Below are 72,089 nucleotides of genomic sequence, written 5' to 3' on the forward strand. Positions count from 1 at the left end.
TCCACTAGTCAAACCTAAGAAAGATCTGGTGATGTATTTAGTTCATCCACTAGTCAAACCTAAGAAAGATCTGGTGATATGAGATTTTGTTCATCCACTAGTCAAACATAAGAAAGATGTGGTGATATGAGATTTTGTTCATATAGCCCAACCCTAAGCATAACAACTGAAGCATAATACCACCTCTGAGAGCATATGGTGTTGGCTAGGACCGGCTATGTGGTCATCTTTCTCGTCTGCAGCCGGTGAAACAGCTCCGACATGTTTGTTGGGGCCGTCACTGAGGTCATTCTTTCCCTGGGACATCTTCACTGGACATGGCTCTGTAATGTCCATACAGTCAAAATCATAATTGAAAGCAGATGTAACATTTCAGTTAGGTTAGGCTGTATGGTATAGCAATAGCAATTGTACACTAGAAATGTAGTAATATCATATTACTTTTGCAGTAATCTGTAAACAAAGTTTAAGGTTTCTCTGCTCCCAATTTGTCTCTTGCTCGTCTTTTCCACATGCTTGTTTTGATTCTGTAGGTGTGGGGGGGGGGGGGGGGGGGGGGGGATACATTTGTATTAGGGATGCATGGGAAATTCTTGGCCGAAACCGAATACCGAAAATAGGAAACAGTTGGCCGAAAACTGAATGCGAAATGCAGAATATTATTTTTATATATATATATATATAATGTATTTATTTTTTACCAATGTTGTTCAGCTACCCGATTATGGCAAAAGACATGATTATGGCTAAACTTAACTTAAATAATATTAATACTCACTATTATGGGTCCATAGAACATTTATTCAGCACTTTTGAATGGATACATTAATTCCAGACTGACTGCTGAAAGATTGTACAATTTAAACATTTTCTCTTTGCATAGAACAAAGTGCATTTTCTTTTCTCTGTAGGATAACTACAACAAAGTGCATTCAGAACAAAGTGCATTCAGAACAAAGCCAAGGTGCTTTAAAACTGCATAAAGATCTAGGCCAGTAGATAATATATAGAAAATAATATCTCTTTTCAAGTCTTACTGGACAGAATTAGGTTTGAGTTTTGAGCTTCCTAGTTGCCGTAGTTGATGATGTCACACTAGGATATCAACACAGGTTTGGAAGCTGGAGGAGCTCGATCCATGAAGTAATATAAAGAAACGAATAGCCAATAAATGTGAAGTTATCTTTGAACCTCTGTCAAGCCTCGTCAATATACCCCCCCCCCCTTTCCTCACTAATGGAACTGGTGTTGTGGAGTCACTCCGCTGTCTAGGGTACGGCTAGTAGGGATGGGTACCGAATTCGGTACTTTTGAGGTACCGAACCGAAACACGTCGGTACTACCGAGTATCGATTCAAGTGAGATACAAAAAAAAAAAAAAAAAAAAAAATGTACCTTTTTATTTATTTTTTACCTTTTTTCTTTTCATGTCAACGTTCACACGCACAATATATGCTTACCTATGATTTGACTTGATTCAACAACAAAGCAGTCGGAGCAATGGAAAGCCGAAAACTGTCGAAATTGTAGTTATTTGAAGTTTGGATATTTTTTTTCACGACTGAGGTAGGCAAATTAAATTTCTTGAGACTAAAGTACCGAAAAAAGTACCGTTGGGTACCGGTACCGTATCGGTTCAAATGTGAAAGGTACCCATCCCTAACTGCTAGGGGTGGGCGATATGACGATATTAAATATCGGGTACAGTTCATAAACAATACACTTCTTAAACGTATCGCGGACATCGTGATGTTTCTCACAATCAGTTTATAAGCCGCCGCGGTTGAGATGACTTACTTTGCAGGGCTCCAGGGTGCGACTGTTTTGGTGTGTGCTCCCAGCTCCCAGCAGGTCTGTCTGTCTGTGCGTATGTGTGTGTGTTTAGCGTCTTTTTCCCCGTGGCCATGTGCGTTAAAAAAAAATAAAGCTCTGCCTTTGATTGGCTATAACACGTGCATTATGCAAAGATCAGCCCCAATCTGCCTCTGATTGGCTCTGATCATCACCCTGCCATTATTATTCGCTGAATGACGGGATAAACAAAAAAGCCATGTGAGCATCAAATTTCCGAATTGAAACGATAAAAAAGCACAGCGTCTCATACTGGTTTCATAATACATACGAATGGACGTTTGGATTAAACAAAGTGTATGCAGTGATGCTTTTCCCAGCGGAACACAAGCTGCTTAACGTTACACAGGTATGTTATACACGTTAATTAAGCTATTTAACGTTAGGGCACAGCCCTTTAGCTTTAACTAACGTTAAAGGGGAACTCCAACATTTTGGGAAATTAGCTTATTTAACATCTTCCCTGGAGTTAGACAAGAAGATACATACCTTTTTTGTCTCTGTGCATGCATTTTAGCTTTTGAAATAGACGCTCCGTTAGCATAGCTTAGCTTCATCACTGGAAGTGAGGCAGGACAGTAGCCTTACAGTGTATTGCAAGGTCTGACATTGACCAAATTTGATATGCATGACCTTGGTGGGCTCTGGGTCAACTCCTGAAAAGGGGGTCAATGTCAGACCTTGCAATCAAAAGTTAGGGGGCGCACTGAAATTATGGCAAGGGTTATTAGCCCCCTAACTTTTGATTGCAAAGTCTGACATTGACCCCCTTTTCAGGAGTTGACCTAGAGCCCACCAAGGTCATGCATATCAAGTTTGGTCAATGTCAGACCTTGCAATACACTGTAAGGCACTGTAAGGCTACTGTCCTGCCTCACTTCCAGTGATGAAGCTAAGCTATGCTAACGGAGCGTCTATAATAAGCTAATTTCCCAAAATGTTGGAGTTCCCCTTTAAGATAGCAGGAACCGTCTGCCAAAAAAGCTGTTTCAACAAATGTATTCACAAAATGGATTATCATTCAAACGTTATATTATTCGTGACCAGTAAGTAGATACGTCTACTACTCAACCGCAGCAATGTGCCTAAACTTTGCTAGTCAAGACTCGACAGTACGCTGCAACCCAGGCGCGGACGAAAGTGGCAATTTTTCTAAATAAAATACCCGAAAGACTATTAGTATAGGGAGGTGTAGTGGTTACATGATTGCTGTTTCCGGCCGGTCCATCATCTTGAAAACACAATGTATTTGCCCATTGCCCATTTCTAAATCGTCTCGTTTAAAACAAATAAAGCATCAACATTTGCATGGTGTACCTTTCTGTGCGTATTCATCCACAATCTATAGCTCAACATGAAAATATTCGCAATTAATTGTAAAAAAAAGAAAAAAAATCGCTGTATTTTATTTCAACCAAAAATGATTAAAAAATAATGTTAGTGATAGAAGGGAGCTCATTTTGTGCAAAAATGGAAAGCTTTCCAAATGTTCATTAGGTAGAATTGTAACAATAGCCGATAATCCATTTTACCAAAGATAAATCCCTATACGGGTGGACCTCGCAGGCGGTCCAAAGTGACGTCAGACTACACCTCCCTATTTAGGAGCAAATTGTTTGCATGATTAGAAACGATGGTTTTTAAGGCGCAGTGGAAATTGTTGGGTGCACCTAAATTATGTGCTGGTGCACCTAAATGAAAAAGTTAGGCACATTGGTGCAACCAATGTAAAAAGTTACACACACACACACACACACACACACACACACACACACACACACACACACACACACACACACACACACACACACACACACACACACACACACACACACACACACACACACACACACACACACACACACACACACACACACACACACACACACACACACACACACACACACACACACACACACACTTGTTTTGAGGAGACAGCCGGGGATACGAGAGTGTGAGAGAAGTGGAGAGAGCTTCGTGAGTTTTTAAACGTTAGCCCTACATGTTTTATTCAGAAACGTCGGAATATGGAGGCGCCGAGGTGGATGAACTGGTAGTAGCCTCGCGTTCTAATGGTTAGCATTGCAGCTAGCGTAATTGAGCTAATAAGGCACTGGATTCATACAGTAGCTTGATAGCTAGCGTCGAAATCATCGTGTGTCGCGTTGAAGATGACGTCACGGCGCCCCAGCTACACTGACGGGGGACGGGGGGGGGGGGGTACCGTCTTTATATCTATAATCTATACACACAGACAGTGGAGCTGTTTGCAGATAGCGAGCATTTTGACTTGTTGCGTGGTGGCGATGTCTCGCAGATAATACAACTACAAGTATAATTATATAATATATATATTTTATAAAATAAAAATTTTATTATATATTTAAAATGTATTATTATAATTTTTTTAAACCAAAAAATCTGTATCGGCAGTGTATCGGGGCATCCCTAATGATGATGATGCACACACCTTTACAGTGTTTTGTTTACCAGTAGGATGTTATAACATTTCTGATAATAAAAATCATAAGTCTAAGCTATCAAGTCTCCCGTGATTTTATATTAAACGTATAGGCCGTGGACCATTCCTCGGTTACATGATTATTATTTTCTCCAGTTGTGTGTGTGTATTTTTTGCTAAAGTGGATAGAAAACAGTACTGTGCAAAAGTCTTAGGCACCCAAGAGTTTTTATATAAATTGTCTTAGATGTTAATACATTTTTTTCTGTATTACTATGTCAGTATACTACTCTTTTAGAAACGTTTAATTAAATTATTTTTTAAAGCATCTTTATGGTTTAATGCAGACACATGTTGCAGGGACTATTTTAATCGCCATGTTGGCGTGACTTCAAAGGGTTAAATCAAGCATTTTTAAGGGCTTTAGAGGAAATGTCAAAATATCGTGTATCGTAACATAGCCAAAAAATATTGTGATATCATTTAGAGCAGTGTTTCTCAACTGGTGGGTCGCGACCCAAAAGTGGGTCGCGGGGCCATTTGAGTGGGTGGCGGATGTGTGTATAAAAAAAAATGAAGTAAAAAAAATTATTTTATTTTTTAGTAATTTCTTTTTTTGCACTACCTATCTTTGTGAAAGTGGCTTCTCAGCTCTGGTCCAGCTGAAGACAAAGCAGAGGAACAGATTGGACATTGAGCATGACCTCAGAGTTGCTTTGTCTACCATCACCCCAGACTTTGAGACTCTTGTCAGGAGCAAACAACATCCCCAGTTATCCCATTAGTTCCCTGGGATGTTAAGCTAAGAAGTCTGCTAAGAAGGATATATATATATTTTATTTCATTGTGTTTTCAGCCGTAGTTGCACTTTTGTTGCAACCCCAGTTATCCCATTAGTTCCCCCAAACTTACTGTAGGTCTGTTATGTTAAGCTAAGAAGTCTGCTAAGAAGCATAATTATTTATTATTATTTTATTTCATTGGGTTTTTAGCCCTAGTTGCACTTTTGTTGCAACCCCAGTTATCCCATTAGTTCCCCCAAACATAGGTCTGTTATGTTAAGCTAAGAAATCTGCTAAGAAGCATATATTATTTTATTTCATTGGGTTTTTAGCCCTAGTTGCACTTTTGTTGCACTTTTTTGTGTTTATTTCATGTTTTTAACAGTGCATGAAAGATTGTGTATTTCTGCAATATATTTTTTTTAATAAATCAGTGGTTAAAAAATTTGGGTCGCGACTTAATGACTAAGGAAAATGTTGGGTCCCGAGGCTAGACCAGTTGAGAACCACTGATTTAGAGGCCATATCGCCCAGCCATACGGCTAACCTTAGTTAGCCTAGCGGCGGCTAACGTCAGTTAGCTTGGCGGCTCGAGTCAATTCAATTCAATTAAAAGTCTGAGCTGGTCTGTGTCTAATGAAATGTGTTTCGATTACGTCATCACAACAACACGTTAGGTTATGAACGTAACCCTGTTCTTTGACATTCGTGATATTTTTTCGGCTAAAATCCTTTCGGCTTTTTTAACCATTTTCGACCGATATGTTTCGGTGGCCGAATATTCGGTGCATCCCTAATTTGTAAGCTCCTCTCTTATACATCTTTGTAAACAAACTACTGCTTTCTAGCGCTGCCTCCTTAGAGCTGCTCGTCTGTCTGCATGTTTTGTTTTCAGTATTTTATTGACAAATAAGCATCTTCATCTTTGCTTTTCTGGCAGTGTATTTGTCTAATTTGATGTCATTTTAGTATCCTCCTGATCTAACGTGACCCTGAAGTGTAAACAGAGTCAGACAGTCAACGTCCGCTTTAGGCGTTAGCTTGCTGCTCCCCTGGCTACAAAAGCCATCCCCTAGCCATCTAATATTACAACTAAGGTTAGCTAAATACCCAATTCTACCAAGCATTATCCCAACATGCGCTGCATTACACTGAAGGGTAGTGTAAGATGTCTGGTAGTGTAAGACAGTAGAGATAAATGTATTATTATTGTCATGTGGGTGCTGTGGTATGTAGATTGCTCCACTTCTACAAGGTCCATTTGCATGTTCTTGGTATCTAGGGACATCTATGGATCTCAGGTAATGTATTCCCAGTGTCAGAAATATTGTGTCCGTTACTAGGCTTGAGTAAATTGTGATGAAACGAGAATATAAATTATGATTTTTCACAATAACACCATGCAAAAAATGACCAGACATGAAAGACCACTGAGCTCGTTCAGCACTTTCTTGAGATCACGTGACAAAAAATCTAAGCAAATGAATAAAGGGAAGATGATTAAACAGAAGGTTTTGTAGATACAGTACTGAATTCTGCCATCCGGACACATGCAATTTGAAAATTATTATTATAGAATCTAGAATATTTAATATTATCAGGCATATAAATTACCTTATTATAGCCTTCTTGCACATCTATGGATCGGGCCCAATCTTTCAATCTGCCATTTTGAATCCGATTGCACTCGTCCTAACGAGGAGCGGAGGGATAGAACACCGACTATACGAAAAAAGGGTGCAGTACCCAAAAAATGCATAAAGAGAGTAGACTGCGTGAAAAAAACCAGCGTCCCGCCCACTTCACAGAGGTCCGGGCCCAGGGACTCTCCACCCGTCACCAGCTTCGACTGAAAGGCAGAGAGCTGGGCGATGTTAGTGGGTGAAAGCGACGTAGGCCATGTCCGTCCAGACCGCCAGCTGTCGGGCCGACTTCCCCCTAAGCATCGGCTTTCGGTCCGGGTGCCACATCATGTCGGGGCAGAGGTAGGGCTGGGCGATATGACGATATTATATAAATATCGGGTACAGTTCATTAACGATACACTTTTTTAACGTATCGTGGATATCGTGATGTTTTGCCCAAGAGGATTGTGTCGCGTCAATCTGGTCCACCCCATTCAAACTTTTGAACAACGCCGCTCCCACACACACACTACTGCATCAAAGTTAGTACTTATGATTAACAAAGGCATTCGTTTTGTGGCATCAACATTATATAGTTACACGTTATATAGTTACACATCAGCGTATTTACCCAAACATAGCAACGTCCGATGACGACATAGATAGCAAGCGTTACTGTTCATATCTCAGTCCGTGCCGAGTTGTGCGTGCCCATTCTGCTGTCCGTTAATAAAGTTTTCAATCAGACGGATGTATGGAAAGGCTTTTATTATAACATTTGTTGCAGTAAAATCATTATGCCTCGTTGTTATGCTGCGGTGCGCTAGTAATCACTCGTCGGCTGCGGTGAGCTGTTGTTGTTGTCGTTGAGCTGAGCTCTCGTTAAAATCAATGGAGGGCATTTAGGAATGTAAAAAAAGAATAGCGCTGCTTGCCGATTGGTGCTAAGAACAGCAGGGCGGGTACAAGCGGTGTGACGTAATTGGCAGACTCGACTGTCAATCAAAATTATTCTGTTGCCGGCTGAATGATTGAATGAACGTTATTAACGATTGCAGAATGGGTACAATACAGTACAGCTCAATACAACAACAGTGGACTGACTGGAGGATGAAGACCAGAAAAAGACTTTCGGCTTTTTTACATAAGGGTCCTCCATTTTCAATTCATCAAAACATTTAGAGACATACAAATATACAGTAGTTTCATAAAAATGCTAAAATCCTATTGATTGATTGATTGATTTAAAACTTTATTAACATATTGCAGAATGGGTACAGTACAGCTCAATACATACAATTGTTAAGGGGATGCAGACCAGAGAAAGACTTTCGTCTTGTTTACATCAGGGTCCCCCATTTTCAATTCATCATATTTCATATCTAAATCATATAATATCTCATTGCTAAATATATGCAATATATAATCTAATAATCCAATAATCTAAATCTAATATATAATATAAAAATGCTAAATGCATGGGTATTTTATTTTGTCTTTAATGTTAGCTTGCAAACTCAAATACTGTCTTGGTAAGCCTCATAATGAATTGTTTGGGGAAAAAAAGAAAAACATCGTGATGCGTATCGTGTATCGCCGAAAGGTCAGAAAATATCGTGATATCATATTTAGGCCATATCGCCCAGCCCTAGGCAGAGGACCGCAGCCAGCCGTTTGTCGAGCCGTGGCACGCCAGTCCTCATGCCCCGAACCTGACCCTCCACCTGCGTGAACGGCAGGTGAGAGCGCATCAGGCCTTGGATGCGGGACACCACCTGTCCCTGGGCCACATACGGAGCCATGGGGGGGAACCCTCGGGCAGAGCATGTCCGGCTGGCGCTGTGGTTTCTTCTGGAAAAAATGCTCAACCATGCCGTCGGGACAGGAATCGGCTCGGGCAATGGAACACCATTGGCCTTGGCCGCCATCAGCTTGGGGAAGAGAGAACGAAGCTCATTCTGCTGCCTCTCTTGCTCCAAGTGAACATCTCCGGGGGTCGTGAGGCATCGGGGAAGGGGCACTCCGCTTCCTCCATGTCCTCCGCTGGAGTGGAGGCCCCAGGAAGGCGAACGGGTAGAACACTAAACTCTGTCTTAGATACTGCAGCGTGCCTATGAGCAAACACTCTCGAATGAAAGAACGAGGAAGGGTTGAGCACGGCCACGCATCGCGGTTATATGTGTGACCAGGAGTGGGCGTGGCCGGGTAGATGTAAGGTGCATGGTAAATACTTTCAATGTATACAATAGGTATAACGAGTACTATCCAATAGAGCGAGCAAGACGCGTAGCCAGTATACCACCCCCCCTTCAAAAAAAATTGCGGCTTTTATCGGCTATAATCGCCTGTAACCAAATACATTTCAGAACCATCTCGTTTCTACGCTTCAAAATTATATTTCCCAGTCTAAATGAGAAATAATTCATATTTTATTCATATTATATTCATATAATAATTTCAAATTATGAAAGCCAAGGTGTTGTTTTATTGTGTTGCCGTTCTCTCCATTTGATTATCAACATTGGAGCCCTGTCATCCCCAAATGACGTCACCGCCATCGAAACTGTGGACCAAGACCAAAATAGCCACTCCCCCTGTCACTGTAGTCCTTTTACGTTGAGCGAGGAAATACAGCTGGACTTAGTTAACAATAATTAACAAATGTACAAGTTGTATTAAGTTTTGCAAATAAGGAAACATATAGAGAACGTTTCAAAGCACTCACAAATGCAATATTTCTATTTTTGACCTATTTCTGAAACGCACAACATTTTCATGTTTTCTGAGGAATGTCCATTGCCGACACAATTCGACCTAGACCGTGGCGGGTCACATTTATTATGGATTATATTTTTTATGTTTAAATATCATATATCTGGCCATCCTCAGTAAATACTATCAAACTTCTCTGACCTCACCTACTTAAAATCATTGAACGTAGAGAGAGGGACAGAGAGAGGCTGAGGCTCCCCCGCCCTCCCTTTCCTCACTAATGGAACAGTTTTCTCTGCCTCTGAGCCGGGTTAGCTTAGCTTATTTACCGTTAGCAGCTAACGTTAGTTTTGGTGAAGATGCAAAGCATGTTAGGTGCATTGGACGCATTGCAGGAAAAAAAAGGCAGGGACTTATTTCCTGGTCGCAAAATGCGCACTCTGGAGCTATGCTGTAACACAGGGATCGGCAATAGGCGGCCCGCGGGCCGACATTGGCCCGCCAGCAATAATTTCTGGCCCGTCAGATTATTTTGAGAATATGATATTTATTTTACGCGCAGGAAATATTCACTCGGGACGCCAGGGTGTCTTTTATTGTGAAGCTGTATCTATCTACCGGTAGTCATCAATAGCACTATAGCCAATTGAAATGCTAGAAATGGTCACGTGGACTGGGAGAACCAATGGAATAGTCCCTAACGAACTTTCACTTCCGCGTTCGAGATGGAGCGAGTAACAAATGTGTTAAAAAACAAAACAAACATCTTTGGATAGGGAAATGCAACAGGGACATATAACGCTTCTTTTAATAAACAGGAGCCATACTTAAAATACGGGTTTATTGCAACAGGTCGGTGATTCTTGCGTGCCGAGCCGACGTCCTCTCTGCATAATATGTGGCGACAACAACAACGAGGAAATGGTTGTTATTACAAAGTAGCTGCATTCAACGCCAATCTGGAATTGGAGGGCGGCGAGTGGATATGTGACATGTTTCAAACATTAGCAGGGATTTTGGAGGACTGAACAACAAACAAGGTATGGTGAGTCGTGTTTTCATGCATTCTGTCTTCTGATCTGTTCATCACCCGCCGCGGTGATCTGCAACAGCTGATCTGCTGTTCATGAATGAATGAATGAAAACTTTATTTAACAGATTGCAGAATGGGTACAATACAGTACGGCGCAATACACACAATTGTTAAGGGGATCTGCAACAGCTGAGAGCTGTTCATGAATGAATGGATGAGTGAGAACTTTGTTTGGCGGATTGCAGAGTGGGTGCAGTGCAGTGCGGCGCAGTGCACATGGTTGTTGGGGGGATGCAGACCAGAGAAAAACGTTTGTCTTTTTTCAATATCAGTATATTAAATTAGCCATTGTTTTTGATCCTGGCCCGCGAAGCAACGGCTTGGGGAAAATCTGGCCCGTGGGCAAATCTAATTGGCGACCCCTGCTGTAACATCTACACACGCTGTTGTTGTTGGGCTGCCGGAGCTGCGCTTGGGCGGAAATTAGACTTGCCACAGGATTTTCAAAATAAGAGTATCGATATGAACCGAACGTCTATCGTACGGGTGCTACTGCAGTACATTCATTCATCACACAGACCGATTTTTCCGTACCACGTGCAACATATATTTCGCACTGTACAGCCCTGCCTCCTGGTAGGAGACTCCACTTACTACAGCTTGTATAAACCTGGTAGGAGACTCCACTTACTACAGCTTGTATAAACCTGGTAGGGGACTCCACTTACTACAGCTTGTATAAACCTGGTAGGAGACTCCACTTACTACAGCTTGTATAAACCTGGTAGGAGACTCCACTTACTACAGCTTGTATAAACCTGGTAGGGGACTCCACTTACTACAGCTTGTATAAACCTGGTAGGAGACTCCACTTACTACAGCTTGTATAAACCTGGTAGGGGACTCCACTTACTACAGCTTGTATAAACCTGGTAGGAGACTCTACTTACTACAGCTTGTATAAACCTGGTAGGAGACTCCACTTACTACAGCTTGTATAAACCTGGTAGGAGACTCCACTTACTACAGCTTGTATAAACCTGGTAGGAGACTCTACTTACTACAGCTTGTATAAACCTGGTTGGAGACTCCACTTACTACAGCTTGTATAAACCTGGTAGGAGACTCCACTTACTACAGCTTGTATAAACCTGGTAGGAGACTCCACTTACTACAGCTTGTATAAACCTGGTAGGAGACTCCACTTACTACAGCTTGTATAAACCTGGTAGGGGACTCCACTTACTACAGCTTGTATAAACCTGGTAGGAGACTCCACTTACTACAGCTTGTATAAACCTGGTAGGAGACTCTACTTACTACAGCTTGTATAAACCTGGTAGGAGACTCCACTTACTACAGCTTGTATAAACCTGGTAGGAGACTCCACTTACTACAGCTTGTATAAACCTGGTAGGAGACTCCACTTACTACAGCTTGTATAAACCTGGTAGGAGACTCCACTTACTACAGCTTGTATAAACCTGATAGGGGACTCCACTTAGTACAGCTTGTATAAACCTGGTAGGAGACTCCACTTACTACAGCTTGTATAAACCTGGTAGGAGACTCCACTTACTACAGCTTGTATAAACCTGGTAGGAGACTCCACTTACTACAGCTTGCCCTCCCTTTCCTTGGCTGAACATACCTTTAAAAAGGAACACACCAACATTATGTGAAACTAGCTTATCGTCTTCTCCAGAGAGAGACAAGTACTGCAAACCAATTTCTTAGCTCTTCCTGCTAAACATTAATTCCCTCTTTGTCATCTAGTGAAGCCTCTCTCCACTGCTTTCTTATCCGTCTCCTCTTTCTCATCTACTGAAGCCTCTCTCCACTGCTTTCTTATCCGTCTCCTCTTTCTCATCTACTGAAGCCTCTCTCCACTGCTTTCTTATCCGTCTCCTCTTTCTCATCTACTGAAGCCTCTCTCCACTGCTTTCTTAGCCGTCTCCTCTCCTTCACCAATTTCGCCATTTCTTTCTGCCGTCTGGACCTAAGTGACTGCCATCTCTCCACCCTCTTTCTCTCAATGATTTTTTTTTTACTAGACTTCACTCAGGTGTATTATTGATACTCTCATTGATACTATGTTTGTTTCTGACTCGGAGTGAGAGTGAGCGACAGAGCGTGAGGGGGGTGAGAGAGATGAGGAAGGGGCAAGAGAGAAAGAGAGCTGGGAGAGTGTCTGTGTGTGAGAGGGAGAGAGGGGGGGTGTGAGTCCTCAGCCCTTGTGTGGGTGAATGTAACAAGTTCCTAACGTTTTCTTCCCCCTATTATTTCATGCACACTTTATTATTGTTTTAAATTATTATTTTCTTTTAAGTTAGTTTGTGCATCACTCGGTTTTGAATTTGATGCAAATTTGCAATGCATGAGGGTCATCCTTAAGGTTGGGCACCGAAAACCGGTTCTAATAGGAACCGGTTCCTAACTTCCGGAAGTAACATATTTGCATTTCGATTCTTAATTTCGATTCTTAAAATAAAAATAAATGTTTTACTTTCTTAATTAATACCCTAGTTACAGTACAGCAACCAAATTAAATAAACTGTATCAAGTCAACTGAAAATGTGAATAGTATGAAAAGAAAATTAATTAGTCAAAAAAAAAATTCTCCTGCGAAATAAGCGGTGACCTGTTTTGACCTGCACCTCAAAGAATCGGAATCGAGAATAGTTTAGAACAGGAATCGATATGGAGAATCGGAATCGTTCAAATCCAAACGATGCCCAACCCTAGTCATCCTTTTGTGTTAAACGGCTGCATAAAGCAAGCATTTGTTGACTCATGTTGATAAAGAGTATTACATTTTTTTTTTTTATTATACATTTATTATTTGAACGGCTTAAGGCTATATCTGTACTTGATGTTTGTTTGTTGTGTTGCATATTTGAAATAAACTTCAATCAAATCAAACCCCCCCTCTTAAAAACAAAAACCTGTGTTTGTTCTATAACACATCATGCTAAAATTGTGAAACAAATGTCCTACTCCCCTAAAGAAAGAAATACATAGCAAACATGACTCAGTTATGCAATAGTGCTGCTGCTTTTTATTTGGTTAAAATCTTTTAGTTAATAAGACTAAAAGACTACAATATGACTACAACGATTTCATGAGGGCTTCCTGTCCTTGCAATACACGGAGCATTAACGTAACATTTTCAACAACAGATTGCTGCTAATTAAACACTTCATGGAAACGGAGTAATGTTAACGTTATGTCGAGTTCAAATAAAGAAATAAAGAAATACATGTAGTGTATTATGAACTCGACATAACGTTAACGTTACTCCGTTTCCATGAAGTGTTTAATTAAGTCCGTCGCAGATGGATGGTACACTGGTAGCTAGCCAACTTTAGCCACAGCTGCTACAGTAAATCGAATTTCAATGATGTTATGAGCTATCAGTAGCTAGCCAGCTAGATAACGTTAGACAACGGCTCGTGTATTAAACTAAAGTGAATAGTTTACTGGGCCATTGTTTAATGCTTCAGTGATGTTAAAAGGGGAGCTGCACGCTTGCTATCTTCGGTGCAAATGAGACGGGTCTGTGACAAGACGGGTCTGTGAGGGGGAGGGGCAACGAGGGCACTGCAATGCAGCGTGTGCGTGCGTCAACAAGAGGAGGGGGGGGGGGGTCGCACCAATTATTTGTGTTAGCACGAATGCTCCCAATTATATTTTGAGGTCGCACAGATACAATTTCGGTCGCATATGCGACCAATTCGGTCGCAATTTCGAGCCCTGCTATGATGCTACAGTAGGCATCCATGGCACGTGACAACGCTTCTGCTTTTCAAAATATACTGCAAGTGCTTTGGACTGATATTTTGAAGAGCAGGAGTACTATCAAAATAATCAACATACCTGTGTTGTATAGACAAGGACCCTACAGTAGAGGTCTGCAAGCCAGAAGGGGCCCGACGCCATGGACAGATTAGGAACGGGCTGGGGCCGATTTATTTATGCATAGATGGGGTTTGGGTAGGGCTTGGGCTCCTTTTATTTGCCTCGCTTCATTTTACACACACGAGTCGTGCGCGAACACACAATCGCGCCGTCTGATTGGTTTTCATTGAAATGCCCATTGAAAAAACGACTTCTAACTGTAGCAAATGCATGTGGTCTATCACAGGTAATTAACAAACCAACTAGGATATGTTTGAAAAAGGATGGTAACCAGGTCTCCACCTGCATTGATCACATTTTTACTAACAATGCGGAGCTATGTTCCAAGGCGGTATCTGTAACTGTTGGTTGTAGCGACCATAACTTAATTGCTATTGTGAGGAAGACTAAAATGCCAAAACTGGGACCTAAAATAATTTACAAAAGATCGTATAAAATGTTTAATCAAGACAGCTTTGTGAAGGATGTTGAAAATCTATGTTGGTCAAAGGTGTTGAGGGAAAAAGATCCTGAAAAATCTCTATGGGAATTTGATACCATTTTTATGCCACTTGTTGACAAACATGCACCATTGAGAAAGTTTACAGTCAGAAGCGTCAGAACACCATGGTTGGATGATGAACTAAAAGAATATATGATAGAACGTAATCGAGCTAAATTAATAGCAAATACATCAGGTTATAAATCAGACTGGGAGGTATATTGTAAATTAAGAAATGTTGTTACAAAATGTAATAAGAAGAAGAAGAAATTGTATTATGAAAATAGGTTTAATTATATAAAAAATGACAGTAAATTATTATGGAATACTCTAAATGAAATAATGGGCAGGAATAAGAAACCTACCCCATCCTTTCTAGAAACGGAAGGAAAATTCCTCACCAAACCAGTTGAGATTGCTAATCATATTAACAATTATTTTATTGGAAAAGTAGATAATTTAAGAAATAATATGCAAACAATAGATAATGAAAAATCTTATTTATTAATAAAGAATAAAATAATGAAAGATAAAAATTGTCAATTTAATTTTGATAGTGTGACTATAAGTAATGTAGAACATATGTTAAGTACCACTAAAAACAAACCACCAGGTGTTGACGGTCTTGACGGGAAACTTCTGAAATTGGTCCCTGATTTAATTGCCCCTGCTATCTGTCATATTATAAATCAATCCTTTAGTGAATGTTTGTATCCGCAACAGTGGAAAACTGCCAAAGTAATACCACTGCCAAAAAATTTGAAATTGCCATTCTCAGGATCTAATAGTCGTCCCATAAGTTTACTGCCAGTTTTGAGTAAACTGATGGAAAGAATAGTAAGTGAACAGATTAAAAGCTACTTTTCTTTTAACACATTGACCACTGATTTTCAACATGCATATCGTGAAGGACATTCAACAGCGACTGCTTTAACCCAAATGACGGATGATTGGCTGAAAGAGATAGATAAAAAGAAAATGGTTGGAGCTGTCTTGCTTGATTTTACTGCAGCATTCGACATCATAGATCACAAATTCTTACTTAAAAAACTTGAATGTTACGGTTTCTCCTCATCTGCACTATCTTGGATGCAAACTTATTTAGCAAACCGGAAACAAATAGTTTTTTTTAATGGGAGTTACTCAGAAGTTAAAACGGTAAGGTGTGGAGTACCCCAAGGAAGTTGCCTTGGGCCTTTGCTCTACACCATATTTACAAATGACATGCCTCTTGTCCTAAATAAGTCCTATATTTCTATGTATGCGGATGATTCAACGATTTACACATCAGCCTCAACAGCCAATGAATTAAATACGGTCCTAAAGGCAGAGTTGCAATCAGTGATGGAATGGATAAAGAATAACAAACTAGTTCTAAACATATCAAAGACAAGTAGCATCATTTTCGGTTCAAACCATACTCTAAGAACGAACCCAGTCTTGAAACTTTTGATAAGTGATGTGGTAATTAATCAAGTCCAGGAGACTAAACTCCTAGGGGTAACATTAGACAGTAAATTGTCATGGTCACACCATATAAACAATATAGTAGTGAAAATGGGAAGAGGGATTTCTGTTGTTAAAAGATGTGCTCATTTGTTACCACTAAATTCTATCAAACAGGTAATTCAAGCTCTGGTTTTGTCAAATCTTGACTATTGTCCTGCAGTATGGTCGAATGTAACAACGAATAAACTGAAAAAATTACAAATGGTACAAAACAAAGCAGCACGTATAGCGCTTCGCTGTGAGTACAGAACTAATGTTGCAGCGATGCACATTTGTTTAACTTGGTTACTTGTCAAACATAAATTACTCTGCTCACTCCTTGTATTCACAAGGAATATTCTTGTTACAAAGATCCCCTCAATTTTATATAACAATTTATCAATAAGTCTTGACAGACACAACCATTCCACCAGACATGCTTCTGCACGAGGTTTTACACTTCCAAAAGTGAGGTCGAATGCAATGAAGCGAACTGTCATGTTCCGTGGTATGCAGGAATGGAACTCTCTTCCCAGACATGTTAAGCAGGAGAATAGTAAATGCCGTTTCAAAATCGTGGTAAAACAACATTTTCAACCAAAGAAATTGACATTCCCTAATAGATAGTGTGTACGTAAATGAAAATGTATGTGTCTGATAAAGAGATAGGTATATATGGATGAAAAGGCATGTGTCTGATAGGGATATATTATTAAAATATTGTATAATTGGCTGATATGAACAGGTATTATTGTATTGTATTATGAATTCATAAGGCGTATACATTTTTATCTTGTATTATGAATTTGATTAGGGTTTTTATTGTTGTTTTAATTGTCTGTATGACATGTAAATGTTGTGAGTGTATAAGGGTTTTTATTGTTGTTTTAATGGTCTGTATGTCATGTAAATGTTATGAGTGTATAAGGGTTTTTATTGTTGTTTTAATTGTCTGTATGATATGTAAATGTTGTGAGTGTATACGTCTGTAACTGTATTTTATGTGTTATGGACCCCAGGAAGAATAGCCCCAGCACTGCTGTGGCTAATGGGGATCCAAATAAACTTAAACTTAAACATAGTGTTTCCATCAAAGCAACAAGCTAGACCGCTGAGAGCGTGCGTGTCTGAGATGGAGAAGCTGCCTTTGCTAGCTAGACTCGCGTGCTATGTGTTGAGTATACCTGCAAGCAGCAGCTCGAGCGAGCAATATTTCAGCACCGCAGGGAAAACGCTGGAGGAGAGGAGAACAGCACTGAAGCCATTAAAAGTGGATGCCATTCTTTTCCTTCAGAGGGCCCACGAATGTACAGCAGAGTGGAATAAACTGTAAAAGGTTTTGCACGATTGTTCTTGGATTTAGCCGGTTGGCGAAGATTTGTGAGTTTTGTTAAAGTTATTCAATCCAAGAAGTTTTTGTTGCAGGGCGGCTGGGTGGCGCAGCGGAGATTGCGCTCCTCACCAATGCAAGAGACTCCGGTCTCGAATCCGGGTGTCGGCATTGCCTCTGGCTTGGGCCGGCCGTCACACCAACTCATTGGCAGAGTTAGCGGGTGGAAGTCAATGGGAGGTAATCTGGACGTTGTGGACAGAGACTCCTACAGGTCGGTTGGGGGACGCCTGCACAGCAGAGACAGGAAATCAAGTTACATGTTATACCTCGCCAATGAGAGTCCGCACTGGCAGGTGAAAAGATGCGACAGGCTGCCTCCTCGTGTACCGGAGGGCCGACCAGTGGGAGGCATATGCGAGCAACGTTCAAGACAGGGGAGGGGAGAATTGGAAACATGAAATTGGGATGGGAATTTTTTTTGAAAAATAAGGAGAAAAAGTGGATACAAAAAAATTCGTTTTTGTTGCCGACGTTCATCTAACAGTGAAGTGTTGAGACCATCCTGATTTACTCAAATTAATTGGCTGCTGGTTAGAGTGTTTTCGGTATGCTTTAGTGTCACAACATTAATGTTTTTAGTCTGTGGGCATGTTAATTGTTTCTGTTGTTAGCCGCAGAGCTATGTCGTTATTGCATTGTGCATTTTTTGTACTAATGTAGCATTTGTGTGTGTACCGTAGGAGTGTGTGTGTGATATCTGTCATCACATCGTAATATTGGCCTCAGGCTTAAATTGGGCTAGGGCCGAATAATTGCTTAACTTTTCGGGCTAGGGTAGGGCCGGGCCTGAATGCTACAGGCTTGGGTCGGGCTGGGGCAGACATGGCAGGCCCCTGCAGACGTCTACCCTACAGCCTTAATCAATAGGTGACAGAATAGAATAGAAATTATCATATTCATTTTTAAGAATTTGCATAGGTAAATTCTTAACCTCACATCTAGAGACTTAAAAAGATGTCTAAGAAAAAGAAAGAAAGATGACAATAAAAAGAAAAGTAACATACTGGTCTCCTGGTGGTCTGTGGGCTCCTCCTTCAGCCCAGTAGACATATCCGTGGGTGGATCCAGTGTGTCCTGAACCTCCTCTATTTTAATCATCACTAGGTCACTGGGTGGATCTGGAACAGTGGGAGACAGAAACTAAGTATTTACAGTGGCATAAAAAAGTATTTGTCCACTTTCTGATTTCTTCTGTAATTACTAGTGGTGGGACTCGATTAAATTTTTTTATCGAATTAATTAGAGACTTTATAGTTAATTAATCTAAATTAATCACATTTTAATCGCATATCAATATTTGATGCGAAAAGCTAAATGTTTCCATTCAAATGAATTTCGGTATACGAGTGAATCAATGAATATACATTATACATACGTTTAAGCAGCAAATCCTGTATTAGCTACTACACAGACCAACAGATCAATGCCATTTTTAACAAAGTGCATCAATTTTAGGAATATTATATATATAGCGCAAAGGACCTTTTGTAAACTCAAGCACTTTCAAGGTAAAAGTAAAACAGTACTTTCAAGTACATTCCAGAACAGTTGACCATTAAAAAAAAACTTGATTGATCTCAATTTCTCTCTTTTTTTTATTATTATTTTTACACATTGAGTGCCACGCCCCTTCCGGGAAGTGACCCCTTACTTGCCGTCCATTAACCCCAAGTAAACGTAGTTGTAGTTTGTAGAGCTAAACCTATATTTTATAGTATAGCTATGGGTCTAATAACGCCGTCAAGTCTCATTGAGTTGCTTCTGGTCAACGTGCAAAAAACAGATTATTTTTTCATCCGTACATTTCCGTTTTATACCGTTTTGAATATGAATATAGTTTGGTTGCTTCTGAGTCATTCGAGGGAAAAGACGCAAAAACTGCTTTTTTGTGTAATTCAATAAACACGTAATTTTTCGCCTGATTATCGGATCTTCCTGAAATCAACGTTAGATCATAATTATTATCCTTCCTTGTGCAAGCATGCAATGTGATTTAGAACTGCGCGCTGCGCCCCCCTCCTGCAATCCAACGGCAAACAGCCATACACATAAAACACAGATAGCTTCAATCACCATAGAAATAAATATCAGATCAACGCAAGCTTTCATATATAGTTTCCTTACCTGGTCTCTGATGTAATGCAAAAAAAAGAATCCAAATATCTGATCGCCATTCCAGTTATCCACAGCGATCCTGTCTCCGACGTTGTTGGGCATTGCACTTCAACGGGCGTGCAGGGTCAGTAGTCCAAACCATCCCTACAAGCGTGTGTTTTGCCGGAGTGTTTAGGACCTGCCCCCACGTTGCAGCTCGGTAGAGAAAAGAAACTAACCCGTTTCTAACGGGGTGCAATAATGGCTGAATGCGTTAGAGGGCGGTATAAGACAGTCTGCCAGCTCAGACACATTCAGTACAGCTTGCACAAGGTGCCCCGCTGAATTATAAATGGCAATAGTGAATAAAATAAATACAGTGAGAAAAACATAGATCTACGTTTCCGGCACTCAATGATCGGGCGACAGAAACATAGTTTCTGCAACCAAATAGTTAATGAACAAACCAGACTAAGAAAAAAAGTTATTTGCTATTTATTATACTTTATACTTATAGCACATGCATGAGTCTGGTCTCCTTTGAAAGGTAACATTCTTACACAATAAAGAAAAATCATCATGCGATTAAATGCATCAATTTTTTTTTACTTTTAATTGTTTCTGTAGTTAATTAATTGAAATTAATGCGATAAAGTCCCAGCCCTAGTAATTACAGATCTTTTTTTAATAATCAGTAAGTCTCTTCAATCTCTGGACCTAAAGATTTCCCTATGGATTTATTCCGAACTGTATTTGACCAGGGACCAGCCATATACAGGAGGGTCTACCAGCTAGTGCAAGACAGTCATATAGAGTAATGAAACACATGGCCATTTAGTTTACTTTCCATCCATCAGACTCTTTGACAATGTATGTGAAAATACCACACTTTGTTATGGTAAAACAAATAGATTGAGACTTCATGGAAAGAAAGAGGAAGGAAAGCTGTGGACACAGAGACATACAACTATGCTGCAACAGAGGGTGGACAACAAGAGAAAAGAAAGACAATAAAAAGAAAAGTAACATACTGGTCTCCTGGTGGTCTGTGGGCTCCTCCTTCAGCCCAGTGGACATATCCGTGGGTGAGTCCAGCGTGTCCTGAACCTCCTCTATTTTAATCATCACTAGGTCACTGGGTGGATCTGGAACAGAGGTAGACAGAAACTAAGTATTTACAGTGGCATGAAAAAGTATTTGTCCACTTTCTGATTTCTTCTGTAATAACAGATTTGTCACACTATGTTTTTTTTTTTTTGTATCTTTAAACACAAATCTAATACAGGATGTAATTGAGTGCTGAGCCTCTTCTTTCATGATTGATAGGAAGTTGGAGGTTGATTTGGGGCAGAGGGAGACAGCAACTAAGGAAATACTCCAGTATTTACAGTATTATTTGACAAATTATTATATTTATATACTGAACTGTGTTTAAAATCAAACATCCTTTTCCTCCATTACATTTATTTAAGTTAAACAAGACCTCTGACCCCTTTAGCTAAGGCTTAATACATCACAGTTGGGATCCCTTCTATCAGCTTAGTTCTCCTAGTTGCTATTCAATCCAGCAGGGGAACAGGACAAAGGTGTTCCATTTATAATAGAGATACCAGAATAAAGTGCTCCAAAGAGTTAGGCTGAATGTGAACAAGAGTTTGATCAAATTAAAGAATGAGAGGAGAGAAAGCAATGGCGACAAAGACTGAGACATACAAACATGCTGGAGCAGAGGAAGGAGAAGACTAAATCAAGATAAGAGAAAGAAACAACATACTGATATCCTGGTGGTCTGTGGGCTCCTCCTTCATCTCAAAGGAAGTCTCCTTGGGTGGCTCTAGCGCATCCTGGTCTTCTTCTTTAATAATCAGTAGGTCTCTGGGTGGATCTGGGACAGAGGGAAACACAACTCAACATACTAGTCTTTATTTACTTCTGGGTCTGGAGAGTAAACTAAAGTCTCTTCAGTAGGAGGTCTTGTTCTGACTTACAGAGGTCCTGCTGGTCTGATTCGTCCTTCATTCTAGTAGGTGTGATCTTGGACGTCTTCTACTGGAACTGGAGTTTTGCTACAAGGATAAATGCAGATGGTCACAGAGAGCCCATACTGTAGATCCAAGACTGGAACTGACTGGTCAGCCAGGACATATATGGAGGCTTCTCTCCATCAATCACATCACAGTATGGAGGGGAAAAGAATGAGAACTGTAGGCCAATTAGTTGACATGCTTTTATTCAAAGCCGATTACATAAATGCAGGACTTAATTTGTGCCAGGACCTGCCAGATTGGGACCGGCACCTATTTGATCGGATCCGGCACCCCCTCTGTCATAATCTTCTGTCATACATTTAGTGGGGGTCGTGGCCAGGCAGCATATGGTTTTGAACTTTTCTCATAATTCATCCAGCCAACCTCCGGACTCCAGCGGGACCCTGTATGAAATTGCAACGCCTCAATACCGCCGCCTGGTGGTCAGTGGTGGATGGTCAGGTGAGTTACACTCTCGCCAAAACCGGAAGTGCCGATCGGTGCGTCGAGGAAATCCCTCCGGCAGTCACATCTTGTTACGGGACTCAAGACAAACACTATAGTGCATTTGGATCGCTTTCATAACGCAATAATCGATATGATTTCGGCGTTTATTGCGCCATATAAACTGGAAATGGATGTAGGAGAGCGGCGTCAAATAATTGGGATCTTTCTCCTCCAGTCTCATCGGCACACGGTAAGAGGACACTAACGTTATTTTCAGCCCGATTGTTTATTCATTTCACTGCAAACCATCTGATCAACGTATCAACCCATGTAAATAAAGCCGTTACTGACGATCAAGGAATTATAAACGACCCCCCCCCCCTTCCTTCACGCATGATGAAGCATAATGTATACCGATCATATACATTTGAATTTTTTAATATAGCGTGTATAGGAAAGAAACGCCAAGCGATAATCTATATGCTTCAGGGCCTATAACTACTGTTTTTGGAATTACAGCAGAAAAGATTAAAACATACTTATATTCTCGACGCTAGTAACACACAACAATGTATGAATGAAAAAATATAACGTTCCCACATCCTGAACGATAGATAATCGATGTCAATATAGCAATTAGGGCTGTCAGTTTATCGCGTTAATTAGATTAATTAATTACACAGCAAATTATCGCGTTATGAAAATTAACTCAAAATGTATTACAATATATATATTTTTTTTAATAATAATTTTTTGGTATCTCATTCATTCCATAAGACTGTAGAATACACATTTACAGATTTTTTTTTTATATGGTTCATTTGCATATTCTTGGTATCTGATTCTAGGGACATCTATGAATCTCAGGGAATGTATTCCCAGTGTCAGAAATACTGTGGGCTAGATCCACAAAGAATGGATTGCACGGTGCAAGTTGCACCCTTACTTACAATTCATTATGAATTGAAAATGGGGGACCCTGATGTAAACAAGACGAAAGTCTTTCTCTGGTCTGCAAGCAATGAGCATCCCCTTAAAAATTGTGTGTATTGAGCCGTACTGTATTGTACCCGCATTCTGCAATCTGGTAATAACATTTTCATTCAATCAATCAATCTGTGCGATGATTTATTGAATGAACATTTTATTTTGAGTAAATTGTAATGAACCAAATGAGAATATCAATACATTTTTTTTTATCTTTGACTGTGAATAACACCATGTTCTAATTGACCAGACCTGAAAAATCTAAGCAAATTAATAGATGGAAGATGATTAAACAGAAGGTTGTGTAGATACAGTACTGAATTCTGCCATCCGGACACATGCAATTTGAAATATGATTATAGAATATAGAATATCAGGCATAAAATGGTTATGCGATTAAAATGCGATTAATTAGATTAATTAATTACAAATCCTGTAATTAATTAGATAAATGTCTTTAATCGCCTGACAGCACTAATAGCAATACAATTTAAAAGGTTATAGCCCTGCAAAGAAGGTAAACATCTCCATAGGCTTTCAACGGTGGCAGACTGGCTATATTGATGGATATAACCCATGGCGCCCAATGTGTTAACAGATTGCAGAATGGGTACAATACAGTACGGCTCAAAACACACAATTGTTGCAGACCAGAGAAAGACTTTCGTCTTGTTTACATCAGGGTCCCCCATTTTCTATTCGTCGTTCGACTTAACTACACGTTAGTCGCGACTCCAGCCATAACCCTGCTATTCTGAATACTCTATTCTGTTCTGTTTGCCATGTCCTAAACCTCTGCCTGTCTCCTTGTCCAGGACCTCCAGTCGACCTGCCTGCCTCGCAGTACCCTGCTAGCTAGCTAACAACATGCTAACCACTGACCTATTAGCCACAAACATGCTCGCCTTTAGTCTGCTAACCTGCCAGCTTGTCACCAGCATGCTAACCTCCAGTCAGCTAACCACCAGCATGCTAACCTCCAGTCAGCTAGCCACCAGCATGCTAACCTCAAGTCAGCTAGCCACCAGCATGCTAACCTCCAGTCAGCTAGCCACCAGCATGCTAACCTCCAGTCAGCTAGCCACCAGCATGCTAACCTCAAGTCAGCTAGCCACCAGCCTGCTAACCTCAAGTCAGCTAGCCACCAGCATGCTAACCTCAAGTCAGCTAGCCACCAGCATGCTAACAGTCAGCTAGCCACCAGCATGCTAACAGGGACTGTATACAGAGTCGGGGACTGGTTCACTTCAAAAGCGGGCACGACCCGCCTGGAGGCAATGGCTCTTCTAATCTTGTTGGAAAAACTCACCACATTTAGTCCAAATCCTCTTTGCCATCAAATATTTGAGTTTTTAGTCCATAATCAATCGTTTGTTCACAAGCTCTGCGTTTGTGACCACAAGTATCTACTCAAGTACTTGGCACATGCGCACTTCCCACGCCAACATGAAACTGGTGGCGAAATGCAGAACGGGAGTAAGCCCCGCCCACCAAGCTGTGGGCCCCGTTCTGCAGATACACTCCACACGCAATAGTAGTGTTCATATGGGATTTCATTCTCCTTTAACATAGTTTTTCATATTAGGATCCAACATCCTCTACAGCAGGGGTCGGGAACCTATGGCTCGCGAGCCATATATGGCTCTTCTGGTGACAGCATATGGCTCCCAGAAAAATATTTGAGTAAAAAATTTTTTTTTTTTTTATACTTGTGATATTTCTTAATAATACTGTGTCATTTTAAAGTAAACAGAAATTAATTTTGAAGATACAGCTAATAGTATCTGTAGCTGAAGATATAGCTAGCAGAGCTGGCGAGGGAACACAAGTGGACAGAAATAAAAAATCTTCAACCTGAAGACCAGCTGATTCTTAAAACTTGGAACGAGCTTCCTGTGACATACCACACAATGCAGCGTGAGTATTGCCGTATTGACCATGTTTGGCTCTACATATGCATGTGGGCAGTCATTCTCGCATATGAGGAACATTAAGACCAACCTACGCTCACGTTTAACTGATGGAAGCCTCAACGCCTGCATGAAGCTCAATCTCATCACCACGTATGAACCAGATTACAAGGCCATCAGCAAAACCATGCAGCACCAGAAGTCGCATTAAAAGTAAGACATATTTAATTTATTATGTTAAAAATACTATATGGCTCTCAATGAAATATATTTAGAAATATTTGGCTTTTATGGCTCTCCCAGTCAAAAAGGTTCCTGACCCCTGCTCTACAGTGTATGTAGAGCCTTTACCTATAAGCCTACTGCGAGGGGCAAGTGGGCTGGCTTGAGTTAGACGCGTGCTTGAAGAATTCAATGTCCAGAGTGCTCGTATCATTTTGGATATGCCAATCCATTTATTGACCATTATCCACCAAGTAATATAAAAACTCTTTAACTAATAACACTGAACGGCGACCTATACGGCACATCAACACGAACACGTCAAGACACGGTCAAAAACTGTTTGGCTATTCTCCTTGCGCACCTATTTTCCGATATCACATTTTAATGCCAATATCGGTAGGTCGATAATATCGGACATCCCTAGTTCATTTACAAAACCCTTTTTGTTTGTTTTATAGTGGTAGGCAGCTATTGGTTCGCTTTCCAATCTATCCCGTTTATTTGACAGTTTATCGGATCAGCATCATCTTTTCTTTTGGACTGCAATTCGGAGCGTGTCCCGACTAAACGCATTACCTGGAGCCTCAAGGCAACTTTGGTTCATAGTATTGCCTTTACATTTTGTGCAACAAGTTTATGAAGCAATAAGTCCTAACATTATTCTCATAAATTACACTGTTCCTCAATTGCAAATAATAGAAATGAACCACATGCCATCCTTTACTTTGAAATCCTCACCGGAAGTGTTCCTCGTGGAATTTTCTGTAGCTTTAGTGGTCGAATATATAATACTGCACATACGAAACGTCCTATTGATTCGATGTTCAATAATACTGCACATACGAAACGTCCTATTGATTCGATGTTCATTCAGTTCATTACCGGGAATAAACATTTTTTTTCCACTTTCTCATTTTCTATTTTTCTCCCATCCCAATTTCGTATTTCCAATTCTTCCCTCCCCTGTCTTGAACGTTGCTAGACTATGCCTCCCACTGGTCGGCTGTAGTGAGGATAGAAGTTAGTGGCGAGCGTCTTGCCCACTGCGCCACTCAGCCGCCTATTACCGGGAATAATTTAAGTATTTGTGTAAGATCAACTTGTGAGACTGTATTCGAAAGTCACCTCGGTTAAAGGAAAACTCCAACATTTTGGGAAATTAGCTTATTTGTCATCTACCCTGGAGTTAGACAAGAAGATACATACCTTTTTCTTCTCTGTGCATGCAGTAGGAGTAGGAAGACATTGGGAACTAGGCTAATGGAGGAACCTACTTCCAGTGACTGACGCTAAGCTAGGCTAACGGTGCACGTCTTCCTACTCCTACTGCATGCACAGAGAAGGAAAATTGTATGTATCTTCTTGTCTAACTCCAGGGTAGATTGCAAATAAGCAAATTTCCCAAAATGTTGGAGTTTTCCTTTAATTACAACAGCTTCCCAGGGTTGTTTTATTGCATTACCGTAAACCTGTAACTAATCGCGCACTCGAAATACAGGGGCTGCTGGTTTGACCACACAAAAGTGAAAGACGGCTGGCTTGACCGCAGTTTATTTATGGCAATAACAACTATACCGTAATAACAACTATACCGTAATAACAACTATACCGTAATAACAACTATAGGCGTAGACCAGGGCCCTGGTCGTCAAGAGAGGGGCGATGAGAAAGATGAGCTGGTGCTGATGGGGAGTGAAGATTAGGGATGGGTACCTTTCACATTTGAACCGATACCGGTACCCGTGAATCGATACCGGTACCCAACGGTACCTTTTTTCGGTACTTAACTCTCAAGAAATTTAATTTACCTACCTCAGTCGTAAAAAAAATAATCCAAACTTCAAATAACTACAATTTCGACAGTTTTCGGCTTGTCATTGCTCCGACTGCTTTGTTGTTGAATCAAGTCAAATCCTAGGTAAGCATATATTGTGCGTGTGAACGTTGACATGAAAAAAAATAAAAAATAAAAAAATCGGTTTCTCACTTGATTCGATACTCGGTAGTACCGACGTGTTTCGGTTCGGTGCCTCAAAAGTACCGAATTCGGTACCCATCCCTAGTGAAGATGAGCTGGAGGACTGATCATACAGTATATACCCCACACACACAAATGCACACACACTGTGTTTAAGTTATTAAATCATAATTAATTGTCAATCTCTTGTCGGTTTTATAAAAATAGGCCTTTATTTTCACAAGTACATTTCGGACAAGTAAGTTTAGCTTTCGGACAAGTAAAATATCTGGCACAAAAAGTTAATGTCAAGCCCTGTATCATCTCATTCTCAATACCACCAAAACTAGGGATGTCCCGATCCGATCACGTGATCGGAATCGGCGTCGATCACGTGCTTTTCAGAGTATCGGGGATCGGGAAAAAATAATAATAAAAATCGGCAGTCAAAAAAAGAAAAATTTTATTCAACAAACATGACCATGTCCACGTCTTAAACTCATACGGAGGCCTTAGTTTTGGTTTTAAATTACATATAATATATCATCATTAATGTATTTATTGTCACACAGAGCAGAATAATTATCCACAACAAACACATTCCCCTTTAATTTTCACCGTTGCAACAAACATTCCCTTTAATTTAGACGCTACACGCTACACGCGACCACAACAACAACACGTCGCTCCCGAAACACGGTTAATATCCACTGACTTGAGCAGCTAGACTTAATGTCAGAGGTTTGGAACTAAGCATTTTAAAATATAAAGTCAAGCCAGTTGCAATGTTTGCAAGGAGGAGATTCCGCGTGGAGGAAAAACTCATGAAGCAGCAGGCTGGAGGCGAAGTTTTCAGACTAAATTTTCACCTGGAGGATAACGTTACGTGACTGAGGTTTATCGTCGGCGTTTCAGACCAGAATGGACCATTACGTAAGTCGAACACTGAATGTATACTAATGTGCAAACATATATTGAAACTTTTAATATTTCTTATATGAAGCAGAAGCACATTTCTCAGGGTGAATGTAATAACAAACGCCTCCGCGCTCGCGCCCCCGGACTATTATAGGCAACAGATGGGCTTGTCTCACTCTGCCAGTTTCTGACAAAAATGCGTCAAAATTGATTACTAATGTGAAAGATCGGATCGGAAACGATCGGATCGATAGATATTTAAAATCACATGCTCGGGATCGGATCGGAAGCAAAAAAAGGCGATCGGGACATCCCTAACCAAAACCAAAGAGATGATCTATGACCCCAGAGAAGTGAGAGTACATGACCCTGTGGTAATTGGCCAATGATATAGAGCAGGTTGCATCACATAAATACCTAGGAATCCACATGGATAATAGACTGAAATGGGATGTACATGTTGATGTTCTGTGTTCCGCAGTATAAATAACACCATTCAAATAAATAATTGTATTTTTATTTGAAATAATTTATTTTAACAATAGGCACATTCGATCAACAGGTAACAACAAAACAACCAACTTTTATTAAACATTCTGATATTTTCGCGGGTCTCGTGCCACTGTCAACTAAGCGAGTACTCAGAAGACGCTCACCGTTTGTCCGGGAGAAGTAATATTGACGTACGTAGATTGAGAGTTTTCCAGTGTGACACAGGCACTTTCTGATCAGATGGAATAACGTTACTATTCGTTTGAGGAATATATATATATATTTTTTTTAACTTGTCCCGGACAATAGGACAAGCCTTAATGTCAAGCCCTGTGATGTCTCTCACACCAGACCTGAAAGTAGTCCATCTCTATAAAGTAAGTAGAGGGGCAGTCGCCAGCCTTCAATAGGCTTAGAATAAGTGTGTAGTCTAAAAATTTCAGGACATGATTGTTAGGCTGCCTGCTGCTACACTCATTGGTGTACACTAGTGTAAATAGGAGAGGGGAGCTCACCGCACCTTGAGGCACCCCGGTGCTGCAGAATTTGACCTCTGAGAGTGTGTCATTCACCTTGACTTGTGTCCTGTTGGTGAGAAGAGAATAGAACCATTTGATTATTGAGGGGTTTATCCCCAAACTCATAAGATTCTGGACAAGTAGGTGAGGGCGAACCGTATCAAACGCAGAGCTAAAATCTGCAAATAGCACCCGTTTGCCATTATATTATTTCAAGATAATAAAGTAGCTATAATGAGTCAATAGATAGAAAGCAGTAATGGCATGTAGGTAGGCCTGCCGCGATAAGCAATAAATCGATTAATCGGCGCGATAATTAAAATGAATGCAATGATTTTGACGGGCGCGATTAATTGCTATTTGCGCGTTTGTTTTAATGAGGCGGAACCAGTACCCCTCGTCAGTCACTCTCCGTGTGGGGGGCCGCTGGCCTTACTACAGAGTACAGCACGGGAGCTCCGTGGGGCACTAGCAATGCCACATATAGCTTAACTACATTTCTCAATAGTGTTGCTCCTTTTAACCAAGTAGCGTTCTTTGTAGTGTAACGTTAGCTATTTTTAGACCCAAGTAGTTACTCGCTACTGCCCGGAGAAACTGGGCTGCTAAAGATCTAGCGTTGATGCTCATTCAATGCTAACAACATTAGCTAAATAGCTAACAAACAAAATACAACGTATAGCATAGCTACAACACAGAATAACGTTAATACAATTACATGCATCATTGCTTTGATATACTGAACTTTATGGGATTACAGCACCCAGTGTGAGAACTTGTGAGCGCAGTCTAACTTGACTATATGCATCATTGTTTACAATGAACGGGTGGGGCTAGTCAAAGGACTGGACACAGGGACAAGTTTAACATGAATTAATTTATTATAACAGGTAGTTTCGAGTCGTGCCTACGCACCACAGGGCTATTCTATTATATACGGCTTTGACGCTTCCTCCTCATCGTTGATTGCCTGTAGTAGCTGCATCTAACGTTAGTAGCTAACGTTAAAACTAACCTAGTTGTTAGTTGTTCACCAACAATCTGAACATTTGTTTTATCATTCGCTCAAAAACACAGAACCGGACGAGACAAATTGTCCGCTCATACGTTCTGCTAGGATAATAACAACAATACTTCCGCTCCGGTCGGTGGGCTTCAAAATAAAAGTCTAAAACACCGGAAAAGACGGAGCGGTGGGCTTCAAAATAAAAGTCTAAAACACCGGAAAAGACGTTTATTTTGTACAGCGTTTTCCTCCACGAGTACTCGAGTACATCATGTGATCAATCGATCTGGATTATTTTTGCCCATCCCTAGTTTATCCTGTGCTGAAGTCTCCATTCCAATAGAGATATTTTGGTGTTTATTTGATTATCGTTTCACTGCCTTTTTATTTATTACGTTTCCAGTTTTTTCCTCACACTTTATTAACATTTTGTACATAGTACCGCGGCGCAAGGTACATTAATAATACATGTATATGTTAAAAGGATGACACAAAAAGCCAGACAGAGGGCTTGTTTCCAGTTTCAGTTTGTTTTATAATAAACAATCAAACTGAGCATTTTTTTATTTAGGATATTTAAAATGTCTTCCAATGTTAAATAAAAGTTTATTGCACTTTGAAACGGTGTCCTTGCATTATTATGCTATTATCATTATATTAGTGAATTTTTTTAAGAAAATTGAGAACTTTTGGGAAATAAATTTCTCCAAAAAAAATTCTCTAACCGGTCGCAATAATATCGCTTATCGCGATATTTTCGGGGGCAATTAATCGCCAAGCAAAATGTGTTATCGTGGCAGGCCTACATGTAGGTTACTCACCCTACTCATGTACAGTAGGCATCCACACTACACAGCATTTATTTATAGATATAAATAAACTTCATGGCTCATCTCCTACTCTGGGTATTCAATAGGTGGTGTCAAAGAGGCAATTACCCATGTGACCTGAGGATACTAGTAAAACATTTTGAAATATTCAATTACAAAGGGCTGCACGCAGGGAGCGAAATTAACTTTTTGACTCACCGGCCAGTGGCGGGTAGATGGGAAGAGTCTACCCGCCAAGCATATTTCTTACCTGCCAACATTTTTTTGATTAAAAAAATATATATATATATATTTTATATAAAATTTTTTTTTTTAAATAAAATATATATTATATAATCATACTTGTAGTTGTATTATCTGCGAGACATCGCCACCACGCAATAAGTCAAAATGCTTGCTATCTGCAAACAGCTCCACTGTCTGTGTGCAGGGCCGCCTGGGAGAAATGCGAGGCCCTGTGCGAGATTTAACGCGAGCCCCCCCCCCCCCCCCCCCAAAGGTTAAAAAAATCTAAATTAAAAAAAATTATATATATATATATATATATTTTTTTTTTTTATACAGTCAACATATTCTTAAATAATAGCGCTGCCCGAGGCGGGGCATGATACAGTCAACATATAGCAAAAGAGAGAGCGAGAGAGAGCTCCCGTTCTACAGTCAATATACAGTGTACAGAGAGAGAGAGAGAGAGACACATTGGAAAGAAATTGAAATGCTATTTGGCCCTAAACAGAGAGTACACAGTGGCAGAATACCTGAGCACTGTGACTGAAGATCCTTGACTATACAGACTCAGCGAGCACAGCCTAGCCATCGAGAAAGGCCGCCATAGGCAGACTGTGTGTGTTAGAAAGAGAGAGAGAGAGAGAGAGAGCATGTGTGTTAGAGAGAGAGCATGTATGAGAGAGAGAGAGAGAGAGAGAGCATGTGTGTGTGTGTTAGAGAGAGAGCATGTATGAGAGATCCAAAAGGACAAAGATCAACACTTAAATCCAAGAGAGAGAGAGAGAGAGAGAGAGAGAGAGAGAGACACATTGGAAAGAAATTGAAATGCTATTTGGCCCTAAACAGAGAGTACACAGTGGCAGAATACCTGAGCACTGTGACTGAAGATCCTTGACTATACAGACTCAGCGAGCACAGCCTAGCCATCGAGAAAGGCCGCCATAGGCAGACTGTGTGTGTTAGAAAGAGAGAGAGAGAGAGAGCATGTGTGTTAGAGAGAGAGCATGTATGAGAGAGAGAGAGAGAGAGAGAGAGAGAGAGAGCATGTGTGTGTGTGTTAGAGAGAGAGCATGTATGAGAGATCCAAAAGGACAAAGATCAACACTTAAATCCAAAGAGAAGAGGGTCTAGACCAGAGAAACCAAAGCAGCAAGGAGCCAATGGCCGACATCAGCTAAATAGGCTAGCCAGGTACTGTGACACCAGGCCACACACAGCTTTGGCCAACGGCCCAACGCTACCCAAGCTACACAAACGACAAAGACATTCACACACAGCACATGTCGTATCTCCAAATGTTGTGAAGTAGCATATGTTTTGCCTGGAAAAAAACATCGTTATTAACAAAACATTCGGGAGGGGAAGGAAGGAAGAGTGGGGTAATGTCATGACATTTTCATTAATCTTACCTGCACCAAGGAACGCAGGGCGAAAGGCCGTAACACAGGTCTCCACGTTGACGAAAGGCCTCTCGCTGTCGGGACAAAAATAAGCTGCTGCCAGAGCCTTGTCATGGTGCAGGCCCGACTACATCTTCTGTCAAAGATGATGTCGTAGTCAGAGTGCCAGAACCCCCTGCTATTCTCACGGCTAATGTCAATGGTCGTAGCACAAGCTAACAGCTAACTCAAGGCTAACTGATAGCATCAAACGAACGTTCCCAGCCGAGCGCAGCCGGCAGTTAACGTCGAAGCTAAACAGCTAACTGGCTAACAGTTAGCTCAACCAGGCTATCGCTAACCATTAGCTAACGCAGAAGCAAGCTATGCGGCTACATACAGCCAGGTGCTGACACCAGGCACACACCGTTAGCTACTAGTAGTACTATTAGCTAGTCGGCCAGTTTAGCTCCAGAGAGTGAGAGAGAGAGAGAGAGAGAGAGAGAGCGATGTCCACGGCGGGAATAGAATAGAGTTAATAGAATAGGTTAAAAACTCACCAAACGTCCAAGAGGATGGAGACAACCGCGTGGAGTTGACGAAGTTCATCTGCCAAACGACCATCCTCTTCATCCTTGGCTGCAGGTTAGCTAACGCTAGATAGCCTTTAGCTAAGCTAGCTACTAGCCGACATCATCATGGGCCATGGCCTATATCCCGACTGCATCATGACAAGGCTCCGGCCATTTGTCCCGCCTTTCGTCAACGTTCCTTGGTGACTGACCGACTGATAATGACCGACCTTGGCTGGCATAACTAAGCATAATAGTCAAAAGCTGCACGCGCGAAATATTCAAACGCAGCTGACTCTTCTTCTTCTTCTTCTTCTTCGTTTAAGTTTCCGGCGGCGTACTATGATGTAAGTAACCACTCCCTTCGTTGAAACCAATGCCTGCTGCAGAGCACCAGAGCTCCAATAGTGACCCAGGTGCAGACCCAGGAACAAGTCAGACACATTCTACAAACGTGTCTAATGTGAAATATATAAGCATATAAGCAAAACTAGATTTTAGGTATGTGATGAAAAAGGGCCTCGCGGGAAGGGGGGCCTCGCAAAAAAATTAAAAAAATTAAAAAAATTAAAAATAAAAAAAATAAATAAAAAATATTTTTTTTTTATTTTTTTTTATTATTTTTTTTGCGAGGCCCCCCTTCCCGCGAGGCCCTGTGCGACCGCACTGCTCGCACACCCCCTGAGGCGGCCCTGTCTGTGTGTATACTTGAGTAGCCTCCAGCTCCAGCAAGGATTATCCGGCCCTGCAGCTAGACCCTATATTCAGCTAGACCCTACATTCAGCATGCAAGGATTCTCCGGCGATGCAGCTGGACCCATTTATAACGTTACGGTTATGTTGTCAAATCACATTCAACATGCCCTCAGCTAGAATACGCATTCAATCAATGTTATAAGACATTGATATCAGGAGCTATCTGTAGCTACTGCTAGCCCGGTAGATAACGTTAAGACAATTTAGTTTACTGGGACAGATCGATCTAGCGTGAGCTAGCTAACGCGAGCTAGCTAACGAGGGAACGGAGGTTTTATGCACTCGAGTAGACTATTGCTGGAGCATTTGTTGATATCAGTAGCTAGCCAGCTAGATACCGTTAGACAATGCGTTAGCACTAGATGCTGCGGGCGAGCTGCTACCATTCTGGGAGCTTAACGTTAGCACTAGATGCTGCAGGCGAGCTGCTACCATTCTGAGAGCTTAACGTTAGCAGTGGCACTAGAGCTGCGGGCCGCTCTGTGTTGATACGAGCAGAAGCCAATAGTATCCCGCTGCAGGGGGCTGGCCCGGCTGGGCGGATATGACTCGTTGCCACGTTTTTTTTCAAAATAAGAATATCATACGAACCGAATGCTGCTAACTGCCGGAGCCATCGATATTATGACTCTAGCTGCGCTTGGGCCGGAAATGAGACCCGCACAGATCTTCAAAATAAGAGTATCATTATGAACTACACGTCTACACGCCACACGGCGGGCAGGGCTCTCAGTGGCAAGCGCCAAAGGTAAAAACTGAGCGCCCCTGGCGGGCGGCGGGCTTTAATTTCGCCCCCTGGCTGCACGATAAAATCGCAATCTCATTTCTAAATGACGACGATTCTGATGTATTTGCGTCTAAATGGAGATCAGTGTTGCATTAAAACACTCACTCCTATTCCCCTATGCATTCACGTCACGCTGCATTCACATGTTGACTTACTTGCTTCGGAACAATCCAAGTTGCGATATCAATCACACTTACTCGATGTAAAGCAAAACACGTTATTAATTCAACATTCACATTACTCACGTTGCCATCATTGCGTCTGATAACCAGTGGCGGCTGGTGAGAATATTCTATGTGGGGCGGTGCCATATTCAATCAGTTTCAGTAACTACAGTATATAACCAGACCTGCAAACTGATAAGAGGTGAAAAAGGTGACATGTTTGTAAACCCCATTCCCCCAGAAGAAAATCGTTGTGTTTTAACATGTAAACGAAGCACTCAAGAGAAGAAAATATAGGGGAAAGACAACCCGTATCTGGGTCTGACAGCACTACAATTACATTTTCATATCATAATATCATAACGCAGAGGCTGAGACTCACTTTTTTTTGCTGCCGGTAGAACATTGCGTACGAATTGGAAGAGCCGTCGTGTGTCACGCTAAGCCTTCGAGAAGCTTTGTGGTCCGGACTTGAACTTCCCATAAATGTGTCTATGAATCCATTTAGTTAGATCCAGCACTGAATGTATCTTGTGATTATTATAAATTTACTTTACAGTTAAGCTAACACTAACCAGAGCTAAAATAACACAAGGCCCAGTTAAGCTAACACTAACCCGAGCTAAAGTAACACAAGGCCCAGTTAAGCTAACACTAAACCGAGCTAAAATAACACAAGGCCCAGCTAAGCTAAGACTAACCCGAGCTAAAATAACACAAGGCCCAGTTAAGCTAACTCTAACCCGAGCTAAAATAACACAAGGCCCAGTTAAGCTAACACTAACCCGAGCTAAAATAACACAAGGCCCAGTTAAGCTAACACTAACCCGAGCTAAAATAACACAAGGCCCAGTTAAGCTAACTCTAACCCGAGCTAAAATAACACAAGGCCCAGTTAAGCTAACACTAACCCGAGCTAAAATAACACAAGGCCCAGTTAAGCTAACACTAACTGTGGGCTAAAATAACACAAGGCCCAGTTAAGCTAACTCTAACCCGAGCTAAAATAACAAGGCCTAGTTAAGCTAACACTAACCCGTGCTAAAATAACACAAGGCCCAGCTAAGCTAAGACTAACCCGAGCTAAAATAACACAAGGCCCAGTTAAGCTAACTCTAACCAGAGCTAAAATAACACAAGGCCCAGTTAAGCTAACTCTAACCCGAGCTAAAATAACACAAGGCCCAGTTAAGCTAACTCTAACCCGAGCTAAAATAACACAAGGCCCAATTAAGCTAACTCTAACCCAAGCTAAAATAACACAAGGCCCAATTAAGCTAACTCTAACCCGAGCTAAAATAACACAAGGCCCAGCTAAGCTAACTCTAGCCCCAGATACAGAGGTACCAGCTAAGAAAATACTAGCTCCAGCTACCGAAGGGAAAAACTACAGAAATATACCAGATAACAGTAACAAGAATAACTATTGGAATGAACCTGGAGCAAGACCGAAAACAAACACGAGAGAGAGAGCTAATGACTGGCTCTGCTAACGAGGCTAACATCAACCACCAGGACGATAAGATTTTCCGATATTTCATGATTTTCACGGAGCTATTTCTAAATTATGGCTGTGTCTAATACGCCCGTTGTTTATCAATGACTTGCTTGCAGTCAACATGTACAAAACGGATTGTTTTTTAATCTGTACAATTCCATTTTATACCGTTTTGAAAAACGGATGTTTTTGGAAATTTCTAGAAAAGAAAAAAAGATTTCGCGGAAATAGCCAATTACTGGAATACACACAACACGTTGTCATATTGCGGCTGATTTATGAATAGTTTTCAAATAAACACTAGATTATCGATAGTATATGTGTACTTATGCACGCAAGAGAAGCGGGCTGAAAAATCGATTATCTATGACCTGGTCAGCGCTAACGTCATATACACACATAGGGGACACGTTGTGGAATATGTGAAAAAAACATCTGATTACCCCAAGACTGGTAAAATAGATTCCTTACCTCACATCAGATGTTCTGCAAAAAGATTATTCCAATTCCTGATCGCCATTCCAAATATCGATCGCGTTTATTGATCCAACGATCCAACCTCGAAACACATATTCCACGCTGCTCTGAGGGTCCCCAATGAATGCAATCGTCTCGGGTTACATGCCTGAGAAGTCAAATGTGGAATCCGGGTTTTTTCCCCCCCATGCATTTCCATTGAGTCCAATCCAATGGGTGCATTACCATCCGGGAGACGATAGGGGCGGTATTTTCCCTTTTCGAGGTCAGAGCCAGTCCCAATAATAACATGAGGCTGGATTGATGAAAAATGAATGGATATCGCTAATAAAAGCAATAACGAAGATTTCTCGTCGTTGGCACTCAAAGTGTTACAGTGAGTTAATAAATTCACTCTGAAAATCTGCTCTGCTCTGATAAACTGACTCTTTGGTCAGAGCGTCCAGTGTGCACTCAAAATTTCCGAACAACTTGAGTGCGCTCGCTCTGACACTGGTTGTAAATAGTTATGAGTGTTGTATGTGCCTCCCTCAGTGTTTCCCATTAATTACCTAGACTGATACATTGCCAATAGGGATCTATCAGTAGTATTGGCAGTGGTAGTAGTCATAATAGTAATCCAGTATATTTTTATATTTTCTAAAAAATAAACCAGTTCAACACAGGTAACCGCTTCATTTATTTGATGGCTCAAATGTATGCTCTAGTCCAGTGGTTCTCAAACCTCTCCTCGAGGCACCCCAGCCATTCCATGTATTTGTTAAATTCCACCACCAGCACACCCGATTCAACTAATAAAGGGCTTGTTAAGTTGAATCAGGTGTGCTGGTGGTGGAATTTAACAAATACATGGAACGGCTGGGGTGCTCCGAGGAAAGGATTTGGAACCACTGCAATCTAGTCGATTTTGTGTTTTGAGCACAACGTTCATCATAGATCTGGCCTCTTTATTTTATTTAGATTGATGCATTTAACTTTAAAATATATAACAAAATAAAAACAATTCCGGGGGAGCATGCCCCCGGACCCCCCTAGAGGGTCCAATTCCGCGGGAGCATGGCCCCGGACCCCCCTAGAGGGTCCCAGGTTCACCCATCAGTCATCAAATCCTGTAGGAAACACTGTCCCTGTATTGTAAATAGTTCATATGTGTGTTGTCACTACTGTATGTAAAATTGTAAATATTTATTTACCTAATTTATGTGCAATCGTTTCATTTCAGCTCAGTGTAGAGAAAGGCACCGATACTAACAACCGCCTTACTGCGAGCATCTATGACGACACTGTTGACACCACATATCCGTGACGACAACACTAGTAGTTTTGGGGGGCCTACCACCCCCTAGGGCTGGGCGATATGGCCAAAAATGATATCGCGATAACGATATCGATAACAAACCTAATTTATGTGCAATCGTTTCATTTCAGCTCAGTGTAGAGAAATGCACCGATACTAACAACCGCCTTACTGCGCGTGCCTATGACGACACTGTTGACACCACATATCCGTGACACGCGCGCCCCGCGACAACATTAGTAGTTTTGGGGGGCCTACCACCCACTAGGGCTGGGCGATATGGCCAAAAATGATATCGCGATTACAATACAACAAAATCGATCAAAAAATGATATTGCGATAACAATACAATACAACAAAATCGATAAAAAAATGCTAATATATAAAAAATTCAAAAATATATATATATATTTTTTTTAAACAACAGATGTATGTTTATTTTGCAGCAATTCTTTGTCGTTGCCGCCATCTTTAGTGTTACATCCCCTCACACTGCAGTTCTCAGGCTGCAGCTGGTTTGAAAGCGAAAGTAAACCGGCTTCTCTGCTGGCTGTGGCTCCAGGGGAGTTGAACAGTTCTGGCTCTGCTAGTTTCTTTTCTATCTTTTGGCGCTTTTTTGGTGGACAAACCACCGCACATGTGCACCGTGACTCATGACTGGAGACTAGCTCTGCTAGCACACATAGCCTACTGTGTACAGACGGTTTCAAACTGTATTTTAAATTAGAAAGCAAACAAAATAAAAGAGAAAAATAAATCTCAAATTTGGTCAGTATTGTCATTTGGAGAAGCAAAGCCATTACTTTAAGTTGCAGGCAAGAAAGACAAGTCTGTCCACTGTCTCTGGTTTTAAAACTGCCCTGTTGCAGGTCAGAAAAAAAAAATCTATATATTTTTTTACGATATCGATTATTAAAATATATCATGATAATTATCGTTATATCGCGCAGCCCTACCACCCCCCCTGAAAAAAATCCTAGGGGAAACACTGCATGGTAATGACAGCTTTATGCACAAGCAGGCACACAAGAATCTGGCTTTACACAAGTATGTTGATGTCAGTCTGACTACCCTGGCAAGCAGGGCAGTACAGTGCGATATATATGTTGCACGTGCGACACTGACGTCAGTCTGTGCGATGAAAGGATTGACTTCAATAGCACTGGTGCGATGGCCCGCTATCCACTTGGTACTTGTAGTCTTGTGCGATTAAATACAATGTCCCTTCTGCGTAAAACTCCATATATCAAACACCAAATCCCATAATCCCTAGCGAACAATATCCCCGCGAGTTGCGAGCAGTGACTCATATCCGCTCGGCTCAGCTCACAACACAGCAGGTGACTGCAGGACTCGTCTCAGCAGCGTTTGGAACGCGGACATTGAAACAGAGCTAGTAGATAGTGTTGTCGCGACCCAAAACAAATCCCTGCTGTTTTATTCTGCAACGGGTCAAATGCATATAACATGCTTTGCAATCCTCGCGTCATAAAGTCCGAAATGAACGTTACGTTAGCATGAGCTAAAAACAAGCTGTTCATAGCCATATTTATATAGAGAGAACAGCAGACGGGCAGAGTGAGGAGGAGCGGAGGGGGCAGACATTCTCCCTTCTCTGTGTGTGTGTGTGCGTTTGGAAAGATCACATGAAGTCAGACGAGTATATTATATTGATAGTAAATGTACTGAGGGTGGACAGATAATGTTGATATTTAAACATAAAAAATACAATACAAAATAAATGTATTCATGATCATGCAACATAAAACGGTTGCGTGTTGCGAGTTCCAAAACATTTAACTTAAAGTTTAAAGCTCAATATATCAAAACGTGGCACTTTACAGTGAACAGGAGGTCTATGTGTATTAAAAACAATAGATTGTTTTTCCTTTAAAAGTCTGGAAGAGGTCAAAAATAAAAATGTCAAATGATATTTCCGTTGCCTTTTTGGAGTTGATCTAAATGTTACTGATTGTGTTAAATGGGCTTATGTTATGATATCGTCTCATATCGATTGCAGGCACCTGCATCGTATCATATCGTGGCATATATCAGCAAATATCGTATTGTTGTCCAAAGAATCTATATCGTATCGTGATGAAACTGGTGATTCCCACCCCTAGTAGAGTCCATACACCCAACACCAAATCCCATAATTCCTTACACGTAGCGTGTCTGGCTGTGTGACGTCAACTTGTCAGCATAAAATGACAGCCAAACATGGCACTGCAACTAAATAACACAAATACAATAGGCACATTTGTGACTGTTACAAATATAACACATTTTATACTTGTGCTACAAGATTTTGGCCTGTGCTACAAAACGATCAACCTCTGTAGCACCAGTGCTATGTGCAAAAAAAGTTAACGTACAGCCCTGGGCAAGGCAGCTATACTGAGATACAATATTCACACAATAGTGGGTCAAGGATAGCGATCGGCTCCCACTCATAAACTTTTTCTTTAACAGGTTGTTTGTGCGACACACAAGCCACAAAGCCAAAATGTATCAAATAAAAAAAGATCCTGTCATCATAAAATCTAAAATATCATACAGTCACCTTGTACTATTTGGATTTGCTGAGAAGGAAACGAGGACCCTTTCCAGTCTCTTTGTGCCACAGAGCCACAAGGTAAACAACAGTTAACCTGGAAGAAAATACAAGCAAAAACATTCTACACTTTAACACACTTTATATTTATTAGCAAAGAGATTTGCACTACAATTCATACCTCATTGCACCTTACCCTAAGTTGTACCTGATCCCATTGCTGCATTGTGCCTCACTGTTACTCTTTTTTTTACTCTGTATTGTATATTGTATATAATATGTATATTGATTGACTGAACACCTTTTGTTTACGTACTCTTGACTTTTTCTATTTTATACGTTTTATCTATTGTATCTAGGACTAGCACACTCTCAGGAGCTCATACAGAAAAAAGCATTTCATGGAAAAGTATTCTGTATTTTACTATGACAACTATTAAAGCAACTTGAACAACTTAATGGTCATATTGCCTTTTAAATTAAGATTTATGTACCAGGTGAGGGTAAAAATATCATGTTTTCCTTCATTGTATCTCCATTTACTCTGGAATGGTAATAGATGTGCACTTGATTCATGTCCTACCTTGTTACCTATCAAAGGAGACCAGAAACATGCATATAGGCCTTATGGTTCAGGAGCTATCATGATTCATTTGGGGCATGTAATTTCAGACAGGAGGCCTGAACAATATGCTTGGTAGTTTTATAAAAGATGTGATAGCACACATTTGGAGGCAACTGCTGCATTGCTATTTACATTTATCTAGCAGTCACATCTATCAAAGCTATCACATCTTTTCTAGCAGTAGGGTTGAATACCTTCCCAAAAATCACTATGAAAGTTAGTCCCCCAAGATGGTACCCGTGGTCCAAATGTGGGGCCCTGGCTCACGGCCTAAGAAGCATTTCAGCAGCATAGCCTCTCAAGTAAAGTGACACAGTGGCTGAAATGCTCAACAATTGAGATGTTCGGTCATTATTAGTAACGAGCTGAATAAACGCACATTTCTCTCTATACATAGAGTCGTACCAGTTTCTGATCTAACGTCACACATTCTCACAGACTCAGTAGTAGCATTAGCATTAGCATAGCAGCTTAGCTTGTTAGCTGCTCCAGCTAACTTACCTCTGGTCAAGGCCCAGTCTGGATGGAAAAGTGGCAGAAACGCCCAACAGATCAGATGTGCGGCCAGTAGATGAATACAAGCAGAGTTTACTGTAACAAAAAGGAGAGGTCGACATGAACCGAATGTACCTTTGTTTACCTGAACGACGAGACTCCAGAAACTACGTGTGTTTTAGTCAGAGAGGAGGAGGAGCTGCAGCTACTGCCGTCCCCAGAAGAGTGGGGTATATCTGCAGAGCCGCAAGCCCAACGTTTGGGCGGGGCTTCGGGGCTTGTACTCTGTACCCGTGGGCGTCTATATTAAAGGCAGCCCAAGAGTGCTTCCGCATTGGCGTTTTGCGCGTTTCGATTCCGCGCTAGAGGAGAGTAGGGTTATGATGAATTGAAAATGGGGGATATGATGAATTGAAAATGGGGGACCCTGATGGAAACAAGACGAACGTTTTTCTCAGGTCTGCATCCTCTTAACAATTGTATGTATTGAGCTGTACTGTACTGTACCCATTCTGCAATCTGTTAATAAACTTTTCAATCAATCAATCAATCAAGGGTATATCTGCAGAGCCACAGAGCCCAGGTGTGGACGGGTTTGAGGCGGGGCTTCTGGCGTGGACAAGTATAGTGGCCTGGACCATGGCCGTAGCCAGCTATGAGGTCACCGAGGTCACTATTTGCGAGTGGGCCGTTTGGTCAACGACCGGCCCATTTGGTACTGACTGACACTGGGCCGGCCCAATAATCACATCTCTTACTAAGCCCCTCCCCCACTAGGCTGGGAACAGCGGCCCATTATGCGTGCTGCGGCCCAATCACATCTCTTAATAAGCCCCCCCCCCCCCCCCCCTCTCTCACCTGTTTCTCATGTTAGAAGAACAGATGCGGAAACAGGAAAAATGGAGAAACAGAACAAACGTAAAGGGGGTGTGGAGAAATTGCCGGCGGAAAAAATCTGAAAACTAGAGGTGGATGCTGAAAAATATAATAAAATCACAGACATGTTTCCTGCCTCAATGTCGTCATCCACAATAATACTAGTGCAGGTGCAGCAACAAGTTCAACACAGCCTCAGGTAGCCAGCCGGGCAGAAGGGCCGAGGAGGGACGGTGAGCTGGAGGAACCTGAGGTAGTTTGTGTGTGCCATCTCTGCCATGGTGATGTCGATAATAATATTAATTATAACGTTATTTGGTGAGCATCGCGTTGGCTAAAATAAGCCCAGGTTACTGTGAGTGACCGTCACATCTAAGCTGATCAGCACTACTAATGAGACGCTGCCCCCTAGTGGCCGGCTGTAACAAACAAGCACACCATTGATTTAATTGCCATATAACTCACATACAAAGATCTAACTTACTCCTCTCTGAGCATGAATATAAAACAAACAGGTGATAACTGTGTAAACCTTGTGCAATATTCATCATTGATATTTGGATACTTGAAATCTGTATGAACTGAGTAGTTAGTACCAAATGAATGAATGAATGAATGAAGTTAGTATAAAATGGAACAGCTCCATGCATTAATTGAATAAACAACTATTTGCTCATTACCAGTATGGTATTGTTTAAATTGTACAGCTTTTTGCACATCTTTGTCAGGGAATTCCAACAATTCTGGACCTGAATGTACCAGTTCATTGTAATCATCTCTCTCTCTCCTTAAAGTGGAAATGAAGCAGTGCGATAAATACATATTCATAGCATCACATTAGTATTTAGATAAGCCACAGAAGAAATCACGTTATAAAAATAAGCAGTTTCTAAGAAAAAACGATTTGTTGTGTGCATTTCTGAAGCATTTAGCATTATGGGCGCGGCCATTTTGTTGCTGACATCATACCGCTGGTTGGGTGTATACACTGCTGGTTAGCTGCCTATAGTGAATGGGTCAGTCAGCAAGATGTCAAGATGTCTTTCAGTAAAAATGTAAGTACCTATTTCGCTATTTTGGACATTAGGTGCGCACGTTGCTTATCAAGGCCACCACAGACCAGCTGTGCAATCGAATTTAATTAGCTAACTGGCTAACTGGCTCTCTCTTTTTCTCTCTTTCTCTCTCTCTTTCTCTCTCTCTGCTATCTTTACTAAATATAAACGTGCAAGTGGTGTAGTAGGACTGCTATCTTTACTAAATATAAACTTGCAAGTGCATGGTGTATAGCAGTGGTTCCCAACCTTTTTCCCCCCAGGGACCCCCAAACATCTCTGATGAAATTCGCGGACCCCCTCCTAATAAGATACCATAAAATACTTTTTTTTTTTTCATTTTAATAACAAACTGCTTATACACAGGCATATGCATCACAATTAGACCCACTATGCTTCTTTGACTTGTGCCTTCAATCAACAAATCTCATCTTGCACCATATGCATTTCAAAATGTTTGGCCAATATTCAAATGCTGTATTCATCCTCTCAAATCAGGCCCTAATGGTGAACGGTTTGCATTTATGGAACAAATCAATGCAACAAATTAAACTAAATATGAGACAGGAAATTCCAATCAGTAGCAGAGAGAATCTGTCCTAGCTGGGTTTAATACCTTTTTTTGTCATTTTAATAACAAACTGCTTATACACAGGCATATGCATCACAATTAGACCCACTATGCTTCTTTAACTTGTGCCTTCAATCAACAAATCTCATCTTGCACCATATGCATTTCAAAATGTTTGGCCAATATTCAAATCCTGTATTCATCCTCTCAAATCAGTCCCTAATGGTGAACGGTTTGCATTTATGGAACAAATCAATGCAACAAATTAAACTAAATATGAGACAGGAAATTCCAATCAGTAGCAGAGAGAATCTGTCCTAGCTGGGTTTAATACCTTTTTTTGTCATTTTAATAACAAACTGCTTATACACAGGCATATGCATCATAATTAGACCCACTATGCTTCTTTGACTTGTGCCTTCAATCAACAAATCTAATCTTGCACCATATGTATTTCAAAATTTTGGCCAATATTCAAATCCTGTATTCATCCTCTCAAATCAGGCCCTAATGGTGAACGGTTTGCATTTATGTTGAATGAAGTAAGAATCCACTGCAGTAAAAATATCCTCACCTCGAGTGGTGGTAGTAAGGTTGACTGACATGAGAATGTCCTGCTTCAGATCCTCATTTTCGATATATTGCACATAAACGATGAGCACAGCCTCGTCTGCGACAGTTGTAGTTTCATCAAGTTGTATGGCAAATGGACCCTTTCTAAGCTTTTCTGACAGCTGCTGCTCGCAATCACTTGACATCTTATCAATTCGGTCTTTCACTACATTGTTCGAGAGTGGTACTGATTTTAGTTTATCCACCACCTGTGGGCCGCACAGTTTCTAAACCATTTTGATGCAGGCTGGTTTGATGAGCTGCTCGCCAATATTGTGCGGTTTCTTTGCTTTTGCAATTAAAAGCGAACACTCAAAGGAGGCTTCGGTAGCCTTCTGTAAATCACTGCCACCCCTGCTCCACGCTACTCTAACATCAACAGGCTTGTTCGCCTTGAGAGACTGTTCTTTCCTCCGAAAAAAGTCTGGATCCTTCCCAACGGTTTCTGGGTGCTTAGACGCCTGATGTCTCTTCAGCTTGCTGGGCTTCAGGCTCGAGTTTGCCAACTTTTCTCCACAAATCACACACTCAGGTCGTTTGTCTGGTCCCTCAGTGAAGCCCATGGTGATGTAATTTTCGCGATTGCTGTAGGACGGTCCTAACTTTTTTTGCAGATGAGCTGCCGTCATCTCCTTTTCGTTTGTCACACATTTTCGCCTCTGGCGGCTGACTGCAGACGAGCCGAGAAAGTTAACTAGCGTGCTAGGCTAGCTACAGAAAGTGATACAGTCAACTGATTCGCGTTTTAGCGGCTACCCGGTAGCCTACTGTTAACGTTCAAAAATCATGTCTAGATGTTTATTTATTTATCTTTATTTTTTATTGTAGTGGAGAGACTATTTATGCTTCTGATGATAAAAATATGCTAATTAAATATTTCTCTGGAAAAAAAAAAAAAAAAATCATCTGTGGTCTGGCGGACCCCCTGGCGGACCCCCAGGGGGTCCGCGGACCCCAGGTTGGGAATCACTGGTGTATAGGACTGCTATCTTTACTAAATATAAACTTGCAAGTGGTGTAGTAGGACTGCTATCTTTACTAAATATAAACCTGCAAGTGGTGTATAGGACTGCTATCTTTACTAAATATGTAAAAATGTAAGTACCTATTTTGCTATTTTGGACATTAGGTGCGCACGTTGCGTATCAAGGCCACCACAGATCAGCTGTGCAACCACAGACCAGCTGTGCAATCGAATTTAATTAGCTAACTGGCTCTCTCTTTCTCTCTCTCTGCTATCTTTACTAAATATAAACGTGCAAGTGGTGTAGTAGGACTGCTATCTTTACTAAATATAAACTTGCAAGTGCATGGTGTATAGGACTGCTATCTTTACTAAATATAAACTTGCAAGTGGTGTAGTAGGACTGCTATCTTTACTAAATATAAACCTGCAAGTGTTGTATAGGACTGCTATCTTTACTAAATATGTAAAAATTTAAGTACCTATTTAGCTATTTTGGACATTAGGTGCGCACGTTGCTTATCAAGGCCACCACAGATCAGCTGTGCAATCGAATTTAATTAGCTAACTGGCTCTCTCTTTCTCTCTCTTTCTCTCTCTCTTTCTCTCTCTCTCTGCTATCTTTACTAAATATAAGAGTGCAAGTGGTGTAGTAGGACTGCTATCTTTACTAAATATAAACTTGCAAGTGCATGGTGTAGTAGGACTGCTATCTTTACTAAATACAAACTTGCAAGTACATGGTGTAGTAGGACTGCTATCTTTACTAAATATAAACTTGCAAGTACATGGTGTAGTAATAAGCCAATTTGCATCTCCAAGTGGGCAAGTGATGTGGTGATTAGAGGCACAACCTTTTATTCATATTTTGAAAGTAATTATATTCTCTTTTTTCCAGGACCACATAACGATACGAAGAGGCCAGTCACTTCCACCAGTAGTGGAATGCAGATCCTGTTGCAGCAACTATCACTGCCCGTTTTGTGCGCCTTCCCTTTTCAAGCCTACCAGACTCAGCAGAGTGCAGAGCCATTTGGAAATCCATTTTTCAACAGCAGTTATCCATCAAGGTAAAGTTAGACATTTCTCCCATTGCCTCTGGCAATGAGCATAACTGAGCCGACGCATACGGTGGTCATGTATAATAATAATAACAATAAAGGTCACATTATGCTTTTATTACTTTTCATGTTTGTGTTACAGAATACACTATACACAAATGTGGATTGGACTGCAGACAAGGCTATCACTACCACTGCCCCTACTGCCAGGCAACAGTGGTCTCCCTCCTACAACAATTTGACCTGACTCCCACTGCCATGCCTCCCACCCACAAAGCAGGCAACTCCTTGGATCTCATATTTTCCCGTAACTCCAGCATCATTAACACCACGGTAACTCCCCTACATGTATCTGACCATTCCTTCATATCCTTCTCACTAACTCTCATGCTTAACCGAAAAGTCTTCACCCCAACTCAAACCGTCTCACTCAGACGCAACCTGCCCTCCCTATCCCCCTCCACCCTCTCCTCTGACATAATATCCGCTCTACCTTTGAGTGACACCTTCTCTGCTCTCCCCACAGAGATGGCAACCTCCACCCTCCTCTCAGCCCTTGCAACCTCCTTCGACAAGCTCTGTCCCCTCGTTGAGAAACCTGCCCGCCGTTCCCCACCCAGTCCATGGCTGACGGATGCAGTGAGAGAACAAAGACAGGTCCTGAGAGCGGCTGAGAGGAAGTATAGAAAGTCACGCCTCACTGCTGACATCGACACATATCACAACCTCTTGTTAACATTCTCCAAAACCATTACTAATGCCAAAGCTTCTTTCTTTCACCATAGGATCGAGGCCTCTGCCAAGAATCTTCGCAAACTGCATGCTACCATGTCCTCCCTCCTCACTCCCCCCCCACCTCCTCCTCCCTCATCTTTTTCTGCCGAAGACTTTGCGATCTTCTTTGAGGAAAAAGTGGAGAACATCCGCAGCTCCTTCTCCCAACCCCCACCCATTCCAAACGCTGAATCGAGAACCTCATCCTTCACTCTGTCATCTTTCTCTCCCATTACAGAAGCCGAGACCCTGACACTGGTAACGTCGAACCGTCCGACTACATGCCAACTGGACCAGCTACCCTCCCCACTCCTCCAGACCATAGCACCGGACATCCTCCCATTCCTAACTGCAACCATCAACTCCTCACTCAACTCGGGGGTGGTCCCCACCTCCCTAAAACAAGCCAGAGTCACGCCCCTCATAAAAAAACCAACCCTGAACCCCACCGTCATAGCCAACTATCGCCCTGTCTCTCTTCTCTCCTTCCTTTCTAAAACACTTGAACGTGCTGTATCCAACCAACTTACTGCTTATCTCTTACAGAATGACCTCCTAGACCCCAATCAGTCTGGCTTCCGGACTGGCCACTCCACAGAAACGGCCCTCATTGCGGTCACAGAGGCACTTCACTTAGCAAAAGCGAAAGGCCTCTCCTCTGTCCTGATTCTCCTAGATCTATCTGCAGCCTTCGACACAGTCAACCATCAGATCCTCCTCGCGGCCCTCGCAGGAATGGGAGTGGCTGGATCTGCGCTGACATGGCTGACATCATACCTCAATGACCGCTCCTACCAAGTGTCATGGAGAGGGACTCTGTCGGCCACCCGCCCCCTCCGGACGGGTGTCCCCCAGGGCTCGGTCCTAGGACCCCTTCTCTTCTCCCTCTACACTAAATCACTGGGTAACATTATCACATCTCATGGCTTCTCATATCATTGTTATGCCGATGATACTCAACTCTTCCTCTCCTTCCCTCCCTCAGATATCCACGTCTCTGAGCGGATCTCGGCCTGTCTGTCCGACATCTCCGCCTGGATGACGACCAACCACCTCAAACTGAACCTAAGCAAAACAGAATTGCTCCACCTGCCGGCCAAATCCTCCCCCCTGACCGACCTCTCCATCACAGTCGAGAATGCAGCTGTGACCGCGTCGCCGACCGCCAAGAACCTTGGTGTTGTCCTCGACGACCAGTTGAACTTCTCTGCTCACATCGCAGCGACAACCAGAACCTGCAGATTCCTCCTGAGCAACGTCAGAAGGATACGCCCCTTCCTGACAAAAGAAGCCACCCAACTCCTCGTCCAATCAACAGTCATCTCCCGCCTCGACTACTGCAACGCACTGCTAGCTGGCCTCCCGGCCACTGCCACCAAGCCTCTTCAACTCATTCAAAATGCAGCGGCCCGCCTGATCTCAAACCTACCGAAGTCAGCCCATGTCACCCCACTTCTTAGGGACCTGCACTGGCTCCCCATTGCTGCACGTATCCGCTTCAAGGCCCTCGACCTAGCATACCGTGCGGCAAAGGGAACTGCTCCCGCCTACCTCCGGTCAATGGTCACTAACTACACACCCTCAAGACCCCTACGCTCTGCGTCTTCTGGCCGCCTCAGATCTACTCCTATCCAAGCTCCCGGAGGGTCATCAAAGAGAAGCCGCCTATTCTCAGTCCTTGCCCCACAATGGTGGAATGAACTACCCATCCCAGTTAGGACAGCCGAATCCCGTCCAATCTTTCGCCGTCGACTAAAGACGCACTTCTTCAACCATTATCTGAAATGATAAAAAAAAAAAAAAAAAAAAAAAAAAAATCTAACCCCGACTAACCTTAATGTCATGCACTTGTCCTAATAAACTAACCTACACTGTAACACGCAACACTTTGATGAACATTGTTACTCAGCTGATAGAGTTATACCCTTCTTGCTGTCTTGTCGCACAGAACTTGTAAGTCGCTTTGGATAAAAGCGTCAGCTAAATGACTAAATGTAAATGTAAATGTAAAATTATAAGAAAAAGAAAATGCTTCAAGTTCAAGTTCAAGTTCTTTAATAGTTGTCATACAGAAGTACAGAATACTTTCATACAAAATGCTTCTTACTGTTACGCTCCAGAGACTGTGCTAGACAAGATAGTATCAAATAACATAATAACATAATATAGCATGAATTTAGAAGAAGAAAATGAGGTCACAGTGTTCGGTATAGACATATGTACAATGTTCTGAGTTACCATATAATATACAATACACAATACTATGCAGTGTACTAATGTACAGTACTATCTAGTGCAAAGCAGAAATGGGATGAGGTACAATTTTAGGTACAATTTACAGTAAGGTGTACGAGTTGTAGTGCAATCCTTCACCCATAAATATAAAGTGTGGGGAGTGGGTGCTACAGTGTGTTTGTTTAAAGTGGGTGTGTGCTATAAGTGTGTGGAGTGGGTGCTACAGTGTGTTTGTTTAAAGTGAGTGTGTGCGTGTGGATGTGTGTGCTATGTGCGTTTGGTGTTTGTTGTTGTGTAGTGTTCATTCATTGTTCGTTTAGCAGCCTGATGGCCTGGGGATAGAAGCTTCTTCTGAGTCTTTCTGTGCTCGCCTTGAGACTCCTGTATCGCTTGCCTGACGGCAGCAGTTCAAAGAGGCAGTTGTTCGGGTGACTGGAGTCTTTAATGATTCTCTTAGCCTTGCCCTTGCAACGCTTGTAGTAAATGTTCTGGAGGGTGGGGAGCCCCCCTCCAATTGTGCGTTCGGCTGAACGTGTCACTCTTTGTAGTCTGCTTTGGTCTTGTGCAGTGCTATTCCCAAACCAGGAGGTGATGTTGCCGGTCAAGATGCTCTCTATTGTACATGAGTAGAAGTTCTTAAGGATCTTCTGGCTGACTTGGAACTTCCTTAGGCGCCTGAGGAAGTAGAGGCGTTGTCGTGCCTTCTTCACAACACTGTTAATGTGTGTGGTCCATGTCAAGTCCTCGGATATGTAGGCTCCGAGGTACTTAAAGCTGTTGACTCTCTCAACCGGTGCCCCGTCGATGCTGAGGGGGCTGTAGTCCTTGACCCCCGACCTCCTGAAGTCCACAATCATCTCCTTTGTTTTGCTGACGTTCAGGGAGAGGCTGTTTTCCTGGCACCATCCCGCCAGGACCTTGACCTCTTCCAGGTAGGCCCTCTCGTCGTTGGCAGAGATCAGGCCCACCACCACTGTGTCGTCAGCAAATTTGACGATTGTATTGCTACTCCGCTGAGCCACACAGTCGTGTGTGTACAGGGAGTAGAGGAGGGGACTCAGAACACAGCCCTGGGGGGCCCCTATGTTGAGGGTGATGGATGAGGAGGTGCAGTTGCCTGCTCTCACCACCTGGGGTCTGCCAGTCAGGAAGTCCAAGACCCACTGGCAGAGGTCATAGCCCAAGCCCAGGTCCCTGAGCTTGGCTATGAGTATGGAGGGGACTATGGTATTGAATGCCGAGCTGTAGTCGATGAATAGCATTCTCACATAGTTCCCCTGCCTCTTGTCCAGGTGTGATGCTGCTGTGTGCAGCACATGGGATATGGCGTCCTCCGTGGACCTGTTGGGGCGGTATGCAAATTGCAGGGGGTCCATGTTGATGGGGAGGGAGGAGCAGATGTAGCCCTTTACTAGCTTCTCGAAGCACTTCATGGCTATGGAGGTGAGAGCTACAGGGCGGTAGTCGTTGAGGCAAGCAGGCTTGGATTTTTTGGGTACAGGGATAATAGTGGACTTCTTCAGGCAGGTGGGGATGACAGCCTGTTCTAAGGACAGGTTAAATATGTCAGTGAATACTGGGGCCAGTTGGTCGGCACAGACTTTTAGGACGCGGCCGGGGATGCCGTCTGGACCTGCTGCCTTCCTGATATTCACTTTTTTAAAGGTCCGCCTCACCTCATGCTCTGTTACCCTGAACACTGCGCCTCCATCAGCAGCCGACCCCCCCCCCCCCCATTGCCGAGGCTTGTGAGCTGGTGTTGTTATTACCAGCATCAAACCTCGCATAGAAGGTATTGAGGTCATTTGCTAAGGAGATGTCACTGTTCAGTTTGAGGGAGGCGCCTTTGTAGTCTGTCATCGTTTTGAGCCCCTGCCACATAGCTCTAGAGTCAGCTTGTTCAAACTGGAGTTCAATTTTATCCCTGTAGCGTCGTTTGGCCTCTGTCACAGTCCTCCTTACATGGTATCGCGCCACCTTGTGGTCATTCATGTTGCCTGCCTCTAGGCCGTCGTTGTATGCTTTGGTGCGCTCTCTCAGAGCTTCACGGACGGATTTGTCTACCCAGGGTTTTTGATTTGGGTAAACTTTCATTTTGGTAGTGGGGATTGTTTCTTTCACCCTAGTACAGACATAGTCCAGCACTGTCTCCGTGTAGGCATTAATGTTATCTGTGTCGCGGAACACATTCCAGTCTGTGTTGTGAAACACTGACCGGATCGTATCCTCTGACGTCACATCCCATTTCTGCACCTCTCGCGAGACCACGGGAGTACTTTTAATTTTCTGTCTGTACTTCGGTGTAAGAAAAATTGATGCGTGATCTGACTTACCGAAGCCACTATCAGAATGAGCCTTGTAGCCACCTTTAAATTGCGTGTAACAGTGATCTAGGATGTTACCGCCTCTGGTGTTGCAAGTCACATGCTGATAGAAGTCGGGCAATACCTTTCTCAGATTGGCGCTATTGAAATCTCCCAGAACTAAAATGGCGGCGTTAACATTCGCCTCTTGGATTTTATTTACCTCGTCGTGTAGTCTGGAGAGCGCAACCTTGTTGCTGGCTTCAGCTTGCGGTGGAATATACACTCCGACCAGGACGATCGCCGTTAACTCCCTCGGGAGGAAGAAAGGACGACACTTGATGGTTATATATTCCAGTTCTGGGGAGCAGTGGTTGGATAGTTCCTTCACGTTAGTTGGGTCAGTCCAATTTTTGTTCAACATGAAGGCAATACCTCCTCCACGTTGTTTACCGGATTCTGCTGTTCTATCCTTGCGGTGAATGAAGAAATGATCGGTGAATAGCGTGGTCTGGGACTTCTGGCGCCAGCCACGTCTCGATGAAGCAGAGAACGTTACAGTCCCTAACGTCTCTCTGGAATTGAATCCTTGCTCGGATGTCGTCTAGTTTATTGTCTATTGATTGTACATTGGCTAGCAATATACTGGGTAGTGGTGTCCTGTGCCGCCTGGTTCTCAGCCTGTTACGGACTCCAGCTCTCTTTCCTCGCCGTCTGGGTCCTTTGTCCCTGGGGGCGAGATCCGGTCCTGATGTCCTCAAGATCTCAACGGGCCATTGTTGCGGTTCAGAGAGCTGATCCAGAGAGTAATCCAGTTGGTAAGTTTCCCGTAATCCAATGTCTATAAGTGACTGACGGTCATACACATTAATTGCACCTACTGTTGGTACAGACAAAACTCTTAAAACTATAAATATTAACAAAAGTATGCACAGTCTCGACGGAGCGCACAGACAGGCAGCCGGACGTAGCGGCGCCATCTCGCACCATATATTATCATGCAAGCCCCTGCCCAGATGTGGATTGGACTGCAGACCAGGCAGCCCAGACTATCATTACCACTGCCTTTACTGCCAGGCAACATTTGTAACAAAAATAAAGGCTTTGGTCCATATATCATCATGTAAGAGCCAGCCCTCCCCTCAACCACCTCTGCCATCTCCTCAACCACCTCTGCCATCTCCTCAACCGACTCTGCCATCTCCTCAACCACCTCTGCCATCTCCTCAACCACCTCTGCCATCTCCTCAACTGACTCTGCCATCTCCTCAACCACCTCTGCCTCTGACTGCAGAAACATCCCGAAGTCGGGCCAGAACTGTATTGTACCCATTCTGCAATCTTGTTAAAATAAAGTTTTCATTCACACTCAAATCTGTGTTCATTTTTTATTTTGCATACTAATGTTCTGTGTCTTGAGTCGTACTTGTATTGAAAAACTGATTTTATATGTCTGAGGAGAAGACTGGTACTCATCATCTTCGAGGAGAAGACTGGTACTCATCATCTTCGTCTCCACAAAGTACTGGGGGGTCTACTGTATGTGAGACATATTTCCTTTAGAGTGAAAGAAAAATGATATGTGAAGTATGTTGTGTGCCAGGTTAATGTAAAAAGAAAAATTACATGTGAAGTATGTTGTGTGCCAGGTTCAAACAGTGCTGTATATGTACAGTTTATTCCCCCTCAAATGTATATACTCTATTATTACTATATTTTTGTATCACAAACAGTGCTGTATATTTGTAGATCTGGTATGTCATAAATGTCTAGTATATTTGTAGATCTGGTATGTCATAAATGTCTAGTATATTTGTAGATCTGGTATGTCATAAATGTCTAGATGTAACATTACTGTCTATCTGTATGTCATGTTATGATGAATTGAAGATGGGGGACCCTGATGTAAACGAGACGAAAGTTAAGTTGAAAATGGGGGACCCTGATGTAAACGAGACGAAAGTTCTATGTCGTTATGGCTTGCTCAGCACCTGTCTGCATATATCTCGCTTCAGCGTATATACACTGAATAAAAAATTCCACCATGTACCTTTACATGCCAGCATTCATCTGGCCACACCCCCATCCGCTTACCTACATAAGCAGGGGTGGGGCCACACACTCATCTCCTTCGCAAATTTCATCACAAGCTAAGTGCTGCTCACATGCCCACTTGACGTGGAGAAAAATATTAGTCTGAGGAAAGGAGGAACAAGGAGATACGTTGACATCATATCTTTATTTTCTCTCTCACTATTTTCGAGAAAATACGGCGATATTGTCTTCGTTACTGGAATGTCTGGATCATTCCGACCTTCAATGGCTTTTTCGTATTAGGAGCTCACGCCGCTGACATGCTTCCCAACTACAATCCTCCTTGCTGCGGCTGGATGGGGTTACCTTCCAGCAACACAGCTGGACTGTAGGACGCACAGACTGTTGTGAGAAGCGGTTGTTTCCAGGTTGGGTACGTACTGTTTTGCTTGCGAGCTCTGGTTGTTGTTGATGCTGTGGGGGTTAGCTAACAATTTACGAAACGCCGACTCCAGGCTAGGGTCCTCTGCTCGGCTTAAACGGCGGTCGGGGGATCTTGGTCTGACGCCCATGATGGCTAATCTAGTGGGCCGCGCTAGGTCCTGGTGATCCCGGGATCCTAGAGCGGATGCTTCTCTGTCCCGTGCAGGCCCCATCTTTCATATACAAATGGAAGTATACCCTAACGAGGAAATGTGGGCATAGGATCTTCTTTATCGGAAGTTCCATGCTCAAAGGGCCCGTGTATGTCTGGATCACCGTTGACAACTGTGTTCTGACATTTCTTTTTCTTTTCCCTGTTAGGGGAGGGATTGGGACAGCGGCCTGTCTGAAGTGTGGCTTGTTATGTCATTGTATGCAGTTCAGGTGATAGCTGCTTAGCTTGCGTGCTAGTTGTTGACTACTGTGTTAGCCAGTCAGCTGTTAGCTGCGCAGCTGTTAGCTGCGGCGTTAGCTCGCTGTGTTTACCAGGCTGGTATACGTTAGCTTGTTGCTATCAGCCGAACGGCTGTTAGCTTAATGCTACACTGTTGAACGTTTTCTGTGACTATAACATGCCTTAAACACTCTGACTACGACGTCATCTTTGACAGAGGATGTTAGTCGAACCTACCGGGAGCCCGGCCGGCGAGGACTGCGTCAACATGGAGAACCGTAGCGGCTGGGTGGCGCAGCGACGCTGCCCTCGTCGTCAACACAGGAATGCTGTGTTTAACGTCGGTGCCCCGTTAGCCAGACTGCAGTTCGCTTGGCCTGCGCTCACGGTAGGAAAGTCCCGACCGGACCTTAAACACTTCTTCTTCCTTCCCTTCTAAATGTTTTGTAATAACGATGTTTTCCAAAACGGGTGTTGCTGCAATACATTTAGGATACGACGCGTGTTGTGTGTGAATTGTCTTGTCACTGGTATAGCTTCTCTCTCCATACAAATCGGGTTGTTGTTTTACACGTGTAAAAATGATCTGGTTAGTTGTGTTGAGAACATCATGTGTGTTCAGGTACCGTGAACTCGCAACTAAGGGGGTTAATTAACCTATAAAGCTATGCTTAGTGACATATGAGTGAAGAATGAATTATTTTCTCAGCCTGTAATGACAATGAACAGTGTGTTCACATAACAGGGTTACCTGTTCAACTGGGCCATATCAATGGTAAGGTAGGAGGGGTGTTCCCCCCGGTTCCCTGGGGCTTCCCCACCCTCCTCTCAGACATGTTGTTTACAATATATTGTGTCACTGTGTTTGTGGGGATACGATGTAACCCTTAGCTTAATTGCTGGGGTTGTGCTAACCGCTTGAGGAACTATATTTTCCTAAAGAAAAGATTGTTTGGTCGCTTATCGTGTGTGCTTAGCAAGGCCTGTGGCCAATACTAATCTAGGATTCTGTATTCTCTCGTTATGAAAAACGGCGTTCCTCTGTAGCAAGAGTGTACTTTTTGTTGTGACAAAGGGTTGTGTGCTTGTGATCTACAACTGGGTTAGGTTGGCCACAGAAGCACATGTGTAAGTCTGGTACCGGGGCTCTTAAAGGGGCCCTCTCTATTCTGTGTTGTTTCCTTAGTAAAAATCAGATAGCAGGTTAGCACATGAGCTGTGTGAAGCTGTTAGACACTTCATGTAGCTGACTATGACTGTGTCATGCTCTTTTTTGTCATTACATCGTATCATGGGTGTGGGGTCGTAAAGGGGTGAACTGGTAATCCTTTCCTCCCCTTTTTGATGGGCAGGGGTTAAAACCTCCTGTCCTTCAAGGTTCCTGTCACGTGCTGTTCGGCACGTTACAGGGTAAGAGGGGGGAGGGAGTTTCCTGGTCCCACGCCCTGGAAGATTGGGCGTATGCACCGCAGAAATTCCCCCGCCATAGAGTACGTCACTGTGCGCGTCTCTGTTGGTAAGACTTCCGTGAGTTGTTCAGGTCCATGTGATGGATCTGTTTCAGGGAGTTGTCAGAGCTCCTCCTCACGAAGCTCCTCCTCGGGCCTTCTGTGAGTTAGGACTCTCCTTCCCTGTGAGGGAGCCTCCTCAGAGTTCAGAGCCTCCTCCTCAGATTGTCAAGGTGAGTAGAACTTCAAAAAGGAGTTCTGCTCTATTGTGTTTGTATTCGATTAAATGCGATTATTGAGTGTGTATTGGTTCAGTGCCTCCTCCTCGGAGAGCCCTAACCCAAATTTTACATAGCTCAATGTTGCAATATATTCTTTTCAATCTATACAGCTCGCGTGGGAAGTCTCTCTGGGGATTTCCGTCTCCTCCCTATGGCGAGGATGGTGGGATGTAAAAATGTTAAAAAAAATTACCCTCAGCTGCGTCACGAGGGATTCATGTCAGTCTGTGTTCTTTCTTTTTTGAATAAAAAGAGGATGGTACATGAAGCACGATGGCTCTGTGTCGTTCTCCCAGGCGACTTGGAGGAACAATGTTTGGTGTCTTGCTAGACTATCCATTGATGTGTTTGGGTCTCGACGCATACATAGTGCTGGCTCGTGGGTTTCTGTTAAAGAATCACACAGGGGCTAAGTGCGCCTTGATTGCTTGTTAAAACAGCGTTTTTATAGGGCAACTGGGATGGAGTTTTGTCTCTTCCGAGCGCCAGTTTACTAGGTTGTCTCGATGAATTCTCGTTCATATCTGGGGGATGTTAACGGAATAGATCTGAACATAGGTAGAGGGGTCTCACGCCCTTGGGGTGGGCCACTGAGCACGGTCCTAATGGGACCGTCTGGGTGGCGCCCTCTTTTCATGTTTTAGATCGACACGCATACCTACCCCCTCTTCTGGAGTGGGCATGTCGGCGTGGTTAGGACACAGGACTGGTCTGGTCACGCTGGTCCAGGTCAGTTAACCTGTTGTCCGCCGGGGATGCAGATATGCTGTTCTGGTACCCTGAGGGACTTGTGCTTTTTTCGGGGGGAAAAATGCCGGGTCGGTCCGGGTGTCACAGGGTTAGACGCTATGGAGACCCTTTGTTGGGTACATATTGTACTCTGCACTATCGTAATGGCTTACGGCCATGCCAACCTGTACACGCCCGATCTCGTCCGATCTCGGACGCTATGCAGGTTCGGTCCTGGTTAGTACTTGGTTGGGAGACCGCCTGGGAATACCAAGTGCGGTGTGCTTAGGGCTGGTTCTCCATTCTTTTCGCTCCTCTCTCACGCGTGGCAAAGAGGGGGCTGTTGGGGTGGTCTTGGACCTCCTCTGGTAACCCTGTGCTTCCCGTGCCGCCGGGCCCGGTCCGAAGTAAAGTTTCGTTGATACCGTAGGCCTCGGATAACCCTTTTTTGAAAACTGAAACACTTGTACTGCGGTATAGCCAGTGTATGCCCGCAGGTGTGTTTTGGAGTTTTTTCTTGAGGGGTTATAGGAACAATGTCAACTCCCGGGTTACCCGGTTGAGTGTGCCCCTGCACGTTCATGACGTCTGCCAATCATGTCAGCCTTCTCTGCCTCGACCCCTCTGGGTGGGTTTTTGTTAATGGAGGCTTTTTCATGCAACAACGCCAGCATACGCCCCTTCCGCCGGGGGGGCTGTTTTCAGCTGACTCCTTTGGCGCCTGTCTCGTCCGCAGTGCTCCAGGCTCAGGTTACGGCCTGTTGCCTGGTTTCCCCGGTGCGCTGCCTGCTTCCGTTGGTTAACCTTTTTTGTGTGCTTATGGCCATGCTGACTGCCTGTTCTGCAGGGTCAGTGTGCCAGGCGGTGTGCTATTGGGGGGAAAGGGCCCGCTCTTGGAGGGGCCTTATCCGAATACGCTGGCGATGTGGGGGGCGGTGTCACTAAGTGACCACCTGGTGGGGTCTTGATGCCTGGCGTCATTGACCTCTCCGGGCCCCCTTTTCCAGGGGATCCAGTCCCTTCAGTGGGTCTGGGTCTTCCTTCGCGCTCCGCTGCTACGGCCTTGCCACAGGGTTAGGTTTGCTCTTGACCCCGTGATTTCTGGGGGCAGTAACGAGGTTGTTCCTTCCGTTTGTTCCCGGGTGGCATGCGGTTTGTGCGTGTGTGTAGTCGTGGGGTCAAGCCACGGTCTGCTCACCCTGTGCGTTGAGTTGCTTGAGTGCCTCTTCGCACGGTCGGATCCGTCGCCCTCCCGTGAACCTCCAATAGGGGGGGTATCCTCCATTAGGGAGGGTCGGGGGGGCTCGGTCCTCCCCGGTCTGATGGTTGTGGGGGGCCTCAGCGGGGTGTATTTGTCGGGCTATGGCTCCCGCTCAGCCCCTGTCATGCAGACAGGTGCTGAGCAAGCCATAACGACATAGAACGGAGGGTTATGTATATAACCCAGTTCTATGAGTTATGGTGCACTCAGCACCTGGACGCCGCTGCGGCCCTTGATTTTTCATTGTGGTGAAATTTGTTGGGAAGGAGATGAGTGTGTGGCCCCACCCCTGCTTATGTAGGTACCATAACTCATAGAACTGGGTTATATACATAACCCTCCGTTAAGTTGTGTATGTCGTAAACGAGAGAGGGAGCGAGCGAGAGAGCCCCCCCCCCCCCTCATCCGCATGCGCAGTAGTGCAAATACTTGTCCAGGCCATTATACTTGTCCACGCCACGAAGCACCGCCTCAAACCCGTCCACGCCTGGGCTCTGTGGCTCTGCAGATATACCCTATTGCTAGAGGAGCGCGTCGCGGCTCATGCGCATGCGCGCACTCGGCCAATCAGAGCGCAAAACACCAATGCGGAAGCACTCTTGGGCTGCCTTTAATATAGACGCACCCTGGCTGTGTGAATACAAAAGCAAGCCGCATTTCTCGGAGACGCTCTCTGATTGGCCGACGCCTGTTTCTACACTGGCACTTAGGCACTCTTCGAAGTAGGTTAAGGTTAGAGTTTGTCTTAGAGCGTGACGGCAAGTTCTTTCGACGGTTAAGCTTAGGCACTCTTTCGAAGTTGGTTAAGGTTAGAGTTTGTCTTAGAGCATGGCGATAGAACGCCAGGTAGTTTGCAGGCTGTTCGACGCGGAAATGGGCAAAGACACAGCTCGTCACGGATTGGGCAAACGCGTCAGTGGCCAATCAGAGAGCGTCAGTCAGTGCCAATCAGAGAGCGTCTCCGAGAAATGCGGCTTGCTTTTGTATACACGCGCCCTGGCTGCGTCTATGCCTTCTACAACGCTGTTCGGTTTCCGGGTTCCTCTGATTGGCCACTAAGCCCACGTGACCCTACGCTAGCACGCCCCCCTTATCGCCGCCAGTTATCGCGTACGCCCGCGCATGCGCATGAGCCGCGACAAGCCCCTTCAATGACAGAGCTCTCATATTTGCGAATGCATAAACTATATCTTAAATTATGGCTATGTGTCTAATATGGCTGTCGCTTATCAATGACTTGTTTTGTTTACATCAGGGTGAACGCTGTTGCATTCGCAAATATGAGAGCCAGCAATACGCAGCTCCAGTTAACCGGAACCATAAAAAATATACTGTTAACTGGAATATGTTGTTTCTTTACACATATGTTGGATTATGTAATTGGTCTGTCATGACAAACCAATAAAAAATCGCTACTTTACATCAGGGTGAACGCTGTTACGCTGCCACCACCCACTTCAATGACAGAGCTCTCATATTTGCGAATGCAACAGCGTTCACCCTGATGTAAACAAAACAAGTCATTGATAAGCGACGGCCATATTAGACACATAGCCATAATTTAATAATAGCGCGTTATGTTAATATAGAGAGATGAAAACAATACGTTATTTATATTGATGTGATGTCGATTGATATGGTAGCAGTATAGCGATGCACGGCGGTAGTAGTTAGTGCATTGATGTGATAGTTAGTATATTGATGCACGCACGCCGGTAGCAGTATAGCGATGCACGGCGGTAGCAGGATAGCGATGCACGGCGGTAGCAGTATAGCGATGCACGGCGGTAGTAGTTAGTGCATTGATGTGCTAGTTAGTTAGTATATTGATGCACGGCGGTAGCGAGGTAGTTGATAGTTAGTAGTATATTGATGCAGGTAGGTAGCTGATGTGATGGACTTGTGGAAATGAGAGAAGTTCTGAAAGTTAGGAGCGAGCGTTAGGAGTAGGACGATTGGGCGTTGAGAGAAGCGTCAGTGGCCAATGAGCCGCGACAAGCCCCTTCAATGACAGAGCTCTCATATTTGCGAATGCATAAACTATATCTTAAATTATGGCTATGTGTCTAATATGGCTGTCGCTTATCAATGACTTGTTTTGTTTACATCAGGGTGAACGCTGTTGCATTCGCAAATATGAGAGCCAGCAATACGCAGCTCCAGTTAACCGGAACCATAAAAAATATACTGTTAACTGGAATATGTTGTTTCTTTACACATATGTTGGATTATGTAATTGGTCTGTCATGACAAACCAATAAAAAATCGCTACTTTACATCAGGGTGAACGCTGTTACGCTGCCACCACCCACTTCAATGACAGAGCTCTCATATTTGCGAATGCAACAGCGTTCACCCTGATGTAAACAAAACAAGTCATTGATAAGCGACGGCCATATTAGACACATAGCCATAATTTAATAATAGCGCGTTATGTTAATATAGAGAGATGAAAACAATACGTTATTTATATTGATGTGATGTCGATTGATATGGTAGCAGTATAGCGATGCACGGCGGTAGTAGTTAGTGCATTGATGTGATAGTTAGTATATTGATGCACGCACGCCGGTAGCAGTATAGCGATGCACGGCGGTAGCAGGATAGCGATGCACGGCGGTAGCAGTATAGCGATGCACGGCGGTAGTAGTTAGTGCATTGATGTGCTAGTTAGTTAGTATATTGATGCACGGCGGTAGCGAGGTAGTTGATAGTTAGTAGTATATTGATGCAGGTAGGTAGCTGATGTGATGGACTTGTGGAAATGAGAGAAGTTCTGAAAGTTAGGAGCGAGCGTTAGGAGTAGGACGATTGGGCGTTGAGAGAAGCGTCAGTGGCCAATGAGGCCGCGTAAACCGAACGCGGAAGGACAACTGCCTTGGAGAAAGTATTCACGGCCCCCCGGTCGCTTGTATCCTTCCGGCAAGCAACAAGCCCTTCCACGTTGCTCTGATTGGCCAGCGATCTACGCTCGTTTCCCCCCTACGCCCGCGCGAGCGCACATGGGCATGAGGCTACGCAAGCCGCGATAATCCCCCCTACGCCCGTGGAGCGCGCATGCGGCAAGCCCCCTACGCAGGTTAATAATAATAACCACGCGAGTTAATAATAATAAATGGGTATCGCAGAACACGCCATATTAGCAACGCTCGCACACACGCAGGTTAATAATAATAAGCGGGTATCGCAGAACACGCCATATTAGCATGATAATACCTAGCTGCATCAGATAATACCTACCTGCATCAATATACGCTGCGCTATATACTCCAATGCCTAACTAACTAAGATGGACAATCACTGCTATCACTGACAACACAGCCCAGCTGCTGGTTTGAATCAAAGCCCTATCAAAAGTACTCAAGCTCTACTGTCTTGAACTAGTATAAAGCATCAATGTGCAGAAACTGTACATTGAGGGGGTTTGAATCACTGTACATTGAGGGGGTTTGAATCACTGTTTACACTCCCCACTTACTGTACCATGTTCTACATATAGAACCTCAACTCATGCACATTGATTGATTGTTGAAGAGTGGATATATGTTGCAGAACATGCCTGTTAATTACCTTTTAAATATCTGTTATGTGGTTAGGGTATGTATGTTTTTTAAATAAATGCCCAGTCTTGTGCTTTGTCACCACCTGTCAATCTGTTCTGTTATTGGTCCATGATGGCAATAAGTTGATGATTTTTACAGCCTGGTGGGCGAGATTATGCATGACCAGCCTGTGATCTAAATATTACCTATGTGTTGATGGAATCACGTCAATATAGAGAGTAGCGACGAATGCATAATTTACACTTGTGCCAATTGCGTGCGTTTGTCTAAGTATTATTATTCTAAGTATTATTATTATTATTATCTACCGCCGCGTCGGCAAAACCTATTAATATTACCTATGTGTTGATGGAATCACATCAATATAGAGAGTAGTGACGAATGCATAATGCCGCGGCGGCAAAACCTATTAATATTACCTATGTGTTGATGGGATCATGTCAAAGCCACCCAACTCCTCGTCCAATCAACAGTCATCTCCCGCCTCGACTACTGCAATGCACTGCTCGCTGGCCTCCCGGCCACTGCCACTAAGCCTCTTCAACTCATTCAGAACGCAGCGGCCCGCCTGATCTCAAACCTACCGAAGTCGGCCCATGTCACCCCACTTCTTAGGGACCTGCACTGGCTCCCCATTGCTGCACGAATCCGCTTCAAGGCCCTCGACCTAGCATACCGTGCGGCAAAGGGAACCGCTCCCGCCTACCTCCGGTCAATGGTCTCTAACTACACACCCTCAAGACCCCTACGCTCTGCATCTTCTGGCCGCCTCAGACCTACTCCTATCCAAGCTCCGGGAGGGTCATCAAAGAGAAGTCGCCTATTCTCAGTCCTTGCCCCACAATGGTGGAATGAACTACCCACCCCAGTTAGGACAGCCGAATCACGTCCAATCTTTCGCCGTCGACTAAAGACGCACTTCTTCAACCATTATCTGAATTTAAAAAAAAAACAAAAAAAAAAAAAAATCTAACCCTAACTAACCGTACTGTCATGCACTTGTCCTAATAAACTAACCTACACTGTAGCACTCAACACTTTGATGAACATTGTTGCTCAGCTGATAGAGTTGTGCCCTTCCTGATGGCTTGTCGTACAGAACTTGTAAGTCGCTTTGGATAAAAGCGTCAGCTAAATGACTAAATGTAAATGTAAATGTAAATGTAGAGAGTAGTGACGAATGCATAATTTACACTTGTGCCAATTGCGTGCGTTTGTCTAAGTATTATTATTCTAAGTATTATTATTATTATTATCTACCGCCGCGGCGGCAAAACCTATTAAAACCTGCTTATGTGTGAGTGTGTGCAAAATGCGCATGCGCGCGTTACCGGCGTAGGGGGGAAACGAGCGTAGAAGATCGCTGGCCAATCAGAGCAACGCGGAAGGGCTTGTTGCTTGCCGGAAGGATACAAGCCCCCCGGTCTCATGCCTCCCCACCCTAAATAGTGATCTCTTCAATAGGGTATATCTGCAGAGCCGCAGAGCCCCATGTCTCGGGGTCTGAGCTCGGATGGGAGGGGCTTCGGGGGTCTGAGCTCGGATGGGAGGGGCTTTGGGGGTCTGAGCTCGGATGGGAGGGGCTTGAGGCTTGCTAAATGTAGACACATGAATGTGTCTGTTAAAAGACTTCGGTATTCAATATAGACATTGGAATAGGTTCCATAGGACTTTCAGATATGTTCCCTTGGGAGGACGAACACTAGGGGGTGCTGCGGGACAGTCAGACTGGTGGTCAGAAGAACGGCGTCCGGTGTACTGCGGAAGACACGAAGAAGCAAGGAACACGCCCCTTCCCTGCGCAAACCGCCAACGAGAGTAGACGTGCGGGAGAGGGCTCTCCCGAGCAGTGGTGCAGTGCTGGGCAACCGCGGTCAAACGGCGTTTGGGCTTCGAAGTGCGCGCATCCTATTATTATGCAAAGTCTAGGTGATAAGTGCCTAGACTTTGCATAATAATAGGATACCGTTTGGCCTCCGCCCATATTACAACTGCACCGCTGCTCCCGAGCATCGAACTAACGGCTAATAACGTGGCCTAGTGATTAAGTATAACACAGAGTGTTAACGTGTTAGAACAAGTATAGTATCGAGACGTCATGTTGCCGAAGAAGGACGGTCAACCGACCAACGTGAGAAGACGACGGAGACTTTGCGTGTTAGCAGTCTAGGTCGAGAGCTATGTTAGCCACACTGGCTACTAGGTAATTCTATCATTGTGAGTTAGCCAAGTAGCTTAGCTCGTCGTGCCCACCAAGCTATCAGAGGAAGAAGGACGTTTCACCCAAGGCTTCTACTGGACACTTCGGGCACCAGCCAGACCACCAGCTGACTACCCGAACTATCCCGGCCGGGGTGTATCAGGTGACGGTCTTCAGAGACCACTTTATCGCCGGAGAAGCACAGACTTTATGGAACATGCGTGCTAAAGCCAGCTACGGCTAGACTGTTTAACGTGAACTTGACATTGTTGTATGCGCTGTGGCGGCGAACTTTGATATGCGCGCATGCTCGTTAAAGGTACACCCTGTGCTTTTCCTTGCCTCTGGAGTACAGCCCTTTTATTTGTTCAGGCTCTCAAGGGAGTGAAAGGGCCATTGTGTTTGCGGCCACTACGTCCCCAAGCTACGACTCAGCGCTGCAATAGGGTTTTTTACCAATTATTTTTGTGGTTATTTTAAGGTGCCGGCTTAACATAAGCAAAGTTAATTTCAAATGTGTGGGCCCATGCAGGTTTTAGATATATGCTCCAAGTTACTCGCGGGGTTGAACCGTGTAGCATATCCCAATGGTGTTTACCATTTCATTGCCATAGTATTGCGGCTTAAGAGCGAAAGGTACCATTTTGGTGCAACTGTATTGCCGCTTTAGAGCGAGGGGTATTATTGCATTGCTACTGTATTGCCGCTTTGAGAGCGAAGGTTATTATTGCATTGCTACTGTATTGCCGCTTTGAGAGCGAAGGTTATCATTGCATTGCTACTGTATTGCCGCCGAAGAGCGAAGGTTACCAGTAGAGTAAAGGGTATCTTAATGTCCCCTATTGTAATGTGACATCTACAGTAAAAGGAGAGCTGATAATTGGATTCACTGTGTGTGTGTGGTTAATGGTGTCGTACCGTCTAACTTATTTTAATACCCTGTATTCCACCAAGCGGGGTAGGTGTTAATTTCAGGTCTCCTACAGAGAAAAGGTATGGTACTGCTTTGGGGAGAATTATACCAACCACTACTTCCACCGGGTGTGAGGGGGTGTGGGACGTACTAGGGGGAGGGTGGGAGTTTAGGGAGTACTGAATATTGCCCTTAAGAGGCGGGAGGGACCGGGATCGCGAGTCCTAGGTTAGTAAACCCTAAGGCCCTATATGCCGCCCTTGTCAACCTTAAACTTAGTACTCCAACACTACAGTCGGGGGCCCAGCCGGACCTAGCTCTGCCGGGTTCCTACTATCCGGTGCCAGTAGAATATCACCCTCACTAAGTAGGGATAATCCACCTTTCTACATAAGCACTACTGCGCATGCGTCTCTCTCTCTCGCTACGTGTTACTGGTGCGACATTAGCAGACAGACGTTAACATACACGTGTTTGATTGATTGATTGATTGAAAACTTTATTAACAGATTGCAGAATGGGTACAGTACAGTACAGTTCAATACATACAATTGTTAAGGGGATGCAGACCAGAGAAAGACTTTCGTCTTGTTTACATCAGGGTCCCCCATTTTCAATTCATCATGACATATATGACATACAGATAGACAGTACTGCTACATCTATACATTTATGACATACCAGATTTGCAAATACAGTACTGTTTGTGATACAAAAAGAGTCCAGAAAATAGAGTATATACATTTGACGTAGAAACTGTACATTGGAGGAGGTTTGGTAGGTGGGGTAGGGGGGGGGGGGGGTTGAGTGGGTGGGGGGGAGCAATGTTACTGGCGCGACATTAGCTGACAGATAATGGAGTAAAAAAATAAAAAATTAGCTAAGTTAAGCACAATAGGACAATAACACTACCTTATGCATACTGCACCTTATGTGAATACTGTATATTTCAGTTAGTTAGTTAATTATATTGATTTGTTATATTGTTTACCTAATTATCCTAATTATCCAAACTAATAAACCACTACCAAATCCAAACTAATAAACCACTACCAAATCCAGCCTAATAAACCACTACCAAATCCAACCTAATAAACCACTATCAAATCCAGCCTAATAAACCACTACCAGCTCGGTAGAGAAATGAAACGACATAGTTTCAAATGGAGTGCAATAGCGGCCGAAGGCGTTAGAGGGCGGTATTGACCATCTTCCAGCTCAGACACATTCAGTACAGTAGGGATGCTCGATATTGGCTTTTTTACCGATACCGATATACCGATATTGTCCAACTCTTAATTTCCGATACCGATTTCAACCGATATCAACCGATACCGATATATGCAGGGTTTCCCCCGCCAAAAAACGGAATAATTTCAGGTAATTAACATTACATATATCTTGTTGTGGAATTAACACAACATTATGCATACTTTTGACAATAAATAAAATCAGAATTTGTTCTTACTTGCTTGCCTGGGTAAATAAAGGTTATAGAAATGTTAAAAATTTAAAATAATTTTAAACCGATAGTGCTGGGCCACAGAAACGTAGATCTCCGTTTTCGGCACAGAAAGGGTTAATGGCAAGCCTGCAATGTTATCAAAATATTTTGATAGTCGCCACCTTGATCATGAGTGAGGCTTTTAACTATGAATTCCTCATAATCAGTGACCTTGTGTAAAACACATTGAGATATAACAGGGAGATGCCATCGTATGTCAGCTTATTTTAAAATAGATAGGCTGTTGCTTCTGTAGTATATTTTTTATTGGTTATTAGACATTATTATAGCATAATCAGACTGGCAAGTGGAACCAGACAATAATGTGGATTTAGCCATCTGCTCCAACGGCTGGAACCAAAGCTTACTCATCAAACAGGTTCCCCAGAGAGAGAGAGCCCCCACTTGGAGGCCAAAACCAGTTGATTAGGGTGTGACTAAATTACCTTTGGTTAACAACTGAGTGATCACATCACACACACACACACACACACACACACACACACACACACACACACACACACACACACACACACACACACACACACACACACACACACACACACACACACACACACACACACACACACACACACACACACACACACACACACACACACACACTAGATTCATGTGACATACAGACACAAACACACTCTCTCGTGTGACATTTTAGTGACCACTGTCTCATCTAACAAGACAGACTGGTTAGGTTAAGTGGACCACACACACACATCGTCCCAGATTGATGAATGACACACACACTCTCACACACCCAGTATTGCAGGTGACATAAATTAGGGCTCACACACTGACCAAACCGGTTTACCTAGGTAGGGAGGGCTAATTACATTTAGATTCGGTTTGAGCACATATAAACCGCTCATCTTGACATTACAGAACACACACCACAGAACCAAGCTGTCCGTGTCACTGAGAGATTCTTTGTATCCTGTGAATCTGCTGTCTACCGCTGTTGCCCTGCTGAATAAATTGACTGAGAAACCTGAAGCCATCGACTTTCAACTTGTATCCAGCATCTACTTTCTTGCCGTGAAATTGGTCATTCTATCATTGTTGTTTACAAAGTCATAGCTGATTTGTAACATCACTTCTCAGGAGCAGGACGGTGGAGCAAGACAAGGAAAGGATCACTGAAGTTTGTTACATATGTGAGATTAATGAACTGGTTAGAGTTACATAGATGAGAGATTAATAAACTGGTTAGAGTTACAGATGAGACTAATGAACTGGTTAGAGTTACATAGATGAGAGACTAATGACCTGGTTAGAGTTACATAGATGAGAGATTAATTAACTGGTTAGAGTTACATAGATGAGAGATTAATGAACTGGTTAGAGTTACATAGATGGAGAGACTAATTAATGAACTGGTTAGAGTTACATAGATGAGACTAATGAACTGGTTAGAGTTACATAGATGAGAGACTAATTAATGAACTGGTTAGAGTTACATAGATGAGAGATTAATGAACTGGTTAGAGTTACATAGATGGAGAGACTAATTAATGAACTGGTTAGAGTTACATAGATGAGACTAATGAACTGGTTAGAGTTACATAGATGAGAGACTAATTAATGAACTGGTTAGAGTTACATAGATGAGAGATTAATGAACTGGTTAGAGTTACATAGATGAGAGACTAATGAACTGGTTAGAGTTACATAGATGAGAGACTAATGAACTGGTTAGAGTTACATAGATGAGACTAATGAACTGGTTAGAGTTACATAGATGGAGAGACTAATTAATGAACTGATTAGAGTTACATAGATGAGACTAATGAACTGGTTAGAGTTACATAGATGAGACTAATGAAATGGTTAGAGTTACATAGATGAGAGACTAATGAACTGGTTAGAGTTACATAGATGGAGAGACTAATTAATGAACTGATTAGAGTTACATAGATGAGACTAATGAACGTACGGTTATGTATATAACCATAGTTATATGAGCATAGTGATGCTCTGCGTCATACTGGAATACTTCCATATCAGCCCAAGCACTGAATAAATCTTCACATGCACCTTTACATACCATCATCTGTCTGGCCACACCCCCATCCGCTCCCTACATAAGCAGGGGTGTGGCCATACCATCAGCTCCTTTCCAAGTCTTTCACCACAAAGGCAAGACCACTGGGTCCTCAGCGAGTCCGACGCAGAGCGTCACTATGCTCATATAACTATGGTTATATACATAACCATACGTTATATATCGCATAGCTCTGCTCTGCGTCATACTGGAATACAGGAGCTAAGCAGAGCAAGAGCTCGACAAACCCCCCCGGAAAAAGGGGGCCTGGAGAGGCCAATGACGCCACAGCATCGAGACCTCACCAGGCGGTCACTAGTGACACCGCCCCCCACATCGCCAGCGTATTCGGACAGGGCCCATCCAAGAGCAGGCCCTTCCCCCCTATAGCACGCCGCCTAGCTCACTGAACCTGGTATACCCAGGCAGTCATCCATCCAAGTACAAACCAGGCCTGAACCCACACAGCTTCCGAAATCGAATGAGATCGGGCGTGTTCAGGTTGGTATGGCTGTAAGCTCGAAGCACCCAAGAGGCTACACCCAAAGCGGGAGCAGGCAGCGCACCGGGGAGACGACCCTCAAAAGAGGTCGATCCCTCAATCCAGGCAACAGGCCACTCGACCTGAGCCTGGAGCACTGCGGACTAGACAGGCGCCAAAGGGGTCTGCTGAAACAGCACCCCGGCGGAAGGGGCGTATGCTGGCATTGTTGTGCACCATGTCACAGCCTCCACAAAAACCCCTCGACTCTCTAGAGGGGCCGAGGCAGAGAAGGCTGACATGATTGGCAGACGTCATGAAAAGTGCGGGGGCACACTCACAGGTAGACGGGGCCAAACCCGGCCTATCCCGAGAGTTGACTCCGCTACCAACACACCAGGGAACCAACCACCCCCTTGGTTCTAACATGAGGTGGTTGTTCCTATAACCCCTCAAGAAAAAAACTCCAAAACACAACTGCGGGTATACACTGGCTATACCGCAGTACAAGTGTTTCAGTTTTCAAAAAGGGGTTAACCCAGGCCAACGGGTCGACGAAAACAATGTCGAACCTGGGTCCGGCGGACCGGGACGTACACAGGGATGCCAGAGGAGTTCTATAAGAATCACCTCAACAGCCCCCTCCCAGCCCTGCTTAAGCAGGAGAAGAGAGGGGCGAAAAAGAATGGAGAAGGACCAGGCTCCCTTAGCGCAGCGCAAGGTACAACACAACATGGACCAAGCAACAGTGAGGGGTAACACGTAGTACTAGTAACACAACCACGAATATCTCCATAACGTCAAACCCTGCAACGCCCGGGCCGACTTGGCATTTCCCCCCCCCCGAAAAAAGCACAAGTCCCTCAGGGTCCCAGAACAGCAGATCTGCGCCCCGGCGGACAACAGGTTAACTGACCTGGACCGGCGTGACCAGAATTAGTCCTGTGCCCTAATCACGCCACCATCCCCAATCCCAGGAGGGGGGTAGGTACGCGTGTCGATCCAAAACATTATAGAGGGCGCCACCAAGACGGTCAGAACATGAACGCACCGTTCCCGGTGGCCCACCCCATGGGCGTGAGACCCCTCCGCCAATGCTTTGATCTACTCCGTCATCTCCCCCCAGAGATGAGCGAGAGTTCGTCGAGACTAACCTAGTACACTGGCGCTCGGAAGAGATCAAATCTCCATCCCAGTTGGTCTACAAAAAACGCCGGATAAGCTCAACCATTGCACGCCAGCCATAGACGATAAACTCGTTTGTGAAAAACGGGTTTTTATACAAGGCTTTAGGCTCATGTGCGAACACGTCACCCGTGTTTACATACTTCACCAAGTAAAGAGAAAACACAGACGTTTAAAGAGAGGGTCAAAAGACCTCGGTACAAGCTACATATGTGATTACTTCTGTAGGCTAACACTCTAACCTGGTTGTGGACTCGATGCCATGTTTCCCAAACGTAACAGAATACACACAACCCACTCAGATAAAAAAGGTAAAGTTCACTCTTACTACTGCAAGAAGAACACAGTCTTCTTCATGATGAGGGAAGACAAGTCTTTCGACCGAGTGCTAGCCACAGGCCTTGCTAAGCACACATGTATAGCGACCAGAACACAATTTTCAAGAAAACTGTCCTACTCCCTAAGCAAGCACACAACCCCACAGCTAGGTGAGGGTTATACATCGTATCCCCAATATATAGTGAATAAACACACATTTTGTAACAAAAAACAGTCCCTCACCAGGAGGGACTTTTTTATTTAATAACAAAATCATATGTTGGGGGGGGGAGGGGACAGGGGTAAACAGGGGAGTCACTAGCGGCGCCTGCCGCGTGCAGAGCGCTGTTTGCCACCACGGGGAGCCGGCACGGAGGAACGGTTCTGGGGAGCCTGGTCACGACGATCCCTACTGTTACCTCCGGGCGTGGGCGCGGCTGGCTGCAGCGGACGAGGCACTCCCTCCACTCCTGGCCTTCTTCGCCGAAGGCCCAGCAGCGGTGGCGGTGGTGGCGGAGGCAACGGTCGCGGTCCTCTGCCGGTGTTGCTTCTTCCGGACATCACCGGTGGCATCAGGTCGGGGGAAATGGGGTTGGAGCACAGAGCGCTCCTCCTCCATCTCTCTGCAGGCTGCCGTCATCTGCTGCATGGCCGACCCTATCGGCCGACTGTCGGGGGAACCAGGGCCGGAACCAGGCCATCTCACGGGAGATGGAGGCTTAACGGCCCCTCGGAGAGGCAAACTCACCACCGGGCGCCGCCCGGGCGGCATCTATATTAAAGGCAGCCAAAGAGTGC

At 43.5% G+C, this 72,089-nt stretch overlaps 1 long non-coding RNA gene across 1 annotated transcript; it reads right to left on the minus strand.

The window, feature by feature from the left end:
• Positions 1 to 21,622: 21,622 nt before the first annotated feature.
• Positions 21,623 to 42,127, minus strand: LOC311248293. The gene is made up of 5 exons (XR_014620938.1): positions 41,994 to 42,127; positions 40,877 to 40,964; positions 29,322 to 29,386; positions 21,827 to 21,904; positions 21,623 to 21,723 (listed from the first exon to the last, which is right to left on the minus strand). It is a non-coding gene; the product is annotated as an uncharacterized lncRNA (long non-coding RNA).
• Positions 42,128 to 72,089: the final 29,962 nt, after the last annotated feature.

The sequence above is a fragment of the Notolepis coatsorum genome (genome assembly GCF_963971535.1).
Source record: "Notolepis coatsorum genome assembly, contig: SCAFFOLD_930, whole genome shotgun sequence".
Taxonomy (NCBI): Eukaryota; Metazoa; Chordata; class Actinopteri; order Aulopiformes; family Paralepididae; genus Notolepis; species Notolepis coatsorum.